The sequence below is a fragment of the Arachis hypogaea genome, chromosome 2 (assembly GCF_003086295.3).
Source record: "Arachis hypogaea cultivar Tifrunner chromosome 2, arahy.Tifrunner.gnm2.J5K5, whole genome shotgun sequence".
Classification (NCBI taxonomy): domain Eukaryota; kingdom Viridiplantae; phylum Streptophyta; class Magnoliopsida; order Fabales; family Fabaceae; genus Arachis; species Arachis hypogaea.
The window spans coordinates 19,258,771-19,330,859 of record NC_092037.1 but is presented as its reverse complement, the minus strand read 5'-3'; the positions used below and the strand labels follow the sequence as shown (position 1 = coordinate 19,330,859).

The 72,089-nt window shown below is 35.6% G+C and overlaps 1 protein-coding gene, 3 long non-coding RNA genes and 3 other non-coding genes across 8 annotated transcripts; 3 read left to right on the top strand and 4 right to left on the bottom strand.

The window, feature by feature from the left end:
* Positions 1-28,762: 28,762 nt before the first annotated feature.
* LOC140177848 (uncharacterized) lies at positions 28,763-36,324 on the top strand. The gene is made up of 3 exons (XR_011869347.1): positions 28,763-29,486; positions 29,600-29,705; positions 36,114-36,324. It is a non-coding gene; the product is annotated as an uncharacterized lncRNA (long non-coding RNA).
* A 1,770-nt stretch (positions 36,325-38,094) lies between these two features.
* Positions 38,095-39,223, bottom strand: LOC140176716 (protein ALP1-like). The gene is made up of 3 exons (XM_072208260.1): positions 38,936-39,223; positions 38,628-38,850; positions 38,095-38,396 (listed from the first exon to the last, which is right to left on the bottom strand). The coding sequence occupies exons 1-3, from the start codon at positions 39,221-39,223 to the stop codon at positions 38,095-38,097; spliced, it is 813 nt and encodes a 270-aa protein (XP_072064361.1).
* Positions 39,224-40,694: 1,471 nt separating this feature from the next.
* LOC140178810 (uncharacterized) lies at positions 40,695-44,441 on the top strand. Of its 2 annotated transcripts, XR_011871745.1 has the most exons (3): positions 40,695-41,423; positions 41,496-41,823; positions 44,237-44,441. It is a non-coding gene; the product is annotated as an uncharacterized lncRNA (long non-coding RNA). The 2 variants fall into 2 exon arrangements; XR_011871742.1 differs by lacking the exon at positions 44,237-44,441 and having other exon boundaries at positions 40,696-41,423; positions 41,496-41,968.
* Positions 44,442-48,082: 3,641 nt separating this feature from the next.
* On the top strand, positions 48,083-49,436 carry LOC112740907 (uncharacterized). The gene is made up of 3 exons (XR_003171320.3): positions 48,083-48,832; positions 48,905-49,006; positions 49,087-49,436. It is a non-coding gene; the product is annotated as an uncharacterized lncRNA (long non-coding RNA).
* Positions 49,437-54,383: 4,947 nt separating this feature from the next.
* On the bottom strand, positions 54,384-54,491 carry LOC112763229 (small nucleolar RNA R71). The gene has a single exon (XR_003182843.1). It is a non-coding gene; the product is annotated as a small nucleolar RNA R71 (small nucleolar RNA).
* Positions 54,492-62,148: 7,657 nt separating this feature from the next.
* Positions 62,149-62,252, bottom strand: LOC112762885 (small nucleolar RNA R71). Its single transcript, XR_003182780.1, has one exon. It is a non-coding gene; the product is annotated as a small nucleolar RNA R71 (small nucleolar RNA).
* Positions 62,253-70,061: 7,809 nt separating this feature from the next.
* On the bottom strand, positions 70,062-70,165 carry LOC112762879 (small nucleolar RNA R71). Its single transcript, XR_003182779.1, has one exon. It is a non-coding gene; the product is annotated as a small nucleolar RNA R71 (small nucleolar RNA).
* Between the last annotated feature and the right edge of the window lie 1,924 nt (positions 70,166-72,089).

Sequence of the window (72,089 nt, the reverse complement as noted above, 5' to 3'; positions counted from 1 at the left end):
GTCTATGATTAATAACTTTAAAATTATATATATGTTATTTATTTTTATATATTTTTTATTTTATAGAGACTTATAATTTTGTTATCGGCAATGTTAGTGGTTATAGAGAGATTTTTACCTTTAAATAAATTATAGAGAAATTAAACACAAAATTAGTTGCTATTTTTCTAATAATTCATTTAGTTTTTAGTTTAAATTAAAATTAAATTATATATTCAATTTATATTTGTTTGTTTATCCTAATGATTGTATATAATAGATAATATATTTAACCATATTTTGAAAGAAACTATTAACTTTTATATAACTGAAAGTTAAGTATGAAATTAAAACTAAAATGAAGTGAAATACAATAAATATACAAGGAGTGAAAAAAAATAAATAATTAAAAATAAGGTAATAAAATAATTAAAAAAGGTTAAAAAAGACTAAAAATAATGTATGTTGTTGATAAAAATATACTGTAAAAAAATTAATATAATAAATAAATATAAAAGATGAAACAAAAATTAAGATATATTTTTGTTAAAAAATTCAAGAAAAACATTGTGAAGAACAACCTATTAATCAAGTTTTATGAAAATATTATAAAAAATTTAAAATGTTAGTAAATAAAATAGTAACTCCTTTGAGAATTATTAATCAAAATACATAAAAGTACATTAAGCTTTCTAGATATAGAAAATAATAAGAAAATAATTCAAATTAAATTCATTTATTTTATTTTTATTTATTATTTATTAAATAATTTAATATTTATTTAATTTTAGTCAAATCAGATAATATAATTGATTAGTTATAATTAATGTTGTTCACTCTAATGGTATAATTGAAACATATTAAAACTCTAAAGGTAAAATTAAAACTAAATGTTAAGGATAAAATTAAAATAAAATTGTATTTACTATCTTGTAAATTTTTTTAATAAAATTCTCATTTATACATCTTTAGAATGCATCACTTTAATACAATGATATTTTTATTAAAAATAAAAATTATGATAAATATCTCATATTTGTTAGTAAATTATATACAAATATTTTTTGAAGCATATCACTTTTATTATATAAAAATAACTTAAATACCTTTAAATGTGATTATGATAATTCATTAAGTATTATATTCTTTTTGCTAATTTATATTTAATAATTTACCTCTAACTTTTAATTATAGTAAAAATGTAAGATATGATGCCAAAAAAAAAAGCTAAAGCGACATAAATTTTTTACTAACAAATTTTTTTTTTCATTTTTTAGACACGTATCTATTTTTTAAAGTTATATATTTTAATTTATATAAATTAATAACAATTAAATGTTCAAAAAAATACTAATTAATAAAAAAATAAAATTTAAGATAAACATGTTCTAAAAAATAGAAATAAAATAAAGACTTTTAGTTATGATCATTAATTATAATCACATATATTTACTTCAAGATTTATACTTTAAAAACTCAGTATATTAATATTTTGTATTTTTGTTTTTCAATTTTAGACTATCACAAACATTAGTTACTCTCCAATAATAACAATGCTTTTAAAAAAATAAACATAATTAAATGATCTTAAAATTATATAATAATTTTTAAAATAACATAAAAAATATACAATTACCTAAAATATAATATTTGTGTAGTAACTTAAAAAATATAATGATTTTCATAATTTTGTGTGGCTATCTATATATAAAAGACCAAAAGACCATGATTAGCTAACAAAATTAATTTTATTTATTGCGTTCAATTTGAATGAGTAAAAAATAATCTTATTTTAGTTTAGTCATTAATTCACATTATTTAAATTTATCTCAATAAATATAATTTTATTTGATTTAATTATTAGTAAAAAATATCTCGAGAACCTATTTTATTCGTAGATTTATTATTTTTAATGATTAATTAATTAATCTAATTAGTTAATTAATACAAATAATTACTATAATTAATTTGGTTTAATAAATTAAAAAATACTAATAGAATATTAAAAGAAATAAATTAAAAAATACTACCAAATCAAATTGATATAAATTATAATAAATTATGTGATATTTAAACATCTAATCAAATCAGTTAGTTGATATAGTTAATTTATTATAATAAATTATATTTAATGAGTTAAAAGAAACAAATCGCTAAACATTCTCATAAGCATGTCACGTTAACTCCATCATTAAGTGCAGAAACCTAATTTTTATATAATAGAATAGATAATAAATAAAATATATGAGAATATGATATGTGACATATTTTAATTATGAAATTGGTATTATATAATCGATTTTTTCTGAATCTTTATTGCTTGTTTGTTGCTAATTTTTATGTAATTACTTAATAATTTCCGCTTATAAAACTATCAACTACCTAATATTATGATTTAATTAATAAAAAAGATGACATTAATATTTTTTCATAAGTCTTGTTATTATTTATAATTAGGAAATAGCTATAAATAAATTTATTTCCCTAATGAATGTTAATTTTGTTGTCAAATTCTATATTACTTTTAAAATTTTAGCGTAATTGAGTCTAACTTCTACATTTAATTTTGAAATGAATTTACACACACAAATTAATATGTAAATCACATTATTATTATAAAATTACTTTTTTAACATAATTAATGGTGCTTATTTGAACTATTAAATTTAGCTTCTAATGATATTAAAGTCAACCTATTTTATTATCTTGTGCCTTCAAAGAATTTACACGACTAACATAAAAATATAACAATTGAAAAAAATTCATTACAAAGGGTATATTCATTTTAACAAATATTCTTCAATCTAATACTATAAAAAAATACATTGGCCATTTTGAATTGCTACATGTCAACTTCCATCCACAGTAGTAGAATGCCTAAATTGAGATATATTCATCAAACAAACAATCAATAAATACTCATCTGTACTTTCTCATTTTGGGTACATTTATACATAAAAAAAATTATACATAAAGAGAAAAAAAAAGAAGAAAAGAAGAGTTGAAATAGTAAGAGCGATAAAAATCACGATTTTTATAATGTTGTGTGGTCATCTATATATAGTAGACCAGACAACTATGATTATCTAACAAAATTAATTTGTATTTATTGCACTCAACTTGAATAAGTAAAAAATTATCTCATTTTAATTTAGTCCTTAATTCACATGATTTGAATTTAGCTCAATATATATGATATGAGTTGATATGATTCAATTATTAGTTGAAAATATTTTAATTGCCTATTTTATTCATAGATTTATTATTTTAATGACTAATAAATTAATCAAATTAATTAATTAGTACACACAATAAATTTGATTTAATAAATTAAAAGAAATAAATTAAAAAATATTAACAGAATATTAAAATAAATAAATTAAAATATACTACCAAATCAAATTGATATAAATTATAATAAATTAAACGATATTTAAATATCTAATCAAATCAATTAATTGATATAGTTAATTTATGGTAATAACTTGTATTTAATGAGTTAAAAGAAATAAATCGAAAAACACTCTCAGAAGCATGCCACGTCAGCTCTATCATTAAGTGCAGAAATCCAATTTTTATATAATAAAATAAATTTTTTAAATTAAATATTAATTTTTATTTTTTTTAGTAAATTAGGTATCTATATATAAATACCATAACATACACCTATTTTTTAAGGAGGAATTTAAGAGGCCTGTTTAAGACAGCAATAGAAAACATAAAGCCAGCTCACGCCCTATTTGAGTGATTTAGCCTTCACATTGATGATATATAATTCTAATAAAATATATATTAAAATATAAAATATATTAAAAATATAAAAATAAAAATTAATAATTAAATTAATTATTATATATTTATATATATTTTTAAATAAAATAATCCATCACTAAAATAATTAAACCTATCTTAATAGAATAAACAAAAGCAAGTATAATCAATTTTTTCTATGAATGTCAAATACGTATCTATAGGTTAAGAACTTTAAAGTCTTCTGTGTGATTTTGATGAAATCAATCATTATAATTTAATTATAATAGATAAGAAATATAATCTAATAATGAATACTGAGAATCACCTTTGATTCTTGGTGTCATTTCACAATTAACACTATCTTCCCGCCGTCCACACCATGAGAGAGTAGTGTTCGTGCTTTCTTTTCTTGCTTTTTTATTTTTTATTGGCTTAATTAATATGATGTTATATTATTGGCTTAATATATACATGTGTTAAGTGTTATGTTTTTTTTATTTATTCTTTTTCAGATGTGTAGGGGTGTCCGCGGATCAGATCGGATATGGCCGAAAATTCGATCCGATTCGCACAATTTTTATCGGATCGGATCGGATATCGGATATATCTGCATAATTGAACCTTCTCTTTTTAATCATATTTCTATGTAAAAAAATTCAATAAAAATATTTCTTTTATACTTTTAAACTTATTTATTCCTAAAATATTTTTAATCAAACTCTTTCTAAATAACAAAAATAAAATAATACAATATATGAGTAATAATTATTAACTAAAACATACAAACAAGTAAATATAATACTAAACATATATATTTATTTATTTTTAATTATTATTGTGCTAATCTGTGGATCCACGGATCGGATACGCAGATGTAGAGCAGATATTCGCGATCCGATCTGCAAAGAGTGCGAATCGGATTAAATTCGATCTGATTAATTTGCGGATCGGATCGTATCTACAATTTTCAGATTGGATGCGAATATTTACCGCGGATCTGCGGATACGATCCGATCCATGAACACCCCTGCAACGAGTGACGAATGTTGAGCAAGATATTTTGGATTTTTTTTTCATATCTCTTTAATCAATGTGACTCTTGGGGGTATTAAATTATCCACTAGAATATTTGCATTAAAAAGTATATTTAATTCGTATTTTGGAAAAATTCACGATTGCCTGCTCAAGTTTAAATTTTACATCAATTTTTAATATTACAAACTAATAAAATAAATAATCTGTAGTAAGTTTAACTCTTTTAATTTAAACTAGCAGATACAATATGACCAAAATAATTTATATTGTATTCGATTACTCCAAAGGACCATCCGCAGCCCATAGGATGCAGGATTAATATAATTGGCAATAATATTGAGTTTTTTTTTTAAATTTATTTCTTAAAAAAGATTACATTGGTCCTATAGAAATAAACAAACAAAGAAGCATCCAAACTCCGAAGTTATTTTTTGGTTTTTTATCGTATCCTTCGATTAAATAAGTTAATGATTAATTTGTCGTGCATTAAAAGTTCATTTAATAGTTTATTATTAGCAAATAAATTGCTAAATACACAATATGAAATTTGAATTCTTAACCTTTTTTTAAATAGACGAGTGAACTATGTAAGAACCGCAATTAATTAACCGCTTAATTAAAATAATTTAACTATTTAAAATAGGTTCAAAATTTAGAATGTTAATTAGAAAATTTAAATATGATATTTGGACTCAGTAAATTCTGAGTTAGAAAATGTAATTTTATGGAAAAAATTGTGTAAAAATACATACCGGTAAATTAGCCGGCAGTACCGACTTAAGTCTGTCCGGTATTGCGTGAAAGTAATAAAAACTATAGAAAAACTTAGGAAAACAATTAAAGTTGGAAAATCAGATGCTAATTCTAAAGGTTTGACCCAAAATTGGACTAAACGAGCCAAAAACGCTAACGGAATAGACCGGGCTCAAATTGAGCCCAAGTCCAACATATATAAGTGTGTTAATGAGACCCATTCAGCTCATTAAACACACACATATGAAGGTTGAGTTGCTGAAGTGAGAAAGAGAGCAAGGGTTTCATCAAACACTATTCACGCTCACCTTCATTTGACCATAACTCGAAGTACAGTGCTTCGGTTCGCGAATGGTTTGCGGCCATGAAAAACTCTTGTCGAACCCGTTAGTTCTACCTAAATTTTGTTGGTAAGATTTTGAAACTCCCTCCCCATTCTGTAGCTCTATGAATTTCGAAAATTAAGGTTTGAGTTTCGAGTAATTTTTGTGTTTTGGTTGTTTAGGTACTAACCATTAGTGACAAATTGTTGGGTTTCATCCCCAATTTATGTGGATAAAGTAAAGTTTCTCAAAAATCAATGTAGTTTGTCATATTTTGAATATTAGGTATTGATTTTGATGAAATATATGATGTTAGTTTGAGCATTGGTGTTTGTTGGAGTTGTCTTGGCTATTTGGAAGCATTTGGATTTGAGTTGGTGGCTTGGTTGTGATTGAAAGATTGTGGGATCCAAATTTTGAGGTGTTGTGCATATTGAGAATCGGTCAAGGTATGGTTTCGGTTTTCTTTATGTAATATATAATGTTTCGTGAACCTTAAGCTAGTGGACTATAGGATATATAGGTTTGAATTGTTGATAGTGGATTATGATTAATGATGCTTGTGATGATTTTGATGAATTATGATGATAATTGTTGATGTTGGGGTGAATAATGATAACTATGTGAATTTATAATGAGATATGATGAATTGTGTTGGTGAAGAGTCAAATTGTGTAAAATTGTGAAGGTTGGAATCTTGATTGAGAACTTGTGGATTGTTATGGAATTATGGTAGAAAGGGATAGAAATATTGAGTGAAATAGGTGTTGAATTGATTGAAGTGCAATGGAATGGTATATTGTTGTATGTAGTAGTGATTTGTAATGAAATTGAGTAGATTTTGGTTTGGTTTGATTTTAGAATTTGAAAACTATAGAACTTTGATGATTTTATGTAAAACTTGATTTTTGATGAAATTTGGCGAGACATAACTTGGCCTCTAGACTCCTATTTTTTATGAAACTTAATTTTTATAAAAATTAGGTTTGAGAGCTTTAAGGCATTCAAAGAACAAACAGAAAATATTTTAAAACGAGAAAATTATGCGCATTTGAAGTTCGGTGCAAAAATCTGAATTCTGCAGCTTTTAAATTTTTCCGAGTCTAGTGAGGCTTGCGTACGCGGCACAATGCATGCGATGCGAATATTCTCCACTGTCTGGGAATCTTGCATATGCGAGCACTGCATGCGTACGTGAAAGTCCAAATTTTACCCTTTTGCGTACGCAAATTTTTACACGCGACGTGAGCATACAATTTTGTTTTGGAACACAGGCGTATGCGAACGGGTTCCGCATAGACGAACACTCAAATTTCAAGGCATGCATACGTGGACAGGAGGCATGCATATGCGAGACTCCTGTTTGCTGAAAAATGATTTTTCTTCACTTTTCAAGGATTCTCTAGCCTTCCAAACTCCTTTAATGACTGTTTAAGATTGCTAACTAGCAATTGACACTTGAGAGCAATGAGAAAGAGTTAGAAGGCTTAAATTAGATAAAGTTAGTTAAATCTTAGAAGATGAAGACTTAGACATACTATGAATTGTGGATGAATTAGTCCGAGTGAGTTGGTGGGGAGTTTTTTGATATTGCATGGAGGACACATGATACAACGATGACCTTATTTTGAGATTAAGAACATTGAGGCATGAATGCCGAGCATGATGAGATTCAGAATGAGCTGAGAGATTTTACTATGAATCATTAAACTATTTTTGAATAATATTAATAAAATGTAGGCTTAAGGGTAGTAGTTTATCTCGCTTATGCTGAGTTGTAGGCGTAGGGCGTGAGGTTCGTCCCGCTTACGCTGAGATGTAAGGGCTGTGGTAAAAGTCACGCTTACATACTTTCGGTCATAAGAGTGGCCGAGCACTATATCTTAGGAAAAGTGAGTCGAGCACTATATCCCAGAGGGTTCCCATTTATAAACGTGACCAAAAGCTACATTCCCATGGGAATGTATCGGGTTGGCAGTTGAACCGACAATGTGATATCACAACCAATAGGACAGGCATTCATCATGTGCATTTTCTATATGTTTGCATGCTTTGCCTACTTGTATTGTTTTGCCTAATTGTATAACATGTTTATATATGCTTCTTGAATTCCTTGTTGTATATGTTTGATGAGCGGATAATTTGTATGCTTTTTGGCATTGTTTTTAGTATGTTTTTAGTATGATTTAGTTAGTTTTTAGTATATTTTTATTAGTTTTTAGCTAAAATTCACTTTTCTGGACTTTACTATGGGTTTGTGTGTTTTTCTGTGATTTCAGGTATTTTCTGGCTGAAATTGAGGGTCCTGAGCAAAAATCTGATTCCGAGACCAAAAAGGACTGCAGATGCTGTTGGATTCTGACCTCCCTGCACTCGAAGTGGATTTTCTGGAGCTACAGAAGCCCAATTGGCGCGCTCTCAACGGCGTTGGAAAGTAGACATCCTGGGCTTTCCAGCAATATATGATAGTCCATACTTTGCCCAAAATTTGATGGCCCAAACCGGCGCTCAAAGTCACCCTCAGAAATTCCAGCGTTAAACGCCGGAACTGGCATAAAACTTGGAGTTAAACGCCCAAACTGGCATGAGAACTGGCGTTTAACTCCAGAAAATGTCTCTACACGAAAATGCTTCATTGCTCAACCCAAGCACACACCAAGTGGGCCCAGAAGTGGATTTTTATGTCATTTACTCATTTCTGTACACCCTAGGTTACTAGTTTACTATTAATAGGATCTTTTGACATTGTATCGGTACCTCATGACACTTTACACGTTTTCTTTGTGTACTTTCCACGGCATGAGTCTCTAAACCCCATGGTTGGGGGTGAGGAGCTCTGCTGTGTCCTGATGGATTAATGCAATTACTACTGTTTCTTATTCAATCATGCTTGCTTCCATTCTAAGATAATACTTGTTCTTAATCTGGATGAATGTGATGATCCGTGACAATCATCATCATTCTCAACTATGAACGTGTGCCTGACAACCACCTCCGTTCTACCTTAGATTAAGTAGTTATCTCTTGGATTCTTTAATCGGAATCTTCGTGGTATAAGTTAGGACTGATGGCGGCATTCAAGAGAATCCGGAAGGTCTAAACCTTGTCTGTGGTATTCTGAGTAGGATTCAATGATTGAATGACTGTGACAAGCTTCAAACTCCTGAAGGCGGGGCGTTAGTGACAGACGCAAAAGAATCACTGGATTCTATTCCGGCCTGACCGAGAACCGACAGATGAATTCCGCTATGCTGTGACAGAGCATATGCAATCGTTTTCACTGAGAGGATGGGAGGTAGCCATTGACAACGGTGAAACCCTACATACAGCTTGCCATGGAAGGAGCCTTGTGTGTTTGAAGAAGAAGACAGTAGGAAAGCAGAGATTCAGAAGATGGAGCATCTCCAAACCTCAACCTATTCTCCATTACTGCAAAACAAGTAATCATTTCATGTTCTTTTGCTTTTCACAATCAATCCTGATAATTTCTGATATCCTGACTAAGATTTACAAGATAACCATAGCTTGCTTCAAGCCGACAATCTCCGTGGGATCGACCCTTGCTCACGCAAGGTATTACTTGGACGACCCAGTGCACTTGCTGGTTAGTTGTGCGGGATTGCAAAAGTGTGATTGCAATTTCGTGCACCAAGTTTTTGGCGCCGTTGCCGGGGATTGTTGAGTTTGGACAACTGACGGCTTATCTTGTTGCTTAGATTAGGACTTTTTATTTTTGTTGGTTTAGAGTCTTTTAGTTGAGTCTAGTTTCATATTCTAAGTTTGGTGTCAATTGCATGCTTTTGCTTTTCTTTTAATTTTCGATTTTTGCATGTTCTTAGTCCCTTTTTGATTCATAAAAATTCTAAGTTTGGTGTCCTCTTTGTGTTTTTCCCTTAAAAATTTTCGAAAAATTTGTGTTTGATTTTCTAAAATTTTAAGTTTGGTGTCTTTTCGTGTTTTTCTCTTTCCTCTTTTCAAAAATCAAATCTTTTTCATAAAAATTTTTCAATCATATCTTTTTAATTGCTATTTTCAAAATCTTTTTAATTGACTAATTGATTCAGTTTTCAATTTGCTTTGATCTTATTTTCTTTTTGATTTTCGAATTTTTATTTTAATTTTACTTTATTTTATTTTATTTTATTTTATTTTATTTTTTTTTCGCTAATTCAAAAAAAAAAAAAAAAAACAAAAATTTATCTCCTTGCAATCATCATCATTTCCCTTTTGTCCATTATGGACTTAAGTGGGATTAATCAGTCCAAAAGGACTCTGGGGTCATATGCTAACCCCATTACAGCTGCATATGGGAGTAGCATATGTACACCTCCCATCAAAGCAAGCAGCTTTGAGCTAAATCCTCAACTCATTATCATAGTGCAGCAAAATTGCCAGTATTCCGGTCTTCCACAGGAAGAACCTACTGAGTTTCTGGCACAGTTTTTACAAATTGCTGACACAGTATATGATAAAGAGGTAGATCAGGATGTCTACAGACTATTATTGTTTCCATTTGCTGTAAAAGATCAAGCTAAAAGGTGGTTGAATAACCAACCTACAGCAAGCATAAAGACATGGAAACAGTTGTCAGACAAATTCCTGAATCATTTTTACCCTCCAAAAAGGATGACACAGTTAAGACTGGACATCCAAGGCTTTAAACAAGAGGATAATGAATCCCTTTATAATGCCTGGGAGAGGTATAGAGGTATGCTAAGGAAATGTCCCTCTGAAATGTTTTCAGAGTGGGTACAGTTAGACATTTTCTACTATGGGCTTACAGAAAAAGCTCAGATGTCTTTAGACCACTCAGCTGGTGGATCTATACACATGAGGAAGACAATTGAAGAAGCTCAAGAGCTTATAGACACTGTTGCTAGAAACCAATATTTGTACTCTAGCAATGAGTTCTCTCCAAAAGAGGAAGTCATGGCAGTAGTCAATGACCCTAGTCCTCAAGAACAGATAATTGAGCTTAATCAACAATTGCTCCTGATGACAGAACAGTTAGCAGACTTTAAAGAGATGCTCTATGAAACTAAAGTTGCTAACAAGAGCATAGAACTGCAGTTGAATCAAGCAAAACAGCAAATATCTAAACAAATAACAGAGGAATGTCAAGCAGTTCAATTGAGGAGTGGGAAGACCCTGAATAACATTGCTCAAAAGAATAAAAAGCCAAACAAGGAACAATTGACAGAGGACAACCAAACTACTGTTCAAAATCCCTCTGAGGACAGTAAGAGCCCAGAGAGGAATGTCATTGGCGTTCAAACGCCAGAAAGGGAAGGAAAGCTGGCGTTAAATGCCCATTCCTTGCCCAGTTCTGGCGTTCAAACGCCAGAAAAGGGGGAAAAGTTGGCGTTAAACGCCCAATTTCCACCCAATCCTGGCGTTCAGACGCCTAGGGAGAATCAGACACCTGAGAGTGCTGACAGTGATCCCTCTAACAAGGCTTCTTCAACCACTTCTGTAAGGAATAAACCTGCAGCATCTAAGGTTGAAGAATATAAAGCCAAGATGCGTTATCCTCAGAAACTCCGCCAAACGGAGCAGGATAAGCAATTTGCCCGCTTTGCAGACTATCTAAGGACTCTTGAAATAAAGATTCCGTTTGCAGAGGCACTTGAGCAAATACCTTCTTATGCTAAGTTCATGAAAGAAATCTTAAGTCATAAGAAGGACTGGAGAGAAACTGAAAAAGTGTTTCTCACTGAAGAATGCAGTGCAGTCATATTAAAAAGCTTACCAGAAAAGCTTCAAGATCCAGGAAGCTTTATGATACCATGCACATTAGAAGGTGCCTGCACCAAGACAGCCCTATGTGATCTTGGAGCAAGCATCAATCTAATACCTGCATCCACTATCAGAAAGCTTGGGTTGACTGGAGAAGTCAAACCAACCCGGATATGCCTCCAACTTGCTGATGGCTCCATTAAATACCCATCAGGCATAATTGAGGACATGATTGTCAAGGTTGGGCCATTTGCCTTTCCCACTGACTTTGTAGTGCTGGAAATGGAGGAGCACAAGAGTGCAACTCTCATTCTAGGAAGACCTTTCCTAGCAACTGGACGAACTCTCATTGATGTACAAAAAGGGGAAGTAACCTTGAGAGTCAATGAGGATGAGTTCAAGTTGAATGCTGTAAAAGCTATGCAGCATCCAGACACACCAAATGACTGCATGGGAGCTGACATTATTGACTCCTTGGTAGAAGAGATCAATATGGCTGAAAGCCTAGAATCAGAGCTTGAGGACATCTTCAAAGATGCTCAACCTGATCAAGAAGAACTAGAGGAGGCAAAGGAATTTTCGAAAATTCCTCAGGAGGAGGATAAGCCTCCCAAGCCTGAACTCAAACCACTACCACCATCCCTGAAATATGCATTTCTGGGAGAAGGTGACACTTTTCCAGTGATTATAAGCTCTGCTTTAAATTCACAGGAAGAGGAAGCACTGATTCAAGTGCTAAGGACACACAAGACAGCTCTTGGGTGGTCCATAAGTGATCTTAAGGGCATTAGCCCAGCTAGATGCATGCACAAGATCCTATTGGAGGATAATGCCAAACCAGTGGTCCAACCACAGAGGAGGCTAAATCCTGCCATGAAGGAGGTGGTGCAGAAAGAGGTCACTAAATTACTAGAGGCTGGGATTATTTATCCTATTTCTGATAGCCCCTGGGTGAGCCCTGTCTAAGTTGTTCCCAAAAAGGGAGGCATGACAGTGATTCATAATGAAAAAAATGAACTGGTTCCTACAAGGACAGTCATAGGGTGGCGCATGTGTATTGACTACAGAAGGCTCAATACAGCCACCAGAAAGGATCATTTTCCTCTACCATTCATAGACCAAATGCTAGAAAGACTAGCTGGCCATGATTATTACTGCTTTTTGGATGGCTATTCAGGCTACAACCAAATTGCAGTAGATCCTCAAGACCAAGAGAAAACAGCATTCACTTGCCCTTCTGGCGTGTTTGCCTACAGGAGGATGCCTTTTGGTCTGTGCAATGCACCTGCAACCTTTCAGAGGTGCATGCTCTCTATCTTCTCAGATATGGTAGAGAAATTTCTGGAAGTCTTCATGGATGACTTTTCAGTATATGGAGACTCATTTAACTCCTGTCTTAATCACCTAGCACTTGTCTTGAAAAGATGCCAAGAGACTAACCTGGTTTTAAACTGGGAGAAATGTCACTTTATGGTGACTGAAGGAATCGTCCTTGGGCACAAGATTTCAAGCAAGGGAATAGAGGTGGATAAGGCAAAGGTAGAGGTAATTGAAAAATTACCACCACCTGCCAATGTTAAGGCAATCAGAAGCTTTCTGGGGCATGCAGGGTTCTACAGAAGGTTTATAAAGGATTTTTCGAAAATTGCAAAGCCTTTGAGTAACCTGTTAGCTGCTGACACACCATTTGTGTTTGACACACAGTGTCTGCAGGCATTTGAGACCCTGAAAGCTAAACTGGTCACAGCACCAGTCATCTCTGCACCAGATTGGACATTGCCATTTGAACTAATGTGTGATGCCAGTGACCATGCCATTGGTGCAGTGTTGGGACAGAGGCATAACAAGCTTCTGCACGTCATTTACTATGCCAGCCGTGTTCTAAATGACGCACAGAAGAACTACACAACAACAGAAAAAGAGTTACTTGCAGTGGTTTATGCCATTGACAAGTTTAGATCCTATTTAGTGGGATCCAAAGTAGTTGTGTACACTGACCATGCTGCTCTTAAATACTTACTCACAAAGCAGGATTCAAAACCCAGGCTTATAAGATGGGTGTTGCTTCTGCAAGAGTTTGATATAGAAATAAGAGACAGAAAAGGGACAGAGAACCAAGTAGCTGATCATCTGTCCCGAATAGAACCAGTAGCTGGGGCGTCCCTCCCTTCTACTGAGATCTCTGAGACTTTCCCAGATGAGCAACTCTTTGCCATTCAGGAAGCTCCATGGTTTGCAGATATTGCAAATTTTAAAGCTGTGAGGTTCATTCCCAAAGAGTACAGCTACGTGCAGAGAAAGAAATTAATTTCAGATGCCAAGTACTACCTCTGGGATGAACCATATCTCTTTAAGAGATGTGCTGACGGAGTGATCCGCAGATGTGTACCCAGAGAAGAAGCACAAAGGATCCTATGGCACTGCCATGGATCATAGTATGGAGGACATTTTGGAAGTGAGGGAACAGCCACTAAAGTCCTCCAATGTGGCTTCTACTGGCCTACTCTCTATAAAGATTCCCGAGAGTTTGTGCGTAACTGTGACAGTTGCCAAAGAGCTGGTAACCTGCCTCATGGATATGCCATGCCTCAACAAGGGATATTAGAGATAGAATTGTTTGATGTATGGGGAATTGACTTCATGGGGCCATTTCCACCATCATACTCAAACACTTATATTCTGGTGGCAGTGGACTATGTATCTAAGTGGGTAGAAGCAATTGCTACACCCACTAATGATACAAAGACCGTACTGAAATTCCTCCAGAAAAACATTTTCAGCAGGTTTGGCGTTCCCAGATTGCTAATCAGTGACGGAGGCACTCATTTCTGCAATAAACAGCTACACCTTGCTATGGTTAGATATGGAATTAGCCACAAAGTGGCAACTCCGTATCATCCACAGACAAATGGGCAAGCTGAGGTCTCTAACAGAGAGCTAAAAAGAATCCTGGAACGGACTGTGATAGCCCGAAGAAAGGATTGGGCAAAGAGCTTGGATGATGCTCTGTGGGCATACAGAACAGCATTCAAGACTCCTATAGGAACCTCCCCATACCAACTGGTGTATGGGAAGGCCTGTCATTTGCCTGTGGAACTGGAACATAAAGCCTACTGGGCAACCAGATTCCTAAACATGGATGCACAGTTAGCTGGTGAAAAAAGATTGCTCCAGCTAAATGAGCTAGAGGAGTTCAGACTCAATGCCTTTGAAAATGCAAAAATCTATAAGGAAAAGGCAAAGAAATGGCATGACAAGAAGTTGTCAACCAGAGTCTTTGAGCCAGGACAAAAAGTTCTGCTCTTCAACTCTAGGCTCAGACTGTTTCCAGAAAAACTCAAATCCCGGTGGAGGGGTCCGTATGTGATTACAGGAGTGTCACCATATGGATATGTTGAACTTCAGGATATTGATTCTGACAAGAAGTTCATTGTTAATGGACAGAGAATCAAGCATTATCTTGAAGGAAATTTTGAGCAGGAATGCTCAAAACTGAGACTTGAGTAATTCTCAGTGAAGGTCCAGCTAAAGACAGTAAAGAAGCGCTTGCTGGGAGGCAACCCAGTCATTAGGAGGTTATATGATTTGTTCTTACAGAGGCAAGTATCAAAAATGAAGGAATTCACAGAGTTACAGAAGGATTCAGCTCAAAAAGTAGAGAAAATGAGCTTACTGGCGAAAAAACGCCAGTAAGGGGCATTTTGGGCGTTAAACGCCAGAATGGGTATCATTCTGGGCGTTTAACGCCAGGAATGGTGCCATTTTGGGCGTTAAACGCCAGAATGGGCACCATTCTGGGCGTTTAACGCCAGGTGTGAAGCATCCTGGGCGTTCAGAAAAACGCCCAGTGCTAAAGGATTTCTGGCGTTTAACGCCAGCCAGGGCACCCAAAAGGGGTGCCATATGGGCGTTAAACGCCAGAATGAGTGCCATTCTGGGCGTTTAACGCCAGAAAGGTGGGGGGACCACAATTTTGTTTTCAAATCAGATTTTTTCAAACTTTCCTTTTCTCAACCATATTTTTCTACAAAAATACATTTCAATCTCTCATTATTCACTTTCAAATTTTCAAAAATTTAAAATCATTCTTCAAATCATTCCCAAATTTTGTTCAAAAACTCACCATTCTTTCAATTTCTTTCCATATCTCCTCAAATCTCCTTTCAAATTTTTCTTTTTTTCGAAAATCTCTCCCCCCACTCTATAAATAAACGTTTGCCACCCCTCATTCCCCACACCATTCGAATTTCCTCTTCCTTCCTCTCTCTCTTCTCTTCTTTCTTTTCTTTTTGCTTGAGGACAAGCAAACCTCTAAGTTTGGTGTGCTTTTCCGTGATCACTAAGCCAAGATTCATCAAGATCATGGCTCCTAAGGGAAAACAAACCAATTTAAGAGGAAAGAAAGAGAATAATCCAAAGAATCTTTGGAACCAAGAGAAGTTCTTAACCAAAGAGCATGAAGACCATTATCACAAAATAATGGGTCTGAGGTCAGTGATCCCGGAAGTTAAATTTGATCTGAAAGAAGATGAATATCCGGGGATCCAAGAGCAAATTTGAAACAGAGGATGGGAAGTTCTGACCAATCCTGAAATAAAGGTTGGAAGGAACATGGTTCAGGAATTTTACTCTAATCTGTGGCTAACAGATAAGCAAAGAATGACTGGAACTACTTACCATACCTACAGAACCATGGTCAGAGGGAAAGTTATGTACTTCCATCTGGACAAAATAAGAGAAATCTTCAAACTACCTCAACTACAAGATGATCCTGATTCCTTCAATAGGAGGATGGTGAGAGTAGATAAAGGGTTGGATCAAGTTCTAGAGGACATATGCCTCCCTGGGACTAAGTGGATAACCAATTCAAAGGGTGTCCCAAACCAACTCAAGAGGGGAGACCTCAAACCAATTGCAAGAGGTTGGCTAGACTTTATTGGGCGTTCCATATTGCCCACTAGCAACCGTTCTGAGGTCACCATCAAGAGAGCAGTGATGATTCATTGCATTATGCTTGGAAAAGAAGTGGAGGTCCATCATGTGATTGCTTGTGAGATCTACACAATTGCAAATAAGAATTCCACTGAAACCAAATTGGCTTATCCAAGCCTGATCTCCTTGCTCTGTAAAGAGGCTGGGGTGAAGATGGGAGTAGATGAGTTCATACCCATTGAACACCCAATCACCAAGAAGTCAATGGAAGGACAAGTGCAAGACAACTCTATCAAGAGGAGGGCGCAGGAATTCCTCCCTGAATTCCCAAGAATTGACTACTGGACCAGCCTGGAAGCATCTATCACCAGCCTGAAGGAACAAGAGAAGCAGGGGCGTGAACTCCAAGAGTTGAAACGCCAAAAGCTCTCCTCTCAAGCTGAGGGAGCATCCACTTCTCAAAATCAAGGTTGTTGAGTCCTAACTCTGTGAAAACCTCTATCATTAGAAGCCTATGTTTTTGCGTTTTCTTTTTCTTTTGTTTTGTTTTCTATTTTTATTTTTTTTAGTCTCATCTTATATTTATCTTTAAGTCTTGTTCTTAATTCATAATTAATAAAATTGAAATTTTATGCCTTAAAGATATGAATGTCCTATGAATCCATCACCTCTCTTAAATGAAAAGTGCTTTAATCACAAAAGAACAAGAAGTACAGGATTTCGAAATTTATCATTGAAACTAGTTGAATTAGTTTGATGTGGTGACAATACTTTTTGCTTTCTGAATGAATGATTGAACAGTGCATATGTCTTTTGAATTTGTTGTTTTGAAAATGTTAAAATTGTTGGCTCTTGAAAGAATGAGGAAAAAGAGAACTGTTATTGAAGATCTAAAAATCATTAGACTGATTCTTGAAGCAAGAAAAAGCAGTGGATACAAAAAAAAATATTTCGAAAAAAAAAGAGAGAAGGAGAAAAGAAAAAGAAAAAGAAAGAAATAAAGTTGTGATCCAAGGCAACAAGAGTGTGCTTAAGAACCCTGGACACCTCTAATTGGGGACTTTAGCAAAGCTGAGTCACAATCTGAAAAGGTTCACCCAATTATGTGTCTGTGGCATGTATGTATCCGGTGGTAATACTGGAAGACAGAGTGCTTTGGGCCACAGCCAAGACTCATACACTAGCTATGTTCAAGAATCATTATGCTCAACTAAGAGAATCAATAACACTATCTGAGTTCTGAGTTCTTATAGATGCCAATCATTCTGAACTTCAAGGGATAGAGTGAGATGCCAAAACTGTTCGGAGGCAAAAAGCTACTAGTCCCGCTCATCTAATTGGAGCTATGTTTCCTTGATATTTTGGAGTCTATAGTATATTCTCTTCTTTTTATCCTATTTTGGTTTTCAGTTGCTTGGGGACAAGTAACAATTTAAGTTTGGTGTTGTGATGAGCGGATAATTTGTATGCTTTTTGGCATTGTTTTTAGTATGTTTTTAGTATGATTTAGTTAGTTTTTAGTATATTTTTATTAGTTTTTAGCTAAAATTCACTTTTCTGGACTTTACTATGGGTTTGTGTGTTTTTCTGTGATTTCAGGTATTTTCTGGCTGAAATTGAGGGTCCTGAGCAAAAATCTGATTCCGAGACCAAAAAGGACTGCAGATGCTGTTGGATTCTGACCTCCCTGCACTCGAAGTGGATTTTCTGGAGCTACAGAAGCCCAATTGGCGCGCTCTCAATGGCGTTGGAAAGTAGACATTCTGGGCTTTCCAGCAATATATGATAGTCCATACTTTGCCCAAAATTTGATGGCCCAAACTGGCGCTCAAAGTCACCCTCAGAAATTCCAGCGTTAAACGCCGGAACTGGCATAAAACTTGGAGTTAAACGCCCAAACTGGCATGAGAACTGGCGTTTAACTCCAGAAAAGGTCTCTACACGAAAATGCTTCATTGCTCAACCCAAGCACACACCAAGTGGGCCCAGAAGTGGATTTTTATGTCATTTACTCATTTCTGTACACCCTAGGTTACTAGTTTACTATTAATAGGATCTTTTGACATTGTATCGGTACCTCATGACACTTTACACGTTTTCTTTGTGTACTTTCCACGGCATGAGTCTCTAAACCCCATGGTTGGGGGCGAGGAGCTCTGCTGTGTCCTAATGGATTAATGCAATTACTACTGTTTCTTATTCAATCATGCTTGCTTCCATTCTAAGATAATACTTGTTCTTAATCTGGATGAATGTGATGATCCGTGACAATCATCATCATTCTCAACTATGAACGTGTGCCTGACAACCACCTCCGTTCTACCTTAGATTAAGTAGTTATCTCTTGGATTCTTTAATCGGAATCTTCGTGGTATAAGCTAGGACTGATGGCGGCATTCAAGAGAATCCGGAAGGTCTAAACCTTGTCTGTGGTATTCTGAGTAGGATTCAATGATTGAATGACTGTGACAAGCTTCAAACTCCTGAAGGCGGGGCGTTAGTGATAGACGCAAAAGAATCACTAGATTCTATTCTGGCCTGACCGAGAACCGACAGATGAATTCCGCTATGCTGTGACAGAGCATATGCAATCGTTTTCACTGAGAGGATGGGAGGTAGCCATTGACAACGGTGAAACCCTACATACAGCTTGCCATGGAAGGAGCCTTGCGTGTTTGAAGAAGAAGACAGTAGGAAAGCAGAGATTCAGAAGATGGAGCATCTCCAAACCTCAACCTATTCTCCATTACTGCAAAACAAGTAATCATTTCATGTTCTTTTGCTTTTCACAATCAATCCTGATAATTTCTGATATCCTGACTAAGATTTACAAGATAACTATAGCTTGCTTCAAGCCGACAATCTCCGTGGGATCGACCCTTGCTCACGCAAGGTATTACTTGGACGACCCAGTGCACTTGCTGGTTAGTTGTGCGGGATTGCAAAAGTGTGATTGCAATTTCGTGCACCAATGTTATATTACCCGTGTATTAATTGTTTGTATTTATTTGTGTTTGCCACTGGGATTGAGGAGGTTCGGTAGGCGGTGACGAAAGGGTCGTGTGGAGGTTAGGTTGGTGCAGGCTGTGGGACAGCAATGTTAGTTTAGTTAGAAATTCCTTAAGTCTTAAATTTAGCATTACTTTAAGGTTGAATCTTAAGTTTGATGTGAAGTTTTAGGATTGCCTTTGGCGTCCCGGAACCTTATGTCTTACATACTGGGCACTGTTACCATACTGAGAACTTCCAGTTCTCATACCATATTCTGTTATTTTTCAGATGTAGGTCGTGACCCATCTCGGTAAGTTGCGAGATGGTGACGGAACGAAGGATTTTTGCTTTATTTTGCATTTTGGTTTACCTTGTTATAGACTCTCTCTCACTTTTGTATCTTTGTTGCCTTAGAGGCTTGACTTTGAAAGATAAGTTGTATGTTGCTGTTTAACTTTTTAAAAATTCTGTATTGTCTGTATATGACTAGTCGGCCTAAACTCCACGGGCTATGACTAGTGTTCCTTTGACTATCATACTTATATACCTATCTTGATTATTAAAGTATTATGTGTATCTTGTGCATTTACGCTTTTAGTTATCGTGTGAATACTTCACGCTTTTCTTATTCTGTTTTGAGCTATAATTCTTCATCGGACTTCTCGTATTATTATTATTATTCCTTTCTCTCTCTCTCTACATATATATATATATATATATATATATATATATATATATATATATATATATATTATCGTATAAACCTTAGAATTATTGTGGCACTTAATTATCCTTTATTTTACGGCATAAGCTGAGGTAAGGCTTAGGGTAATTAGGGCATTACAAATTGACCACTCAACTAACCTAAGTTAGTTATATCCAAACTTATTTTTACATAGCTAGGATAAAGAAATAATATTTTTATTGAGGTGAATTGTTGACCCTTTGATGCACAACTTCTGTTTAGAAAAAATCTAGGAGTAACAAAGTAGGTAGTTCATCCCGCTCCGTCCCGACAAGTTCTGTCCACCCCCGCTCTGTCAACTAAAATAGACTCAAAATACTAACTCGCTCCAATTTTTGGCGAAGTAGCAAGCCAATAGACTAATCCCGCTTAACTTTATTTTTTCAAAAAGATTACTAAAATTAATTAAAATTTAATACAAAAATTAATACAAATAAAAATAGTCAGAATACTATACAACTTTTTCATTATCTTCTACCAAATTTTTAACCTTAATAGGATTTTTTAGAATATCTATCGATAAAATTATTTTCATTTTAAAAAATAATTCACATAATTTGAGTAAATATATGAAAATGTAAAATAAAATAAATAAATTCAATAATAAAAAGAAGAATAAAAAATATATTTAAAAATTATATAATTTTTAATTTTTATAACACTAATCACTTTTTTATTTAAAAAAAAAATAAATAACATTTGGCTCAGTGAACTGACTCTTCCTACTTTACCAAAACCCACGGGTTTTATGGTTATATATATTTAATAAATAAAAAAGGTAAATCAAATTTTGTTGAGGAGGAGATGACTAAGACTAACTTATGAAGAGAAAAGGAAATTATGTTATGTTTTGTTTATTTTCTATTTTTCAAATTTTATTCTACCCGGGTGTATTTTAGTTGCTAAATAAAAAATTAGCAACCAATTGCTTCTATACGTTATTTTTTGTTGTCCGCAAAATCTGTTGTTATTTTAATCATTAGACTCAATTTAGTGACTAACAATTTTTGACCTAATTTTATGCCGGTCGCTAAACTAAAAATTAGCAGTTAACTATTTTACACCTTATTTTTTGTTGTGAAATTCGTCACTATTTTAAGTTTTAGCAACCAGTTTTCTATCTACTGATTTAGCGACTAATTATGTTTTGACCTAGTTTTACATTATTCTCTAATTTCTAATACCAAAAGTTCTCAAAGCCTAGGTTTTTATTTTGGTCATTAAAAAAGAAATTAGCGACCAACTAGAATGAATTTGATGGTGATTATTGTTAAATCAGTTTCTAAATGAAAAAATATAATCGATTACAAAATTGATTGCTATTAATTAGTCGTTAAAATTGATTTCTATATTGACACGCTAGTAATTAAAACATTAGATTGTGTTTCCCTTTCTTTTTTAACCCTTAATTCATCACATGATCATTTCGCAATTAATTTTTTAATAAATGTGACAATTGGATTTTAGTTGCCATTATATATAACTTTTATCACTACCATATATATAATAAATTCTTACAGAAAATCAATTAGCATTATGATATAATAATGAGTACTTTTGAAAATTCATTGAATTCATCAAGAGACAATTAAACTTGATCAAAACAATAAACAAATCTAAAACAACACTTTACTATAGCGAGAACTTCTTTTGTTTTGTTTCAATTTATAATTTGCAACTCTTAGTATATATCAAAAAGCGACATACACAACCTAATTAAGCAATATCCTAGTTCTAGCAGAATCATATTAAATATAATATTATTTGAATTGTTTTTAGACCTATATAAACCTAATCAGTTGTCGTAAACTTGTTGCAAGACAAGAGAAAAGATGCCTATGGCTAGAAACATAATTGTAATGTTGATTATTGCAGTGATTATTTGTTCTGCCATTATCGTAGAATCTCATGGGATTATTACTCCAGAAAGGTACTGGTGGACTCCATCTTATTATACTGCATCTAAAAAAGGCTGTTTCATTGGATGTCGTAGAAGTTATGCACGTAATAGGGTAATGAGGAGGGACTGCATTAAGAAATGCTTTGTTTGATATGGGGCAGTTTGGTAACTGTAAGTTTTATTTTTTATTTTCAATTGTATAATTAGATGTTGTAATCATTTTGGGATGGTCGTGGATAGCTCATTTGTCCGATAAGTAAGTGTTATGATTCGAATTTCATGTTGTGTATATAGCAACTTCAGTCTATAATAAATTAGTTATTGGTCTGTCAAAAAAAATATCATAAAAAATAAAAAATTGTTTTATTTCAGTTTAATTTATATAACTAATTTGAATCTGAAACACTAATTCCATGATTCAATACTATTATTACCACTGTTAATGTTGATGGTTGGGTATGTTCTAAATCCTAACATTCTTTGTTGATATCTAAATGTCCATCTATCTTTATTGTTTAATCAAATTATATATTTTATTTTTATTATTTTTAGTACACAAAAAATATAAGAGTATATACTCAAATAGATTCTTAAAAAATTTTGCTCGGACGATTTCGTTCCCAAAAAATTTGTATTACGTTGAGGTCCCTAAATTTTATAAAAATAAGACATATATGTCATTTCGTCACATTTTTGAGAACTTATTTGTCCAAGTAAAAATAATAAATCTAGCTTAGATAGTGACTTATATATCTTACTTTTGTAAAGTTCAGAAACTTCAATGTAATAAAAAATTTTTAGAGACAAAAACATTCGATACAAATTTTCTCAGGACCTATTTGAATATATACTCAAAATATAATAACAATTTTTTTGAATAAGTTTTTAATATAATAAAAATAGAAAAAACAAGACAACAATAATAGTAGTTCATCACAAGTAACTGATAAACAATAATGAGAATATCCTTATAACTGCTATATTGTTGTTTAGTTTGATTAAAAAAATAAAAAATTTTATATTCAACTTGATTGAAAAAAAATATATAAAATAAAAAATAGGAGAATTCAGTAAATAAGAGTTGATGATGATGAGAAATGAAACAGTAATAGTGACACGAGACATGTTCGAATAGCCAGTGAAAAAGTTTTAGAATAATTTACCAAATATCACCGCTAAAGACATGGTTAAAAAATTAATTTTAATGATATCATTCATCTCGTACTCTATAAATTTAAAGAGATCAGAACAACGAGAAAAAAACAAGAAAACAGGAAGAACTAAAATAGAAAAAAGAAAAAGATAAAAAAAAAGAAAAAAATTCCTACAAATATATATATTTTTTAAAGAAAAGATCACATTTAGCAGCTAAGGCAGAATAAAGGAATAGCATCATCATGATATTTTTCTTTCATAATGTTAACGCATATTTACTTCATACTTACATTCATATTGTCAAATATATTTCTTTAGATGTAAAAATGTTCTCAAGCTAGTTCTTATTGTAAAATGTAGACGATAATAATAAATACAAAAAAAATTATATTTGCTATTTTTTGTTTTATCAAACAAAAAAAAAGAGAAAATGAAATAAGTTAATGCCGTTAATAAAAACCGACTGATCTGTCTCAGCACATTGTTAAATGACGTTATTTTGATACTATAACAAAAGGTGTTAATTAAAACGGTGCCGTTTTGACTATCACAACCTCCTCTTAAATTCATCTTCACACAAGAGAAGAGGAAAAAGCTTTCTTCATCAGTTCCGTTTATCAAGGAAGAAACTGGAGGCATTGTTAGGAGACAGGGACCCTTAGATGACGGAAGAGAAGCTCGACACGAGATAGATCCAAAGGTGATGACAACCGATCTAGGGGCAGTCATGCTGGGCAGAGATGGCTAGCAAACTTGAGACGGTGCTGATTGGCCGAGCGGGGTTCAATCACCGATCCAAGGAGGACTAGAGAGGCGACGCAAGGCTGATCTCAATGAGCAAGAGAACCTATCTTTTCCATAGCATTGTAGAATGCATTCTCAGCAAAACGCTTGGTCCTCTAGTGTGGCTCCAACGTCTTCAACAAAAACAACATACTCGAATCTCTGCACATTCCTACACACATAATCATACATACAATCACCACATACAAGTCAAAGAAAAGGTAGAGCACTGGAGATTCTGGTGCTAATGTGAAGAGACTTGAGCATTAGAGTGAAGGCAAAATTCATCATCTGAAAATAGGTCGTAAGGGAGTTAGTGGCTATGGAGTTTTAGTATTAAAGAACAACCAATGGGTAGAGTTTTTGGAGGCGGGTGAAACTGGGTAGGTCAAGGTTAGATTTTTGTTGGGCTAGTTCATGAAAAAAACGGCATCATTTTATGTGTTAGAAATATAGATTCATGTCTGTTAACGTCATCAATAAAGAAATTGATGGAAAGATTAACGTGATCAATTAAAAATCTTTTAGAAAAAAAATTGATTTAAAAATTTTTTTTAAAGACTAATTTAGAGATCGCGTGATCTTTTAAGAACGTATTTAACTATTTACTCGATATTTGAATGAAATTCTTGTATGTGTGTGCATCTGCCACGTTTAGATGCATGCAAGCCACTAAATTGTTCCAATTTTCAAGAGGTGATTATTTACGATTTAAACTTTTGTTTTCATTTGTTTTTTTTAACACATTGATTAAGTTTTGTTTATTTTGCACAAAATTTGTGTATTTTAAAGTACATTTGTTCCCTCTCTTACTTTTTTTTTTATTTTTTTTGATTGTCAACTATTATTGATATTATCATATTTAAAAAAAAAGAAGTGATTCATTCTGTTTGCAAATTTATATTTGTTTTATTGTTTTTGTATGAGTCATTGTTTTCTTATTTTGAATTGTATATTCAATTTCTCTTTTTTTTCATATTATTTCTTTACTTTTTTAAAAAAATATAAAATATGAATACATGTGGAAAATAAACTTATTTGTTTTTATGCTATAGTAAAAAATTAGCCAACATACATATATATTTAATTAAGAATAACACGTGACTAAAATTAACTTTTTATTTTAAGTTTAATCATGAACGTTGGTTAATTTTAATGGTCATAACCATATGATGATAATGTAAAGCAAATACCATTTTTTTTAAATTGTCAAAATATAATATATTAGATCTCGCTAATTGCGTTGACAAGATTTAATAGTAAAAGATAAATAAATATGTTTTGAAAAAGAGTCTAAGATTTATACAATCAAATTAAAATAGCTAGAAATGATGATGGTTATTAGTGACTAAAAGAAAGGAGTTTGAATTTTAGCTTATTTTTCTGCTGAATATTACTTTTACTTTTTCAAAAAATCTTAGGAGATATTTTCATTTTTATCTCGTGACGAGTTGAGAGACATTTTTATTTTGTCTCCTGAATAACAGAAACAGAAGGAAAGTAGAGAAGAAGGAATAACACCCAATTGTATCCTGGTTCAGTTACTTAGTGCAATGTAGCCTACATCCAGTCTCCATCACAACTGTGATAGAATTTCACTATCTTTAATCAACTTACAATCACCAATTCTTTCCTAGGATCTACCCAATACTATCTGGGACAAATCCAGATTCTAACCGAATCTGTATTTGACTAGACCTCAATCTAGCTTTCAACCGCAAAGTGCTAACCCAACTTGCAAGGGAATCCCCATAGGATCATAAAACAAAATAGAAAGATGTACAAGGAACTCTGAGATATCTTCTGGCTTTTTCTCACAATTTAACTCATTGCCTTTTATCTTTCATTGATTTTTTCTTACAAACCTCACCATGTTTACCTTTTTCAATGAGACTCAGACAGATTAAACTGAGAAAAAAAATACTAAATAAACAACATGAAGGAGAAGAACTCAATTAGCTTGGGTAGCTATGAGAATTGAACTCTGTGCTTTTCAATCACTCTCCTTGCCTTCAACCCTTGGCCGTTCACCCTTGTTATAGAAGAGTGAAGCTTCCATGGTTGAATCACGTTCACTCCTAACGCTGTCTTCTTCTCTATCATCAGAGACTTGTAGCGGCTTCATCAGAGAAGAGAGAGAAAATCGAAATTGTTGCATGCAACTTATCTATTCTCTCTCATCCTTTTTTTTCAAACTTCTTCAATCTTGACCGTAGAGCCTTGCTTCGGCTCCAAGTTTTGATTTTGAGTGTTGATGAGTTTCTGAATCAAGTTGACTTCACATTCTCTATTGTTGCTTGTTCTGTGCTTGTAACCTTGTGGCTTTCTTCTTGGTTTCTCGGTGTAGCACAAATGAGGGAAGATACTTCTTGACGTGCTTTGACTAAGTGAGACTAGCTACTTGGCTGTAGCTCCTTCCTTCTTGCTTGGTTTTAGAAACAAATTTTTTGTTCTTCACTCCTGAAAGCTACTGCACTTTTCTTTTCTTTTTTTTCTTTCTTGCTGAGTGAGTGATGTGAATGAAGTGAAGAGAGAGAGGAGAGAGAACAGAGGACTTACCTTTTGGTGGAAGCTTCAGAAAAATTAATTGAATTGAATTTTAGGTTCAAGTACAGTGAGGTATGAAGTGGGTAACTGTACGAGGCTTGTGGACTATTGGATTCATTTCTTTTAGTTCCTCATACTTGGGTTATGGGTTTGATTGGTCTTAATTTTGATGGACCATAGTGTATGAATAGTTTGGGCCAATTTTCCAAACTTATTTTCCTACATGCAAACATAACATAATCATATAAATAATTAATAATTCTTTTATAATATTTGTTCATCATATTAATTAAATATTAGTTTTTCAAACTCAAGAGATGACATGGAAAAAATCACATTCATCTCACTGTGAAGTACATTTTGCTATAAGGTAATGCCTTTCGGTTTAAAGAATAGGCGCGACTTATGAAAGAGCAATGGTAATTTTGTTCCATGACATGATACATAAAGAACAAGAAGTTTATGTTGACAATATGACTGCCAAGTCAAAAACAGCAGAATCTCATGTTACGGATTTGGAGAAGCTCTTTTAGCGATTAAGGAAGCTCAAGCTCAATCTCAAACTAGTGAAGTGCATGTTTGGTGTGAAATCAGGCAAATTATTGGGGTTTATAGTGAATGAAAAAGGGAATTGAAGTTGATCTGAATAAGATTCTAGATATCTTAAAAATGTCCACTCCTTAAACAAAAAGAGAAGTTATGGGTTTTCTAAGAATATTGAGTTACATCGCTCGATTCATATCTCAATTAACTGTCACATGTGATTCAATTTTCAAACTGTTATGCAAAAAGCAAACAGTACGGTGAAATGATGAAAGTCAGAGGACTTTTGATAGAATCAAATAATATCTAAAATGTCCTTCAATACTGGTACCACCTGTAAGAGGAAGACCTCTCATTCTGTATATGATAGTACTTGATAAATCTATGGGATGCGTACTAGGACAAAATAATGAATCTGGGAGGAAAGAACATACATGCTATTTACTACTTAAGCAAAAAGCTCACCAATTATGAGATAAAATACTCATTATTAGAACCAACATATTGTGCATTGGCATGGACAGCTCATAAATTAAGACAATATATGTTGTATCACAACACTTGGTTGATATTCAAAATGGATCAAATTAAGTACATATTTAAAAAGGTGGCACTAACCGGAAGAATTGCTCGTTGGCAAGTTCTTTTGCCTGAATACGACATAATTTATATTGCCCAAAAAGCAATAAAAGGGAGTGCTTTAGATGAATCCTTGCCCATCAACCCATAATAGATCATGGGGCAAAGAAATTTGAATTTCCTTATTATGAGGACATAATGGCCTTAGATGAAAGCAAAACATCAACAAAGGCAAAAAAGTGGACCTTGTTCTTTTATGGAGCTTCTAACACATTAGGTCACGAAATTAGAGCAGTATTCCCATCCCCTGAGAGGAAGCTAGTTCCCATCACAGTCAAATTATGTTTCAGTTGTACTAACTATATCGTTGAATATGAAGCATGTGTCATGGAAATTCAAGCAACCATAGACTTTAAAGTCAAGATTCTAGAGGTGTATGAAAATTCTGCCCTTGTAATTTATCAATTGAAAGGTGAATTGTAAAATCCAAAAATTTCAAAAAATCTTATTATGAGTTACTTTCAATTTACTTATTCATTAAAGATTTTATTTTCATAAACTATTTTACTAAAAGTAATTAAATTAAGTTTTAATAATTAAAATAGAAATTTTACTTAATTTTTTAATTATTGAATAACTTTTTATATTTAAACTATAAAACTTAGCAGTTATAAAAAAATAAAAATTTTATATAATTTAATTTAAATAATTAAAATTTTAAAATTTAATATTTTAATTTTTATAAATAAAAAAATTAATTATATTATCTCTAATTTTAAATTAGAATATTTGATTAAAAGTCAATTAACAAATTAATAATTAAGTAATATTTTTAAAATAACTTTAAGAAATTAAATTATATTTTTAATTAATATCTTATACTTTAATTTAATTAAAAATAATCAAATTTCAATTTATTCAAAAATCTCTAATTTTACATTTTTTCAAAAAATAAACCCTAATTCCCAAAATGAAAACCCTAATTGACACTAATCTTAATCTAGCCACTGCCTCACCACCACTCACCTCTCTTACCTACCCCTCATCCATTACACACACAAACATACCCACACATACGTAGAGATGGATTAAGAGAGGAAAAGAAAGGGGAAATGGAATCGGGGGAAGGAGAGAAGAAAGGGAGTGTTGAGGGAGTGAGGGAGAAGAGAAGAGGGAGGAGTAGCGTCCTGCGCTACGCTACCGCCGCTGCTCAAACCGTGTCCAACTCGCCGCCACCACCACTGCCAAGTCATTGTCCCATCGCCATTGGAGTAGAGAGAGAGAACGAACGTGAGGGGAGAAGAGAGATCCAGGTGCGACAGAGAAGATGAGAGGGACCATGGCGCGTCGTGGCTACTGTCCGAGACATCACCGAGATGTCGCCGTCAAACCCGTTACCCACGTCGCCGCTGTCGTCGATGGAGCCGCTGTATCTAGTCACCGTCACCAAAACTCCTTTCACCACGTCAACGCCGATCTGAGCAGAGGAGGAGAAGAAGAACGACGAAGAGAAGCCGACACGAGAGACACAGCGCGCAAAGGAGAGGGAGAGAGGTCCGAGGCTGAGCTGGTTGCGTCACCGTCGTCTGCCTCCGTCATAGCCAAACTGCTACACCACTGTGCTTGCTATTGTGTTATCGCCAAAGTTTTTGTCATCGTTGTCGGAGTTCTGTGACCACCGGAACCACCACAGGGACTGTCACTACTTGGTTCGGTCATTACTCCTAGTACGGTAAGCATTTTCGTTTCAAAAACTCTTTTAGTTGCAGTTTTGTTAGCTTATATTGAGATTTTATGGTGTTAATTGCTATAAGATTGAGTTCGATTATTATATATTGCGATTAGAGTTACTATGGTTGCTGCGAAATTGTTTTGGAACTGAGGTTGCGACTGCTGCCATTACGGATCGAGAGAAACCAGAGTTTTGCCGCATAATCGAGTTGTAAACGAGGTAGGGGCGATTTCCTAAACTCAATTTACTATCAAGAATTGTTATAAGTAGATATTAATATGAAAAATATATTTTTATGATTTCGTAAGTCTTATGGATTGAACTGAGTTGCCTTGAATGGATGTAAATACTTGTTTGAACGGTTTATTGATTGATTGAAGATGTTTAGTCAAATTTTTACTTTGTTTAAGGTTGTTATGATGATGATTGGATTGTGGCTGTTTCTGATTATTGAGTTGGCAAGTTGGTTTGATTAAATACTATGAAAAGTAATTTTCTTGGTTTGGAATTAATGTTATTGAAAATGAAGCAATATTGGAAATGGATTTTGTGATTTATCAGATATGATTCTGAGATTTGGAAATGATTTTTTTGTATTGAAATTAGTTTGATTTATTGGAAATGGTTGAAAAGAGTTTGAGAAATGGTTTGGTTGGGACCCGAGAAGGGTGGCAAAGTCCGAATTTTAGAGGAGATGTTGCCGAAATTTTATAAAATTCTGAGAAATTGTTTGAAGCATTCTTTAAAAAGAAAATTTGATTTAAGAATCATATTATTTGATTTCGATTTATTACGGAAAGAGTTGTTTAAAGTTTGATTTATTGAGGAAAGAAGTATGTTTCAAGTTCGAATTATTTAGAAAAGAATGATGTTTGAGTTCGATTGTTAAGAAAATAACTATGTATGTTATTTTGATTTATTAAGAAAAGCTTTATATTTTGCGTATGATTTATTAAGAAAAGATTATTCTTTGAGTTTCAATTTAGTAAGAAAAGAGTTATATTTTGAGCATGATTTGTTAAGAAATGAATTATGTTTGATTTGGAATTATTGATGAACGGAATGAGAGGTGTGATGGGAGGAATGATGATGTTAGAATGCGAATGAAGAAAAATGAGGTTATGATCTTAAAGTATGACTTATGAATGATTATGATGAATGATTATGAATGAACTGGAATGAATATGGTAAATGAGTCATGATTGGGGATGTTTGATGATATGTAACACCCTAACTATCAAAATGTCACGCTTCCGGCTGCGCCACTCTGATAGCTCGAGTATTACGACGACTTTTATAATATTTAATACTAAAATATGAGTCTGTTTAAAAACTTAGTCTGAATTTTTCGAAAACATACATTCATACTTACAATATAAGTTACAATACTCACAGGATATATATATATATATATATATATATATATATATATATATATATATATATATATATATATATATATCTTACATCAAAATCCTATCCCTCTTAAAAAACTTGCGAAGTTAAAGGCGAGGGAAACATAAATACTAAAACAATACAGAAATATCATCTTTAAAAAAGAAATAAGCTCTTCCGAACTTCGTCGTCCGTAACCTGAAAAAGAAAAGACCTGTAGAGGAGTGAGAACATCATCCTCGAAAGGGTTCTCACTATAGGGTTGCAGAATTACTATAATAGGATATGCGAGATAAAATCGTTATAGTGATTAATAAGCGTCTTATGCATCTTTTTAAAAGCAAAGGTTTACTATAAAAAAAAATCTGAAATCTTTTCTGAAAGAGGAAACTGTTCATTTCTTAAAAATTCAAAAGCCTTTCAAAAGGTTTATATATACTGAACCAGCTTAGTTTTTTCGTACTTTTCTAAACCAGAAACATCAACCAAACATGGCCTTTGACCCACCTCATGATCAACCACGGCTTTAGGTCCAAACAATCCAAGCAACAACCAATCACCACAGTCCAACAGAGTTTTAGTCGCAAACACAAGTAGGAAAGTTCAAGCACAAACAAACAATTACTTCAAGTAGAGCAAATAGCAATTAAACATAATTAATCACATAGGCAAACCAAGTATAATATGCACACCCAAACAATGCCACATAGATGCATATGATGAATGCCTGCCTTAGTGGCTGATGAGTCTCATCTGTCGGTTATAAAGCCAACCCGACAAGTCCTGGTAGCTAACCATTGGATTGTCCATTTGTCGTGCATCCCCAATTCGAGTTATTCACAATCATAATCATAATTCATATCCAACACCCTCACTGGTCTATATTCACGGGGGCAAGCTCATCCGAAACTTTTACAGTATCCGGCCACGCTTACGACATAGGATCAGCAGAGTATCGAGTCTCAACCTGGAGCATGTGGTGGCTAGCCACTGCTTTCACCCAGAAAAACTCGTATCTCAGATAATTGGAAGTGCAACAATCACTTTATCAGCTCAAAATCATTCATATTCATACTCAGCCATCCGGCTCATAACATATTCCATAATCAGCCATAATTCATTATCATATACAGCCATTCCGCCTCATAACATATTCTACAATCAGCCATAATTCATTATCATATACAGCCATTCCGGCATATAACATAATAGAACTTCCACTATCCAACATCATCAAACTCATAAAATCATCATTCAAGCCATAAATCACTTTTTCTCAAATCTCTTTTCTTAGAAATCAAAATCAATTCCTTCCAGCCTTAGCTTTAAACTCCCTATTTCTCAAATCATTACAGGCTCACAAGCCACTTTTCCGCAAACATAAATTTCTCTTTTTAAAACAAAGTCACATTCCTCAACATCTTTCCACAACATTTCAAAAACCACACCAAATCAAAAGTCTTTTCTGAGAGATTCAAAATCATTCATCCTTAAATAGGATTTGGTGATAAAAGTTTCTCAGCAGAGTCTCAAGTCTTTAGGGGAGAATAACATAAGTCATTTCCTCAAATTCGTTCAAAATCTTTAAAACCTTGGCTTCCTGATTTGAGTAATAAGAATAGAATTTAAGCCAAGTTGAGCCGTGTAATCAATTACTCCAACCACATTTTCAAAGTCTTTTTTTTGCCTATACAAAAACCAATTTCAACCCCATGTTTAAAAATCTGAAGTGTTTCCAACGGCTCGGAAATCATTTTAGTTTTGCTAAACCAGAATTCAAAGAATACTTTAAACCCTCCCTAAAACGTCAAAAATTGGAATTTGTAAATTGAGCTCTGAGTTCTTTTAAAGTCATTAAAACTTCTATAACGGAAACCTTTAAGTCAAATTCAAACAACATAAACCGTATTTAAGTCAAATCCAAGGAAACCTAAACTCCTTCCACCCTTTAAACAGCCTTAAAAACATAATTCTCTTCCAAATGACTTGCACCCAAAATATAGTGCTTTTCTTAGGAAACAAAGCTAAGGCATAACCTTCTTTTTCAAGATTCTTTTCAAAACATAATTTTATCACTTTCATAAATAATTCAAGTGAAGAAAATAAAAGTCTTAAATTCACAATCCTCCAAGTGAAATATTAAGGGCCTTAAGTTCATAATTTTCCCGAATAACATTTCCAATTACAGTACCGGATTTTATAGAAATTTCGACAACACTTCCCCTAAAACTTGAACTTTGCCACCCTTTCCGGGTCCCAACTAAACCATTCCGCAACCCTCTTCAAGGGGTTCAAAACCAAGTCAATTCAAAATCAAGTTGTTTCCAAAGGTGCATCATGTTCAGATTTCAAAAACACCAAATCAAATTCAAATCAATTTCTAACAGGATAAACTCGATTTCAAAGTTTTTACAAATTAACTTTAAGAAAGCATTTCAATAACTGTCCGTTTCACGAAACCGAATAATAACCCAGCCAATCAAGTATTCATATTCATCCAAGACAACCAACATTTACATAAGACTTACACAATCACTCGAAGATACATTTTCTCATGTCAATATCCATATATAATAATTCTAATTCATAAAATGTGGTTTTCTGAAAAGGCTCCTACCTTAAAGTCAAACCCTTTAAAGTTAACGCATCAAGAGTCCTCTTTCTATTCCTAACTCGCGGCAGCAACCTCAGTGATTCTAGGCAGTATCAACAGTGACAATCAAGGTTCACAGCAACGATGACTTATTTGACATAAAATGGGATTAATGTGAAATGTATATTAAATGAAATTAGAACATAATTGTTAACAGAGCATCGCGGAACCACGAGAAACGAAGCGAGACGACATCGCAGCAGCTTTCATTTTAATCATATAATTTCCAAAACTCAACCCTGAGATATTAACATCGCAAAATTCTCAATAATTGATAACAGAATACTAACACCGAGAGTTTAAAATAAAATATACTTACAATAACAGCAGAATGGACAAGCAAAAATCCCAAACTGACACGGCAGTAGCCCCGGTAGCGGCCAGAAGCTTCGGTGGACCAACTATAATAACCACGCAGCATCAAAACCTTCTCGAAATCCAAAAGGACAGAAACCACAATTAAAACCCTTACCGACAGAGCATTCTTCGGCGGCAGAGGCAGCTTCCTCCACTCATCCATAATCAACCACGATGGAGATGGAAGCTGGCAGTGGCGACGGTGGTTCTGACGAAGGCGACGCCGGTGACGTGAACAGCAGCTGGGCGGTGGTTGGACCCCAGCGGTCACAGAACTGTTCTCAGCGGCCAGAAGTGCGGCAGCCATGGCATCAACGGCAGCGGGACTCCAATGGTGGCAGAAACAACCTTCCTCCTTACCCGTTCCGGTCTCCTTCTCTCCAGCGACAACAAAGGCAATGGCGTATCCTTCACAGCAGTGGCGGCAGCTCAGCAACGGCGGCGACAGCAGCGCCGCCCTTCCCATGCACGCGCCCGCGTGCTCTTTCGTTCTCGCATTTGGCTCCTACCTCGCATGCCTCTCGTTCGCAGTTCTGCTTCCGACGCCGCTCAATGACGGTCGACAGCGACCACCAGATCTCCAACGACGGCGACAAGGTGCGGCGGCCAAGCAGTGCCTCCTTCTCCCCTGCACGCTCCCTCGCCCTCGATCTTCCTCTCTCTGCCCGATCTCTCTCTCTCTCTCTCTCTCTCTCTCTCTCCCCCTTCGGTGTGCAATGGCGGCGGTAACGGCGTGGGACACAGTGGCACAGCGCGACGGCGGCGGCGAGGGCCCCACGGATCCTGCGTGTCTCCTTCTCTTCTCCTTCTCCTTGCCGCACTCTGTTCGCTCTCTGTTTCTCTCTTTCTGTTCTATGTGCATATGTGTGATGTTAGAAGGAAGGGGGGCTGCGGTTGCTGGGATGAAAGGGGTTAGGGTTTCATTTCATGTTTTTTTGAAAACTAGGGTTAGGGTTAGGATAGGGGTAGTTTAGGTAATTTTTAATAAAATTAGGGGGTAATAGAGTAATTGAAAACAAATTTTAATTCAACAAAATTACCTTTAAAGAAAATATTATTTTATCACAAATTACAAATTAATTTCAAAAAATGCTCTAATTTAGTAATTAGAGATGATATAATTAATTTTCTTTATTCATAAGAATTAAAGTATTAAATTCTAAAATCTCAATTATTTAAAGTAAATCATAAAATCTTTATTATTTTATCATTACTAAACTTTATAATTTAAATATGAAAATTATCCAATAATTATGAAATTAGATAAAAATCCAAATTTAATTATCAACACTTGATTTAATTAGCCTTAATAAAATAATTTCTGAAATTAAAATCCTTAATGAATAAATAATTTGAAATTGACTCGTAATGAGATTTTCCGAAAGTTCTGGGTTTTACATGATGAGTATGTATTTTCTCTCTGGTTGTAAGGGTGACAGGGCACCTATTCCCTCTAACGGTGATAGGATATATATTCCCTCTAATGGTGACAGGGCACATACTCTCTCTAATGGTGACAGGGCATGTATTCCCTCTAATAATATTTATACACAATAGAGAGACAGTGTCCGAGTTAGCTATCGTACATGTCGGGTTTGGCTATATAACCGTCAAATGAGCTCATTAACCATAGGACGGGCATTCATCATATGCATTTGTATGTTTTTCTTGAGTTTGAATTTGTTTTGGTTTGCCTAATTGCTAAACTGTTATTAACTGCTACTGAGCTATTTGCTGTAACTACTATCTATGTTTGTGCTTTCCTTGTCTGTTTTGCCTGTGTTTGTTCTGATGTGGTACTTTTGAGATTATTGGTGATGAGATGATGACTATGTTGATTGATTATGTGATGGGCTGAAGGTTGTGATTGATTTCTGATTGAGGTATTAGTAAAGTATAAAAAATCAAGCTGGTTCAGCACAGGCTTAATGAACCTATGCTTGGAACATGTTGGTCATTCATACAGTCTAAGAAACTGGTTGTGATTTCCTTATAAGAAAATAAGGGTTTTGGATTTCTGAAAAATTAAATAGTGTTTCTTTGAAATGGTTTTGGATGATTAACAGTTGTTTTTTTTTTTAAAGATTCATAAGACGAGCGATAATCACTACAATTGAAAAATAGTTTTCTTTTAAATAGCCTCTTATAACAATTCTTAAACCTTCTCCTGAAAACTCTTTCGAGGATGATGTTCTCACTCCCCTACAAATTTTTTTTTTCAGAGATAGGTTCAGAAAGTTTTGGCACGAAGCAGCGATCGAACTACGGAGCTTTACGTATATATATGTTTTCATTTTCTGTATTTGATTTAGTCTTAGACTTTATTTTACCCTTCGACGTTTGTCATTTTGAGATTTTAGAGTGGTAGGACTTGTATATTAAGAAGTTTTGGATAGTCTATGTACTTATTATTATGTGAATATGATATGTGACCGTGTGATTTTAAAGTAAAGACTTTTCGCTTTCATAATTAAAGATTAAGTTCATATTCGCGAGGCTCAATATTAAATAAATATAGTATCAAATTAAAGGATTAGATGTAAGTAATGCCTGAACTTTTAGTACGATCACAATGTGTTAAAAGTAAGGGTGTTACATGAATGGGAAACTCATGATGTCAAATTGATACCATATCATGCTTATATCAAAGAATTAATTGAGGGTTTTGATGAGATTGTCTTTCATCATGTATCACGCAAAGACAATTATTTGGCTGATGCTTTGGCCACATTATCCTCAATGTTCAAAATAAGTGATGATAGGAATGCACCACTCATAAAAGTGAGAGTCCATAATCATCCTGCACATTCCCACACAGTGAAATCAGAGGCAGATGGAAAGCCATGGTATTACAACATCAAATATTACCTTTAAGAATAAAAATACCCTCTAGGTGCATCTGAAAATGACAAAATAATTTTCAGGAGATTAGCCATGAGCTTCTTTCTGAATGAAAATGTTCTTTACAAGAGAAATTATCATACAGTTCTACTCAAACATGTAGATGCCAAAAAGGCTGAAAAAAACATTAAAGAAGTGCATGAAGGTACTTTTGGAACTCATGCAAATGGACATGCCATGGCAAGAAAAATACTCAGAGCCAGATACTATTGGATGACTATAGAAGAGGATTACTTCAACCATGTGAAGCGGTGTCACGAATGTCAAATTTATGGTGATAAGATTCATGTACCACTTGGACCTCTAAGGGTGTGTGTGGTTCAAAGATTAAATTTTATTACTAGGAATGTCATTCTTAGGAATAATGCCTAGGAATAAGATTACTTGGAATATAAGATACCTATGTTTGTTTATAAAATTTAATGTCTTGGAATGTTATGTAATAATCCTAGGAATAAATAAATTTTTGTTTGGTTGAGTTTAAATTTCTTGGTCATATTATGTAATATGTCAAAATTACCCTTGCTCATTCAAATTAAAATATTAATGACTAAAAATTAAATATAAAGCTAATTAAATATTATTTTTTTACATTATTTTTTTAATTTACAAAATATCTCTAATAATAAATTTACTAAAATACCCTTAATAATAAATATGTTTAGCTAAAATTATTATTGACTCTAATTTTTTTTAGAATTTACTAAAATACCCCTAATATCAAATATCTTTAGTTAAATTGTTTATTGATTCTAATGTTTTTAAATTTACTAAAATATCCTTAATATTAAATATGTTCAAATAAAATTATTATTGATTCTATTTTTTTAAATTTACTTAAATACCCCCAATATCAAATATGTTTAACTAAAATCATTATTGATTCTATTTTTTTTAAATTTATCAAAATACCCCAATATCAAATATCTTTACTTAAATTATTATTGATTCTAAATTTCACTTAATAATATGTTTAATTAAATTATTACTTTTTTTTACATTTTGAATTTACAAAAATACTTCTAATAAAAAATTTACTAAAATACCCTTAATAAAAATATATTTAATTAAAATTATTATCGATTATAATCTTTTCAAATTTTCTAAAATACCCCTAATAACAAATATCTTTAATTAAAATTAACATTATCACAATTAAATTTACTAAAAAAACATTACTATTATCCAAATGAAAGTTACAAAAAAGTGTCAAAAGTAAAAAATTACTTGCACTAATAAGCATACATGCACAACTCTTATACAAGAACACAAACAACCTCACACATAGAAAAATTATTACAATTATCGAGCGTGATGTTTTCTCCTCCATTGGTTCCACATTTCTTGTGCAAGTTGATCTCTCCATCTACCCCAAGCATCACTCGTCTCAATATGGTGGATCGTCTCACCATCTACTCCAAGTATATTTTGATCTTCTATCTCATCAATAGGATCCACAACCATCACTCTTCTAATATGATTATGCAAAAGGCAACAAGCAGTTATAATTCTTCCTTGAGTCTTAATAGGATAAAATGATCTTCCTCTTAAAATTCCCCATCTTGCTTTCAATACTCCAAATGCCCTTTCAATGACATTCCTAGCTTTGTGAGTGTTTCATATTAAAAAACTCTTGAGCTGTACTGGGTTAATTATGTGGAATAAACTCACTCAAATGATATTTTTGTCCTCTATAAGGTGCCAAAAATCCTTCACAATTCATGTATCCAGCATCACATATGTAATAATGACCTAGTGTGACATACACAATCGAACAAAATTAATGAAAGATCAAATAGTTACTTTGATAACATATTAAAGTCTCAATAAAATACCTTGGGGAACACTAAACCCATTGCGAAATAGTGCATCTCGCAATACCCTAGAATCCGCAGCTGAACCCTCACAGCCCGCCAGTACGTAGATAAATTGCATATCGGGAGCAACCACTCCAAGCACATTGCTTGCTATGTCACCTTTTCTGTTTCGATATCTAGGCTTATCAGCCTCAAGGACATTGACTTTGATATGAGTACCATCTAAAGCTCCTAGGCAATCCTAAAATCCAAAACAAAGATCAATTAACTCAATCCTAAAGAACACCAACCATATGAGATTTAATAACATTAGCAAAATAAATTACCTTAGACCATTTCCATCGTTCATCCATTTTATCCTGGCTAAATGGTTGAGGTTTCTTCAGTAAGAGATTATGACATCTCAAAATAGCAAGCAATACATCATTAAACCTCCTACTAATTGTTTCTTCAGATCTCACAAATTGTCTTTTTATTACTCTAATTTTGACGTCATGTGCTATAATATGTAAAAACATGGCAACCATTTCTTCCACACCCATATTCCTACTTGGTTCTAACCTTCCAACCCGTTTAAGCATGTTACACAATGCATGAAAGGCACATCTATCCATTCTTGTATTTTCTATATATGCTAGATCACTAAAATAAATAATCCTATCAACACTAACATCTCTTATTACTTGCCTACTATAACTATCATTCCATTTTCTTTTCTTTTTTTTTTCAATTGCAATATAATTAAAACATAGCAAATTATCAACAACTTAACCATAAGGTCATTCATTAATTCAAAATGTAAAATCAAGCAGGCAATAATTTTCATCTTCTGTTTGAGATCCATTCTGCAAAAAAAAATCAAGCAGGGCCAATTTAGGAATATAAATAACTTTTCTTTTCTTTTCTTTCTGGTAGCAATGTCAATGTAGTGGGAAACAACCAGAGAAGACAAGTTTAGGAATATATATATATATATATATATATATATATATATATATATATATATATATATATATAATATAAGAATATGATATATATATATATATAAATATTTTTTATTTCAAAGTTTAATTTTGTCCAAACGGATGGTGCACACAAGCTACATAAGAAAACCATGCTTAATTTATGTGAGTAATGAAGAAGTACCAGCAACTCTTGTAGTAAGACACAAAAAGATAAATATCTTACTTATTACATTGATACAAAAGAGAGAACTCGGTCTTAACTTTCTCTGGCCTTAAAAAAAAATTTGCCATCTAATGACTTGAGAGAAAGAGCAGAGAGATTATAACTACATTCATTACAGATAAATGGGTTCAATATATGTTCTTCAAGCTTCTTGTATTGTTCGTTGTATTATTCTTAGCTAACTTTTGGCACAATGATATGGATAAATGCATTCAAACCATATCATAGGATATAATGGTCCAGATTTACATCATTTTTTATTTTATTTTTCAGTAGAGCATGACAACAAAATGCTGCCGACTAAGTATATAGATACAAGATTTGCTGATAATTCAGATAAAGGCTATATGATTCTACTTTGATTAGGTAGGATCATTGTATTTTTATAGTAGTGCAATATGTAAGACCCAAAACCTTTGAAAAGTCTTTTTATGAGTAAGTCTCAAATCATATAGTTATTTATAGCCTTAATTCCAGAAATTATTTTATTAGAGATAATTAAGGCAATTTTTAATTCATTGGATTTGAGACGAGTTATGATTATTATCCAATTTTATAATTATTGGATTATTTTCTATATTTAAAGTATAAGGTTGATAGTTATGAAATAATAAGGATTTTATATGATTCAGATTAGATAAGTAATATTTTAAATATTATTACTGCTATTTTAGAAAATGAAGAAATTAAGTATATTATTTCTAATTTTTGGATTTGGGCATTTTATTGAAAATAATTTGTGAAATTGATGAGCAAATAGTATTTTCTATGTACAAATAGTGTTGGATTTAATTTGGGTTTCAATTACTATAGGATTCCCAATTTTATGTGAAATTACCATAATGCCCTTACCCCTAATTTTCAAAAATGAAACCCTTCCCTAACTTAACCCCTTCAGCCGCTGAGTTCCCTTTCTCCTTCACAAGTTCAACACACACAGTTTCCTTGGTTATCCCTGAAAGAAGCAAGCAAAGAGAACGAAAAGGGGAATGAGGGGAAAGGGAGACCCGGAGGAAGAAAGAGCACCGGGCAAGCAGCAGCTCGCCGGCCAGCCGCGCTCTGCCGCTACGTCTAGCTCGCCGTCGATCGTGCTCCCGTTTGCCACCACCACCGCGCCGATTGCACCGTCGCTAGGGAGAACAGAATCGAGAAGGGGTTGGCTCGTGAATGTGGGTGGTCGCGGGCTCGGAGCCGCCGCGTCTCCATCACCACCGCGTCCACGCCGTGCCGCCGCCTCTGTTCGCCACACCGTCACTCCTAGCCGCGTCGTCGCCAGTCGCGCGAGAGAGAGACGCGCCGTGAGGAGGGTAGCCACCGCGCTCAGCCACCATCACTTCCTGTCACCATCGAGGCTCGCGTCACTGTCACTCATGGCCGTTGCTCCTACTGTGCTCCATTCGGGTTCTGGGTTGAGCGCGCCGCTGTCACCGTTGGAAGCCGTTGCTGAGGCAGGGTTGCTATGGTGGTTGCTGTCCTTGTCAGTAGCGGGAGAGGATGAGACGCGATGATGGTGGGTGGTTCCCTCGCCCTTGCTGCCGGGCCGTCAGAATCTGCCGCCATGGCCGCCGGAGCTCCGGGCGGAGTTTCTGCCACTTGAGACCCTGCCGCCATCGTGTTCCACCGTCGGTAAGATTTTGAGTTTGGTTTCTGTTCTGTTGGAATTCCGAAAAGGTTGTTAACGCCGCGTGGTTGTTACAGTTACCGTCACTGGTGTTTTTGCTCGCGATTGTCACTTGGGGTTACTGACGGAGCCACTGCCGGGTTGATAAGGAGCTGCGGCTCCTTCATTTTGTTATTTCATTGAGTATTTCGATTTTCGAAAGCCCTGCATTAGTTCTCTGTTTCGTGTAATAAAGTATTTGCGATGTTAATGGTTTTAGGAGTTAGAATCTGGTTTGCTTATGCCGCTTGTAGCTGTTTCTGCTTTTGAGAGAGCAAGCCGAGTCAGGTTCTGATTGCCGGTGATTTCAGGCAGAGCGAAAAGAGTTCAGTTGACACATTTGGGTTATGATTTTTGCATTTTGAGGTAGGGGCGCTTTCCAAAAACTATGTTTTGTGTATTGGAATTATTACATATGGATACTGATGTGAGATATTGTGTATTTGGTGATTGTATCTGCCTTATGTATTATTTGATTGACTTGAATGATTATGGATGTTGGTTTGGCTGAGTTGGTGTGCGGCTTTGTGAAATATAATGTTTTGAAGTTGATTCTTTAAAGATTTGAAATTTGAGTTTAAACCGTTGAGGATTGGTTTGAATTGAGTCAATTATTTCAATGATGTGAAAAGTCGAATGCACTTTTGAATTCAGCCTGGTTTATTTTAATTGATTTGGTTTTGGACAAATGATTTGTTATTGGACCGTTTCTTTAAAGCTTTGGAAATGAGTTATATCGATTGATATCGAGTTAATTTTGAAATGGTATCCTTGAGATACGCCACTGAGGCGATTGTTGGATTTAGCTTGCTTTAAATTGATTTCTGGTTTTGAGCTGTTGAAAAGGAATGAGAAATGGTTTAGTTGGGACCCGAACCGGGTGGCAAAAGTCCAATTTTTAGGGGAGGTGCTGCCGAAATTTCTACAAAATCCTAACCTTGTTTGAAAAGTTATTTGAAAAGGGTTGGATTTGAGAAGTTGTATTATTTGATTTATTAAGAGAATATTGATGTTTTCAAGCTTAATTTATTTAGTGAACTTTATGCCTTGAGTTCGACTTATTTAGAAAGGAACTATTTTTACCGTTTGAATCACTGAAGGAAAGAATGATGTTCTAGTATTGATTTCAATATAAAAAGGAGCTTTTAGTGATTTCAAAGGAATCTAGACTTTTGATTGAGTAATTAAGTTTGAGGCATTTTGGAAGAGTTAAAAAAAATGGCTTCCAAAAAGAAACCTGAAAGTGGTTTGATTCAAATGAACCGGTTCCGTTTCAAATGAGTTGATTTTTGGACCGGGGTGGAACTTGCGATTTTGTATGGCCGGTTTTATAGTAAATTCAGTTTTATTTACTTGAACCGAGAGTCTATGATTTTAAGAGTTTCAATGAATTTTAAGGAATTGATATAGGTTGACCTTCCCTAAAGACTTGGGACTCTGTCGAGAAACTTTTGTTATAAAATCAAATTGTTGGATGGGTGATTTTGAATGCTTTGAAATAAATCCTTAACTTGCGATGGTTTGGAAGTTTGGAAAGAGAATGCCGAGAGTGGCTCTGTTTTAAAAGTGGAACTCACTTTGAGTAAATTTGGCTTATGAGCCTGAGATGATTTGAGAAACCAGATTTCTAAAGCCAAAGCTGAAAAGAGTTGAAACTTGATTTCAAAGTGAAATGAATAGAGAAAATGATTTATGGCTTAAATGCCGATTTCATGAATTTGATGATTTTGAATGTGGAAGTGCTGTTTTGTTGTGAGCCAGAATGGCTGTGTATGATTATGAATATTGGCTGGTTCTGGATTGAACCGTGAGCCAGAATGGCTGTGTATGCTATGAATATTGGCTGGTTCTGGACTGAACCGTGAGCCGGATGGCTGAGATGGATGTTGATCCACGGATGAGAATGAATGCATGTATATGCTGAATTATTGATAATTGTGATTTGCACTTCCACTATCTGAGATACGAGTTTCCCTGGGTAGTAGCAGTGGCTAGCCACCACGTGCTCCAGGTTGAGACTTGATACTCTGTTGACCCTATGTCGTAAGTGTGGCCGGGCACTGTGAAAGTCCCGGATGAGCTCGCCCCCGAAATATTCACCAGTGAGGGTGATGGATATGGATCATGTTTATGATCAAGTTTACGATGAGTATAACTCGAGTTGGGGATGCGCGACAGAGGGACAGTCCAATGGTTAGCTACCAGGACTTGTCGGGTTGGCTCTATAACCGACAGATGATATCATCAGCCACTAGGGACAGGCATGCATCATATGCATCTATGTGACATTGTTTGGGTATGCATATTGTACTTGGTTTGCCTATGTGATTAACTGCTAATTGTTCTACTTGCAATAACTGTTTGTTTGTGTTTGCATCTTCCTACTTGTGTTTGCATCTGGAACTCTGTTGGATTGTGGTGGATTGGTTGTGGTTGGATTGTTTGTGCCTAGGGTCGTGGTTGAATGAGATGGACCGATGGTTGATTTCGGTTTTGTGGTTCTGGTTTGGAATAAGATATGAAAGGTTATTTTGGTTCAGTATAGATAAACCTTTTTGAAATGCTTTGATGTTTTGAGAATTGAACAGTTCCTCTTTCAGAAAAGATTTCTGACTTTACTTTTATTGTAAACTGTTGTTTTTGAAAAGAGGCATAAGATGGTTATTAATCACTGGTACGGTTTATCTTCATGTATCCTATTACAGTAATTCCCCAAAACCCTCTACTGAGAACCCTTTCGAGGATGATGTTCTCACCCCCTACATTTTTCCCCTTTCAGGATTTGGGCACAGAAGTTATGAAGAGTTTAATTATTTGTTATTGAGATGCTCTGTATTGCTTTAGATTATTATTTTTGTACCCTCGCCTTTATCTTGATATATTCTGTGAGAGGGATAGGAATTGTACTGGATAATGTTTGTAATATTATTTCTATATATATGTATGTATATATATATGGATGTACTCTTTATGAGTTTCTGTAAGTTGTATGGTATGTATGGACGTACGTTGTATGGCGAAAGTATTTTTGGGAATGGTATTGCGGTTTAAAGTTTTTAAACAGGCTCATATTTTAGTATTAAATAGTATAAGTGTCGTCGTAATGTCCGAGCGATCAGAGTTGCGCAGCCGGAAGCGTGAGCTTTGGTAGTTATGGTGTTACATTATGGTATCAGAGCAGTTCTTCCTGTAGAGCCTGAGGAATGGACTGACTATGCTTCAATTGCATACTCTGAGTGTTTGTCATGTATTAGGTCTTGTCGAATGATGAGAATTTGAGCTTTATGCACATGACGATCTATTGATTTAACGCTGTTAGTCTTTCATTGCATAACTCCTAATATTAAGTTTGGCCGGCTTAATACTAGTGAATTATGTATATGAAAGCACTGATGGGTTATCATAGATGAAATCCGAGTTTTGAGTAAAGCGAATCGCGGGTTTTGGGAACATTGGAAACTTTTTCTCGAGGCTATTCAGTTGTGTGTCTTGAAATTCTATTCGAGTCGACCTGTTCTTTCATATCCTAACTTGAAGTTCTTGTTTGCTACTCTTCTTGAAAAGTAGTTTGATGTTCCACTCTATTCCTCTATTCATATGTATTCTTGTTTGATCCTAAGTGTATATGCTTGTTTGAAATCCTTGTTGTGTCTGCCTTCTCTGTTTGAGTTTTTCTTGATTCATGTATTCTTTGCTATAGCTTTGAACTTGTCCTATTGCGTTGTGCATTTTAACTCTGGATTCTGAGTCCATTCTTGAGAAATTATTGATTTAGTTTTCCTCTTATTTGACAATGATTTCAGCCAATTTTGAGGTTTTATAAAAATTGCTGTTGATTAGATATATACTTACCTATATATGAAACTTTGAAATTTCTTATACAGTTTAACAACTATTTATTTCTAATACCTCACCTGTATTTTTACTAGTTTACGGAACTACACTTACTTCAATTGTAAATTGACTTTATAGTAATTGTACTATAGCTCCAGTGCATATCTTCATTTGATTATGTATTTGGGTATTTTTCAGAAATTCCGGAAAGAAATGGGATTTCTCGCTTTTGTCCCGGTTGAGTTTTGTTTGATAAACCTTACTTCATTTTTATTTGAGTTTGATTTAGCATACCACATGATTTATGCCATTGTTGTTCTTTTGAAGATGTTGGATTCATGGCTTTCTTCTTATGAACGGACTCATTCTCTCTTAAGCTCTCCATCTCCATGAATGTCATGCTTGACCCTGTTTTTAACTAATCCTTTGCATCTTGTGAACATTACCATTGATCTTGGTTTGTCCTCTCTTGTGAATCTCATCCTTACGTGAGTCAGTTTGATTCGTTTCAAGATAGTGCCTTGTTTATTCTCTCATTATCTCTACAAGAGTTTTTAGTCAAAGATTTATCATTAAAAAATTTTAAATGATTGAGTTGCCTTTTCTATGACTTTTGTATTCTTTTGGATCAATTTAAAACTTGTTTGATGTTTCATGTCTAGTGGATCTTGTTTGAACTACTTTAAATTAAGATCCTTTCTTGCAAGGCTTGACTCCTTTAAGTATATCTTAAACTTCTTGAATGTTCTTCTGAGATGGTGATTTCAAGAACACTTTTGGAGTCTCGCTTTGAATCTTTTAAAGGAATTTTGAATTCTCTTTGAAGAAATATTAAATGGAATTTATTTTCTGTTGTTTGATTGAGATTGAAACCATTGCCCAATTTTGACGAAATTAATTTAAAGTTGGCATGCGCCATTTTAAATGAGGTTTCGGAAAAGCTTCCTTGTTTAGTGGAAATCAGTTCGTTTGTAACGCACCACTTATTTCCTCTACCAAGTTGTAAGCATGTTTTTACCATGGAGTTTCCTTTCTTAAAAGATTTTAACTTCCTCTTTCGTCCTTGCCATAAATGTTATACATGCTTGTTTGAATATAAAATTTTGATAATTATGAACAAGCATTTGATTACTTCCGAGTTTTTTTGAACTGCTTTTGGTTAAGCTGTGCACCTAATTATCTTTCTAAAATATTTGAGGAAATATTTTAGCTTTTAGCCAAACTTGTGTGCACCTTGTTTTTAAAATTCTACATGATCTGTTTCAACATGAAGTTGTATTATAGCAAAGTCACGTTTATGCTTTTGTTACTCTCTTGAAGAATGTTTATTACTTGACTTTCTTCCAGACTGCGAAATGATTTTTCCGCAAGTTTTCGATTATTTTATGAACAAAGTATTCGGAGGTATTTTAATCATGCTCTTGAGTTCTGTGAGCTTTGTCTTGGGTTTGAAATATTCTCTTCTGTAAATCTCATACTTCATCGACTCAGCTTGAAATTGTTTCAAACTAATGCGCTGATTTTCTGCTTATTGGTCCTATTGAATTTCTTTGATCCAAGGGTTATCTTTGAAGTTGTCAATTGAATTGTGTCTAGCAAACTTCATTGCTTGAGCATCCTTGTTTATTGGGAATTGGATACATTCTCTCAAATCTATGAGTACTATCCTTGACATTTGACTCTCCTTTCTAAATTTGATATCCTTCTGAGTAGACTCGAGAATTGTTTTGATACCACGTGCGACTTGTAGACGTAGTAACGCGATACGTTAGTTCTTTAAGATGTGATGTGTATACGGACGTTAAAGCGGTAGGTGTGCAACGTATGAGTTGTGGGCGTTTTGTTCCTTGCGAACGGGTTTGCGGTTGTTAGGCCTATGATTGGCAATGAGGTTGTAAAATGATTGGTGGAGTTGGGAAATTGAAGTTCTGAAGTGGGAACGAGGATTGTCAGCGAATGTTATGCCGCTGTTTAAATACCAACATGCCTTGCAGCCTTTTACCACACTAATTACCACTTTGCTTTGTGAACGCCCATCTTGACTTGCACCCCATTTTGGCACCTCAAGTTTTGTAAAGCTTTGAGATCATATAACCTTGTGCATTGAGCCTATCTTGTAACGTTTGCTTTACAATCACACTCCTACCCTTGCACCCTTATGCATATGACAATCAAAGTATTTGAAAATCGTATATAAGTCTATATGTTGAGATATTTTTGCTTATTCCTAAAATGTATTCAAGGGTGAACTGTTATGAAACTTCTTTCGTTTTATATCAATTTTCGAGGGCGAAAATTTTTATAAGGTGGGTAGAATGTAAGACCCAAAACCTTTGAAAAGTCTTTTTATGAGTAAGTCTCAAATCATATAGTTATTTATAGCCTTAATTCCAGAAATTATTTTATTAGAGATAATTAAGGCAATTTTTAATTCATTGGATTTGAGACGAGTTATGATTATTATCCAATTTTATAATTATTGGATTATTTTCTATATTTAAAGTATAAGGTTGATAGTTATGAAATAATAAGGATTTTATATGATTCAGATTAGATAAGTAATATTTTAAATATTATTACTGCTATTTTAGAAAATGAAGAAATTAAGTATATTATTTCTAATTTTTGGATTTGGGCATTTTATTGAAAATAATTTGTGAAATTGATGAGCAAATAGTATTTTCTATGTACAAATAGTGTTGGATTTAATTTGGGTTTCAATTACTATAGTATTCCCAATTTTATGTGAAATTACCATAATGCCCTTACCCCTAATTTTCAAAAATGAAACCCTTCCCTAACTTAACCCCTTCAGCCGCTGAGTTCCCTTTCTCCTTCACAAGTTCAACACACAGTTTCCTTGGTTATCCCTGAAAGAAGCAAGCAAAGAGAACGAAAAGGGGAATGAGGGGAAAGGGAGACCCGGAGGAAGAAAGAGCACCGGGCAAGCAGCAGCTCGCCGGCCAGCCGCGCTCTGCCGCTACGTCTAGCTCGCCGTCGATCGCGCTCCCGTTTGCCACCACCACCGCGCCGATTGTGCCGTCGCTAGGGAGAACAGAATCGAGAAGGGGTTGGCTCGTGAATGTGGGTGGTCGCGGGCTCGGAGCCGCCGCGTCTCCATCACCACCGCGTCCACGCCGTGCCGCCGCCTCTGTTCGCCACACCGTCACTCCTAGCCGCGTCGTCGCCAGTCGCGCGAGAGAGAGACGCGCCGTGAGGAGGGTAGCCACCGCGCTCAGCCACCATCACTTCCTGTCACCATCGAGGCTCGCGTCACTGTCACTCATGGCCGTTGCTCCTACTGTGCTCCATTCGGGTTCTGGGTTGAGCGCGCCGCTGTCACCGTTGGAAGCCGTTGCTGAGGCAGGGTTGCTATGGTGGTTGCTGTCCTTGTCAGTAGCGGGAGAGGATGAGATGCGATGATGGTGGGTGGTTCCCTCGCCCTTGCTGCCGGGCCGTCAGAATCTGCCGCCATGGCCGCCGGAGCTCCGGGCTGAGTTTCTGCCACTTGAGACCCTGCCGCCATCGTGTTCCACCGCCGGTAAGATTTTGAGTTTGGTTTCTGTTCTGTTGGAATTCCGAAAAGGTTGTTAATGCCGCGTGGTTGTTACAGTTACCGTCACTGGTGTTTTTGCTCGCGATTGTCACTTGGGGTTACTGACGGAGCCACTGCCGGGTTGATAAGGAGCTGCGGCTGCTTCATTTTGTTATTTCAGTGAGTATTTCGATTTTCAAAAGCCCTGCGTTAGTTCTCTGTTCCGTGTAATAAAGTATTTGCGATGTTAATGGTTTTAGGAGTTAGAATCTGGTTTGCTTATGCCGCTTGTAGCTGTTTCTGCTTTCGAGAGAGCAAGCCGAGTCGGGTTCTGATTGCCGGTGATTTCAGGCAGAGCGAAAAGAGTTCAGTTGACACATTTGGGTTATGATTTTGGCGTTTTGAGGTAGGGGCGCTTTCCAAAAACTATGTTTTGTGTATTGGAATTATTACATATGGATACTGATGTGAGATATTGTGTATTTGGTGATTGTATCTGCCTTATGTATTATTTGATTGACTTGAATGATTATGGATGTTGGTTTGGCTGAGTTGGTGTGCGGCTTTGTAAAATATAATGTTTTGAAGTTGATTCTTTAAAGATTTGAAATTTGAGTTTAAACCGTTGAGGATTGGTTTGAATTGAGTCAATTATTTCAATGATGTGAAAAGTCGAATGCACTTTTGAATTCAGCCTGGTTTATTTTAATTGATTTGGTTTTGGACAAATGATTTGTTATTGGACCGTTTCTTTAAAGCTTTGGAAATGAGTTATATCGATTGATATCGAGTTAATTTTGAAATGGTATCCTTGAGATACGCCACTGAGGCGATTGTTGGATTTAGCTTGCTTTAAATTGATTTCTGGTTTTGAGCTGTTGAAAAGGAATGAGAAATGGTTTAGTTGGGACCCGAACCGGGTGGCAAAAGTCCAATTTTTAGGGGAGGTGCTGCCGAAATTTCTACAAAATCCTAACCTTGTTTGAAAAGTTATTTGAAAAGGGTTGGATTTGAGAAGTTGTATTATTTGATTTATTAAGAGAATATTGATGTTTTCAAGCTTAGTTTATTTAGTGAACTTTATGCCTTGAGTTCGACTTATTTAGAAAGGAACTATTTTTACCGTTTGAATCACTGAAGGAAAGAATGATGTTCTAGTATTGATTTCAATATAAAAGGAGCTTTTAGTGATTTCAAAGGAATCTAGACTTTTGATTGAGTAATTAAGTTTGAGGCATTTTGGAAGAGTTAAAAAAAATGGCTTCCAAAAAGAAACCTGAAAGTGGTTTGATTCAAATGAACCGGTTCCGTTTCAAATGAGTTGATTTTTGGACCGGGGTGGAACTTGCGATTTTGTATGGCCGGTTTTATAGTAAATTCAGTTTTATTTACTTGAACCGAGAGTCTATGATTTTAAGAGTTTCAATGAATTTTAAGGAATTGATATAGGTTGACCTTCCCTAAAGACTTGGGACTCTGCCGAGAAACTTTTGTTATAAAATCAAATTGTTGGATGGGTGATTTTGAATGCTTTGAAATAAATCCTTAACTTGCGATGGTTTGGAAGTTTGGAAAGAGAATGCCGAGAGTGGCTCTGTTTTAAAAGGGGAACTCACTTTGAGTAAATTTGGCTTATGAGCCTGAGATGATTTGAGAAACCAGATTTCTAAAGCTGATGAGCGGATAATTTGTACGCTTTTTGGCATTGTTTTTAGTATGTTTTTAGTATGATCTTGTTAGTTTTTAGTATATTTTTATTATTTTTTAGTTAAAATTCACTTTTCTGGACTTTACTATGAGTTTGTGTGTTTTTCTGTGATTTCAGGTATTTTCTGGCTGAAATTGAGGGACCTGAGCAAAAATCTGATTCAGAGACTGAAAAGGACTGCAGATGCTGTTGGATTCTGACCTCCCTGCACTCGAAGTGGATTTTCTGGAGCTACAGAAGCCCAATTGGCGCGCTCTCAACAGCGTTGGAAAGTAGACATCCTGGGCTTTCCAGCAATATATGATAGTCCATACTTTGCTCAAGATTTGATGGCCCAAACCGGCGTTCAAAGTCACCCTCAAGATTTCCAGCGTTAAACGCCGGAACTGGCACCAAAATGGGAGTTAAACGCCCAAACTGGCACTAAAGCTGGCGTTTAACTCCAAGAAGAGTCTCTACATGAAAATGTTTCATTGCTCAGCCCAAGCACACACCAAGTGGGCCCGGAAGTGGATTTTTATGTCATTTGCTCATCTTTGTAAACCTTAGGCTACTAGTTCTCTATAAGTAGGACCTTTTACTATTGTATTAGAGAGCTTTTGATCATGTTTTTATGATTGAACCCTCTTTGGGAGGCTGGCCATTCGGCCATGCCTAGACCTTGTTCTTATGTATTTTCAACGGTGGAGTTTCTACACACCATAGATTAAGGTGTGGAGCTCTGCTGTACCTCGAGTATTAATGCAATTACTATTGTTCTTCTATTCAATTCCGCTTGTTCTTGTTCTAAGATATCACTTGTTCTTCAACTGGATGAATGTGATGATCCGTGACACTCATCATCATTCTCACCTATGAACGTGTGACTGACAACCACCTCCGTTCTACCTTCGATTGGGTGAATATCTCTTGGATTCCTGATACACGATGCATGGTTGATCGCCTGACAACCGAGTGCTCGCCTGACAACCGAGCCAGCTATTCCGTGAGATCAGAGTCTTCGTGGTATAGGCAAGAACTGATGGCGGAATTCAAGAGAATCCGGAAGGTCTAACCTTGTCTGTGGTATTCTGAGTAGGATTCAATGATTGAATGACTGTGACGTGCTTCAAACTCCTGAAGGCAGGGCGTTAGTGACAGATGCAAAAGAATCACTGGATTCTATTCCGGCCTGATCGAGAACCGACAGATGGATAGCCGTGCCGTGACAGGGTGCGTTGAACATTTCCACTGAGAGGATGGGAGGTAGCCACTGACAACGGTGAAACCCTTGCTTAAGCTTGCCTTGGAAAGGAGTAAGAAGGATTGGATGAAGACAATAGGAAAGCAGAGAGACGGAAGGGAAGGCATCTTCATGCGCTTATCTGAAATTCCCACCAATGAATTACATAAGTATCTCTATCTTTATCTTTATGTTTTATTCGTATATCACCATATCCATTTGAGTTTGCCTGACTAAGATTTACAAGATGACCATAGCTTGCTTCATACCAACAATCTCCGTGGGATCGACCCTTACTCGCGTAAGGTTTATTACTTGGACGACCTAGTGCACTTGCTGGTTAGTTATGCGAAGTTGTGTTTATGCCATGGTATTGAACACCACGTTTTTGGGGTTCATTACCGGGGATTATGAGAGTTGTGAAAAGTATTGTTCACAATTTCGCGCACCAAGTTTTTGGCGCCGTTGCCGGGGATTGTTTGAGTTTGGACAACTGACGGTTCATCTTGTTGCTTAGATTAGGTATTTTTTTTTTCAGAATTCTTGAAGATGAATTCTAGAGTTTCATGATGATTTGTTGAAGTCTGGCTGGCTGTGAAGCCATGTCTAATTTCATTGGACCGAGGTTTCAACTTATCATCACAAGAGCTTGTTGATCTCTATCAATCTTGCTATTGGAGCAGTGATCTGCTAAGGCTTGGCTGGCCATTGGCCATGTCTAGTGTTTTGGACCGAAGCTTTCTTTGAAAGCTTGGCTGGCTGTGAAGCCATGTCTAATTCCTGGACCGGAGTCTTAGACTAAATATTGCATGATTCCTGGAATTCTCATTAAGAATTTTGATATCTTTTTCCACTTAATTTTCGAAAATAAAAAAAAATTACAAAATCATTAAAACCAAAAATATTTCTTGTTTGAGTCTAGTGTCTCATCTTAAGTTTGGTGTCAATTGCATGCATTCATTCGTGTGTCTTAAGAATCTTCAAGTAATTCTTGATGATTTTCATGCTCTGATCTTTGAATTCTATTGACTTGAGTGTTTTGTGTGTCTCATATGCATTCTCATTAGTGTCAGTAGTATACAAAATGCTAAGTTTGGTGTCTTGCATGCATTGTTATTTGATTCTTGTTGCATTTTGATTTTTCCTTATTATTAAAAATCCAAAAATATTTGTAATTTGTGTCATCTCAAGTCAATAATACAGAGAATTGAAGATTCAGAACATACAGCAGAGGAATTACACAAAAAAAGCTGGGCATTCAAAACGCCCAGTGAAGAAGGACAGACTGGCGTTTAAACTCCAGCCAGGGTACCTGGTTGGGCGTTTAACGCCCAAAAGGGTATAGTTTTGGGCGTTAAACGCCAGAATGTGCACCATTCTTGGCGTTTAACGCCAGGATGGCACAAGAGGGAAGATTTTGTTTTCAAATCAATTTTTTTTAAGTTTTCAAAATCTTTTCAAAATCAAATCTTTTTCAAATCATATATTTTCAATCAAATCTTTTTCAAAATCAATTTCTTTCTATTTTCAAGGATACTTGCTATCAATTAATGATTTGATTCAACATTTCAAGTATGTTGCCTTTTCTGTTGAGAAAGGTTTAATGTTTGAATCATATCTTTTCTTGTTAGCCAAGTTATTAATTTTTAAAATCAAATATTTTTAAAATGTTTTTCAAATCATATCTTCTCAATCACATCTTTTTAAAACCAATCATATCTTTTTAACCACATCTTTTTCAAAATAGTCTTCAATCAAATCTTCTTGATTTCTAATCTCAAAATCTTTTTCAAAAATCACTTTATTTCTTTTCCACTCTTGATTTTCGAAAATCAATTAAAGTTTTTCAAAATGTTTTTAATTTTCTTTTATTTTTATTATTTTCGAAAATTTCTTCCCTTCTTCTCACATCCTTCTATTTATGGACTAGCACTACTCCTTAATACACAATTCGGACTCCATCTTTCTTGATAAGTTCGAATTATCTACCTCTGTCTTCCATTTTTCTTTTTCTCTGACTCCTCAAGGAATCTCTATACTGTGACATAGAGGATTCCATATTTTCTTGTTTTCTTCTCTTTCATATGAGCAGAAGCAAAGACAAAAGCATTCTTGTTGAGGCTGATCCTGAACCTGAAAGGACCTTGAAGAGAAAGCTAAGAGAAGTCAAAGCACAACTCTCTGTAGAGGACCTAACAGAAATCTTCAAAGAAGAAGCACACATGGCAGCCGAACACAACAACAATGCCAACAATGCAAGGAAGGTGCTGGGTGACTTTACTGCACCTACTCCCGACTTCTATGGGAGAAGCATCTCTATCCCTGCCATTGGAGCAAACAACTTTGAGCTTAAGCCTCAATTAGTTTCTCTGATGCAACAGAATTGCAAGTTCCATGGACTTCCATTGGAAGATCCTCATCAGTTCTTAGCTGAATTCTTGCAAATCTGTGACACTATCAAGACTAATGGGGTTGACCCTGAGGTCTACAGACTCATGCTATTCCCTTTTGCTGTAAGAGACAGAGTTAGAACATGGTTGGACTCACAACCTAAAGAAAGCCTGGACTCTTGGGAAAAGCTAGTCAATGCCTTCTTGGCAAAGTTCTTTCCACCTCAAAAATTGAGTAAGCTTAGAGTGGAAGTCCAAACCTTCAGACAGAAGGAAGGAGAATCCCTCTATGAAGCTTGGGAAAGATACAAACAATTAATCAGAAAGTGTCCCTCTGATATGCTTTCTGAATGGAGCATCATAGGTATTTTCTATGATGGTCTCTCTGAACTATCCAAGATGTCTTTGGATAGCTCTGCTGGAGGATCTCTTCATCTGAAGAAGACGCCTACAGAAGCTCAAGAGCTGATTGAAATGGTTGCAAATAACCAATTCATGTATACTTCTGAAAGGAATCCTGTGAACAATGGGACTAATCAGAAGAAAGGAGTTCTTAAGATTGACACTCTGAATGCCATATTGGCTCAGAACAAAATATTGACTCAGCAAGTCAATTTGATTTCTCAAAGTCTGTCTGGAATGCAAAATGCACCAAGCAGTACTAAGGAAGCTTCATCTGAAGAAGAAGCTTATGATCCTGGGAACCCTTCAATGGAAGAGGTGAATTACATGGGAGAACCCTATGGAAACACCTATAATCCTTCATGGAGAAATCATCCAAATCTCTCATGGAAGGATCAACAGAGACCTCAACAAGGTTTCAATAACAATAATGGTGGAAGAAATAGGTTTAGCAATGGCAAGCCTTTTCCATCATCTTCTCAGCAACAGACAGAGAATTCTAAGCAGAATACCTCTGACTTAGCAACCATGGTCTCTGATCTAATCAAAACCACTCAAAGTTTCATGACTGAAACAAGGTCCTCCATTAGAAACTTGGAGGCACAAGTGGGTCAGCTGAGCAAGAAAATTACTGAACTCCCTCTTAGTACTCTTCCAAGCAATACAGAAGAAAATCCAAAAGGAGAGTGCAAAGCCATCAACATGGCCGAATTTGGAGAGGAAGGGGAGGCAGTGAACGCCACTGAGGAAGACCTCAATGGACGTCCACTGGCCTCCAATGAGTTCCCCAATGAGGAACCATGGGAATATGAGGCTCAAAATGAGACCATAGAGATTCCATTGGATTTACTTCTGCCATTCATGAGCTCTGATGAGTATTCTTCCTCTGAAGAGGATGAGTATGTCACTGAAGAGCAAGTTGCTAAATACCTTGGAGCAATCATGAAGCTAAATGACAAGTTATTTGGAAATGAGACTTGGGAGGATGAACCCCCTTTGCTCACCAAAGAACTGGATGACTTGTCTAGGCAAAAATTACCTTAAAAGAGACAGGATCCTGGGAAGTTTTCAATACCTTGTACCATAGGCACCATGACCTTCAAGAAGGCCTTGTGTGACCTAGGGTCAAGTGTAAACCTCATGCCTCTCTCTGTAATGGAGAAGCTAGGGATCTTTGAGGTGCAAGCTGCAAAAATCTCACTAGAGATGGCAGACAATTCAAGAAAACAAGCTTATGGACTTGTAGAAGATGTTCTGGTAAAAGTTGAAGACCATTACATCCCTACTGATTTCATAGTCCTAGAGACTGGGAAGTACATGGATGAATCCATCATCCTTGGCAGACCCTTCTTAGCCACAGCAAAGGCTGTGATTGATGTTGATAGAGGAGAGTTGATCATTCAAGTGAATGAAGAATCCTTGGTGTTTAAGGCCCAAGGATATCCCTCTGTCACCATGGAGAGGAAGCATGAAGAGCTCCTCTCAAAACAGAGCCAAACAGAGCCCCCACAGTCAAACTCTAAGTTTGGTGTTGGAGGCCACAACCAACTTCTAAGTTTGGTGTTGAACCCCCACATTCAAACTCTAAGTTTGGTGTTGGGAGGTTCCAACATTGCTCTGAGTATCTGTGAGGCTCCATGAGAGTCCTCTGTCAAGCTACTGACATTAAAGAAGCGCTTGTTGGGAGGCAACCCAATGTTATATTTTATATATTTTTCTTTGTTATTTTATGTTTTTTTGTAGGTTGATGATCATGAGAAGTCACAAAATCAATTGAAAAAGCAAAAACAGAAAGAAAAACAGGAAGAAAAACAGCACACCCTGGAGGAAAGCATGCTGGCGTTTAAACGCCAGTGAGGCTAGCTGTTGGGCATTTAACGCCCAGTCTGGCACCATTCTGGGCGTTTAACGCCAGAAAGGGGCACCAGACTGGCGTTAAACGCCAGAAAAGGGCAAGAAGCTGGCGTTAAACGCCAAAAATGGGCACCAGCCCGGCGTTTAACGCCAGAATTGGCTAAAAACGCATTTTTGCTTGCCATTTGGTGCAGGGATGACTTTTCCTTGACACCTCAGGATCTGTGGACCCCACAGGATCCCCACCTACCCTACCACTCTCTCTCTCCTTTTCACCCATTCACCAATCACCTCATCACCTCTTCCCCAAAAACCTTTCACCTATCAAATCCAATCTTTCTCTTCACCACTCACATCCATCCTTCATAAAACCCCACCTACCTCACCATTCAAATTCAAACCACTTTCCCACCCAAACCCACCCTCAATTGACCGAACCCTACCCTTCCCCCTCTCCTACATAAACCCATCTTCACTCCTTCATTTTCACACAACCTAACCACTACTTCTCCCCCTTTGGCCGAACACAAAGCCATTCCCTTCTTCCTCATTTCTACTTCTTCTACTCTCTTCTTTCTTCTTTTGCTCGAGGACGAGCAAACATTTTAAGTTTGGTGTGGTAAAAGCATTGCTTTTTGTTTTTCCATAACCATTTATGGCATCCAAGGCCGGAGAAACCTCTAGAAAGAGGAAAGGGAAGGCAAAAGCTTCCACCTCCGAGTCATGGGAGATGGAGAGATTCATCTCAAGGGTGCATCAAGACCACTTCTATGAAGTTGTGGCCTTGAAGAAGGTAATCCCTGAGGTCCCTTTTTCACTCAAAAAGGGTGAATATCCTGAGATCCGACATGAGATCCGAAGAAGAGGTTGGGAAGTTCTTACCAACCCCATTCAACAAGTCGGAATCTTAATGGTTCAAGAGTTCTATGCCAATGCATGGATCACCAAGAACCATGATCAAAGTGTGAACCCGGACCCAAAGAATTGGCTCACTATGGTTCGGGGGAAATACTTGGATTTTAGTCCGGAAAGTGTAAGGTTGGCATTCAATTTGCCCATGATGCAAGGAGATGAACATCCTTACACTAGAAGGGTCAACTTTGATCAAAGGTTCGACCAAGTCCTCACAGTCATATGTGAAGAGGGCGCCCAATGGAAGAGAGATTCAAGAGGGAAGCCGGTTCAATTGAGAAGGCATGACCTCAAACCCGTGGCTAGGGGATGGTTGGAGTTCATTCAACGCTCAATCATTCCCACTAGCAACCGGTCTGAAGTTACTATAGACCGGGCTATCATGATTCATAGCATCATGATTAGAGAAGAAATAGAAGTTCATGAGGTTATAGCTCAAGAGCTTTATAAGGTGGCGGACAAGTCCTCTACCTTGGCAAGGTTAGCCTTTCCTCATCTCATTTGTCACCTCTGTTATTCAGTTGGAGTTGACATAGAGGGAGACATCCCTATTGATGAGGACAAGCCCATCACTAAGAAGAGGATGGAGCACACAAGAGATCCCACTCATCATGAGATTCCTGAGATACCTCAAGGGATGCACTTTCCTCCACAAAACTATTGGGAGCAACTAAACACCTCCCTAGGAGAATTGAGTTCCAACATGGGACAACTAAGGGTGGAGCACCAAGAACACTCTATCATCCTCCATGAAATTAGAGAAGACCAAAGAATCATGAGAGAGGAGCAACAAAGACAAGGAAGAGATATTGAGGAGCTCAAACACTCCATAGGATCTTCAAGAGGAAGAAAGAGCCGCCATCACTAAGGTGGACCCGTTCTTTAATCTCCTTGTTCTTTATTTTCTGTTTTTCGAATTGATGAGCGGATAATTTATACGCTTTTTGGCATTGTTTTTAGGTAGTTTTTAGTAAGTTCAAGCTACTTTTAGGGATGTTTTCATTAGTTTTTATGTTAAATTCACATTTCTGGACTTTACTATGAGTTTGTATATTTTTCTGTGATTTCAGGTAAATTCTGGCTGAAATTGAGGGACTTGAGCAAAACTCTGAAAAAAAGGCTGACAAAAGGACTGCTGATGCTGTTGGAATCTGACCTCCCTGCACTCGAAATGGATTTTCTGGAGCTACAGAACTCCAATTGGCGCGCTCTTAACGGTGTTGGAAAGTAGACATCCAGAGCTTTCCAGCAATATATAATAGTCCATACTTTATTCAGAAATTGACGACGTAACTTGGCGTTGAACGCCAAGTACATGCTGCTGTCTGGAGTTAAACGCCAGAAAAACGTCATGATCCGGAGTTGAACGCCCAAAACACGTCATAACTCGGAGTTCAACTCCAAGAGAAGCCTCAACTCGTGAATTGATCAAGCTCAGCCTAAACATACACCAAGTGGGCCCCGGAAGTGGATTTATGCATCAATTACTTACTCATGTAAACCCTAGGAGCTAGTTTATTATAAATAGAACATTTAACTATTGTATTAGATGTCTTTTGACCACGTTTCATCTTTGGTCTCAGTTTGCATTATTCTTCATCTTAGGAGGCCATTGATCACGTTTTAGGGGGCTGGCCATTCGGCCATGCCTGAACCCTTTACTTATGTATTTTCAACAGTGGAGTTTCTGCACACCATAGATTAGGGTGTGGAGCTCTGCTGTACCTCAAGTTTCAATACAATTACTATTACTTTTCATTCAATTCTCTCTTATTCTTATTCCAAGATATACGTTACACTTAACTTGATGAATGTGATGATTCGTGACACTCATCATCATTCTCACTTATGAACGCGCCTGACTGACAACCACTTCCGTTCTACCTTAGGCCGGACGCATATCTCTTAGATTCCCCAACAGAATCTTCGTGGTATAAGCTAGATAGATGGCGGCATTCATGAGGATCCGGAAAGTCTAACCTTGTCTGTGGTATTCCGAGTAGGATCCTGGGAATTCGGAAAGTCTAACCTTGTCTGTGGTATTCCGAGTAGGATTCCGGTATTGAATGACTGTGACGAGCTTCAAACTCCTGAAGGCTGGGCGTTAGTGACAAACGCAAAAGAATCAATGGATTCTATTCCAACCTGATTGAGAACCGACAGATGATTAGCCGTGCTGTGACAGAGCATAGGAACGTTTTCACTGAGAGGACGGGATGTAGCCATCAACCAAGGGTGATGCCTCCAGACGATTAGTCGTGCAGTGACAGCGCATAGGATCATTTTCCCGAGAGGATTGAAAGTAGCCACCGCTGATGGTGAAGCCCTACATACAGCTTGCCATGGAAAGGAGTAGGAAGGATTGGATGACTATAATAGGAAAGTAGAGATTCAAGAGGAGCTCAGCATCTCCACACACTTATCTGAAATTCCCACTATTGATTTACATAATTATTTCTATCCCTTTTATTTTCTTTTTATTATTAATTATTCGAAACCCATAAACCTATTTTAATCTGCCTAACTGAGATTTACAAGGTGACCATAGCTTGCTTCATACCAACAATCTCTGTGGGATCGACCCTTACTCGCGTAAGGTTTATTACTTGGACGACCCAGTACACTTGCTGGTTAGTTGAACGGAGTTGTGTCCACTCGTGCCAATTTCAAATTCCATAAAAGTACAACTTAAAAAATAGTGATCACAATTTCGTCCACCAAGTTTTTGGCGCCGTTGCCGGGGATTGTTCGAGTATGGACAACTGACGGTTCATCTTGTTGCTCAGATTAGGTAATTTTCTTTTCAAAAATCTTTTTCAAAATTTTTCTTTTCTTTTTCGTTTTTTTTCCAACTTTGTTTTCGAAAAAAAATCAATAAAAATCCAAAAAAATTAGAAAATCATAAAAATCAAAAAAATATTTTGTGTTTCTTGTTTGAGTCTTGTGTTAATTTTTAAGTTTGGTGTCAATTGCACGCTTTTAAAATTTTTCTTGCATTTTTTCGAAAATCTCATGCATTCATAGTGTTCTTCGTGATCTTCAAGTTGTTCTTGACAAGTCTTCTTGTTTGATCTTGATGATTTCTTGTTTTGTGTTGTTTGTTGTTTTTCATGTGCACTTTTGCATTCATATTTTCCATGCATTAAAGATTTCTAAGTTTGGTGTCTTGCATGTTTTCTTTGCATCAAAAATTTTTCAAAATTATGTTCTTGATGTTCATCATGATCTTCAAAGTGTTCTTGGTGTTCATCTTGACATTCATAGCATTCTTGCATGCATTCATTATTTTGATCTAAAAATTTCATGCATTGAGTATTTTTGTTGTTTTTCTCTCTCATAATTAAAAATTCAAAAATCAAAAAAATATCTTTTCCTTATTTTCCTCCAAATTTTCGAAATTTTGGGTTGACTTGGTCAAAAAATTTTAAAAATTAGTTGTTTCTTACAAGTCAAGTCAAAATTTCAATTTTGAAAAATCTTATCTTTTCAAAATCTTTTTCAAAAAATTTATATCTTTTCATTTTTTTCTATTTTTCGAAAATTCCAAAAATCTTTTTCAAAATATTTTCAAAAATCTTTTTCTTATCTTTACATCTAATTTTCGAAAATTAGCTAACAATTAATGTGATTGGTTCAAAAATTTGAAGTTTGCTACTTTCTTGTTAAGAAAAGTTCAATCTTTAAGTTCTAGAATCTTATCTTGTAATTTCTTGTTAGTTAAGTATTTTTAAAAATTAAATCTTTTTCAAAATATCCTTTTCTTAAAAATCTTATTTTTTTATTTATTTTATTTTATTTTTTTATCTTATCTTTTTCAAAAATTTTATCTTTTTCAAAATTTGATTTCAAAATATCTTATCTAACCACCTATCTTCTTATCTTTTCAAAATTTGATTTCAAATCTTTTTCAATCAACTAACTAACTTTTTGTTTGTTTCTTATCTTTTTCAAAACCACCTAACCACTTCTCCCTCTCTAATTTTCGAAAATACTTCTCCCTTTTTCAAAAATTCTTTTTAATTGTTTTAAATTTTAATTTTACTCTTATTTTGTCTTTGATTGTCGAAAATCACTAACCTTTTTCAAAACTATTTTCGAAATTTCCCCTCTTTTCTTCTTCTATTTAATTATTTAATTACTAACACTTCTCTTCACCTCTCTTCATCTAAAAATCCGAACTTATTATATCCCTTGTGTTTGGATTCTTCTCCCATTTCTTCTTCTACTAACATAAGGGAATCTCTATACTGTGACATAGAGGATTCCTCTTTCTTTTCTTGTTTTCTTCTCTTTCATATGAGCAGGAACAGGGAAAAAAGGCACTCTTGTTGAAATTGATCCAGAACCTGAAAGGACTCTGAAGAGAAAACTAAGAGAAGCTAAATTACAACAATCCAGAAATAACCTTTCAGAAATTTTCGAACAAGAGAAGGAGATGGCAGCCGAAAATAATAATAATAATGCAAGGAGAATGCTTGGTGACTTCACAAAGCCAACGTCCAAGTTTGATGGAAGAAGCATCTCCATTCCTGCCATTGGAGCCAATAACTTTGAGCTTAAGCCTCAACTAGTTGCTTTAATGCAACAAAACTACAAGTTTTATGGACTTCCATCTGAAGATCCTTATCAGTTTTTAACTGAGTTCTTGCAGATCTGTGAGACTGTAAAGACGAATGGAGTTTATCCTGAAGTCTACAGACTCATGCTTTTCCCTTTTGCTGTAAGAGACAGAGCTAGAATATGGTTGGATTCACAACCTAAGGATAGCCTGGACTCCTGGGATAAGCTGGTCACTGCCTTCTTAGATAAATTCTTTCCTCCTCAAAAGCTGAGCAAGCTGAGAGTGGATGTTCAAACCTTCAAACAAAAAGATGGTGAATCCCTCTATGAAGCTTGGGAAAGATACAAGCAGTTGACTAAAAGATGTCCATCTGACATGTTTTCAGAATGGACCCTATTAGATATATTCTATTATGATCTCTTTGAATTTTCAAAAATGTCATTGGACCATTCTGCAGGTGGATCTATTCACCTGAAGAAAACGCCTGAAGAGGCTCAAGAACTCATTGACATGGTTGCAAACAACCAATTTATGTACACCTCTGAGAGGAATTCTGTGAATAATGGGATACCTCAGAAGAAGGGAGTTCTTGAAATAGATGCTCTGAATGCCATATTGGCTCAGAACAAAGTGTTGACTCAACAGGTCAACATGATCTCTCAAAATCTGAATGGATTGCAACATGCATCCAACAGTACTAGAGAGGCAGCTTCTGAAGAAGCTTATGATCCTGAGAACCCTGCCATGGCAGAGGTTAATTACATGGGTGAACCATATGGAAACACCTATAACCCATCATGGAGAAATCACCCAAATTTCTCCTGGAAGGATCAACAAAAGCCTCAACAAGGTTTCAACAATGGTGGACGCAATAGGCTGAGCAATAGCAAGCCATATCCATCATCTTCTCAGCAACAGACAGAGAATTCTGAACAAAATACTTCTAATTTAGCCAATATAGTCTCTGATCTGTCAAAGGCCACTTTCAGTTTCATGAATGAAACAAGATCCTCCATTAGAAATTTGGAGGCACAAGTGGGCCAGCTGAGTAAGAAAGTCATTGAAACTCCTCCTAGTATTCTCCCAAGTAATACAGAAGAGAATCCAAAAGGAGAGTGCAAGGCCATTGATTTAGTCAATATGGCCGAATGCACAAGGGAGGAAGAGGACGAAAATCCTAGTGAGGAAGACCTCCTGGGACGTCCCTCAAGCAAGAAGGAGTTTCCTATAAAGGATCCAAAGGAATCTGAGGCTCATATAGAGACCATAGAGATTCCATTAAATCTCCTTCTGCCATTCATGAGCTCTGAAGACTATTCATCCTCTGAAGAGGATGAAGATGTGACTGGAGAGCAAATTGCTCAATATTTAGGAGCTATCATGAAGCTGAATGCCAAGTTGTTTGGTAATGAGACTTGGAAAAGTGAACCTCCCTTGCTCATTAGTGAACTAGATACTTGGATTCAGAAAACTCTACCTCAAAAGAAACAAGATCCTGGCAAGTTCCTAATACCTTGTACCATAGGCACCATGATCTTTGAAAAAGCTCTGTGTGATCTGGGGTCAGGGATAAATCTTATGCCACTCTCTGTAATAGAGAAGCTGGGGATCATTGAGGTACAACCTGCCTTATTCTCATTACAATTGGCAGACAAGTCCTTGAGACAAGCTTATGGAATAGTAGAGGACGTGTTAGTAAAGGTTGAAGGCCTTTACATCCCTGCTGATTTCATAATCTTAGACACTAGGAAGGAAGAGGATGATTGCATCATCCTTGGAAGACCTTTCCTAGCCACAACAGAAGCTGTGATAGATGTCAACAGAGGTGAGTTAGTCCTTCAATTGAATGGGGACTACCTTGTGTTTAAGGCACATGGCCATCCCTCTGTGACAAAAGAGAGTAAGCATGAAGAGCTTCTCTCAATTCAGAGTCAAGAAGAGCCCCCACAGTCAAACTCTAAGTTTGGTGTTGGGTGGCCACAACCAAACTCTAAGTTTGGTGTTAAGACCCCATATCCAAACTCTAAGTTTGGTGTTGGCAACTATACAACATTGACCTGATCACCTTGTGGCTCCATGAGAGCCACTGTCAAGCTATTGACATTAAAAGAAGCGCTTGTTGGGAGGCAACCCAATTTTATTTATCTCATTTTTATTTTATTCTATTTTATTGTTATTTTGTGTTTTATTAGGTACATGATCATGAGGAGTCACGAAAAAATCATAAAAATTAAAAACAGAGTCAAAAACAGAAGAAAAAAAATTTTTCACCCTGGAGGACGCACAGGCTGGCGTTCAACGCCAGTAAGGTGCATCTGGCCGGCGTTCAACGCCAGAACAGAGCACCATTCTGGCGCTGAACACCAGAAACAAGCAACATTCTGGTGCTGAACGCCAGGAATGTGCCCAGAGAAGAAAAGCTGGCGCTGAACGCCAGAAACATGCTTTACATGGGCGTTGAACGCCCAGAATATGCACCAATGGGCGTTTAAACGCCAGAATGGTGTGCCAAGGCATTTTACATGCCTATTTGGTGCAGGGATGGAATTCCTTGACACCTCAGGATCTGTGGACCTCACAGGATCACCACCTACCTCGCCCTCTCTCACTCCATTCATGGTCATCCCTTCTGTTTTTCATTCACCACCTACATCTCTCCACTCTTCCCCATACACCCCACCTACCTTTACAATTCAACTTCTCTTTCCCACCCACTCCCACCCATATAGCCGAATCCATCTCCCCTCACTCACCTCCATTTTATTCTTCTTCTTCTTCTCTCTCTTCTTTCTTCTCTTGCTCGAGGGCGAGCAATATTTTAAGTTTGGTGTGGTAAAAACATAGCTTTTTTGCTTTTCCATTACCATTAATGGCACCTAAGGCCAGAGAAACCTCAAAGGGAAGACAAAAGCTTCCACCTCTGAGTCTTGGGAGATGGAAAGACTCATATAAAGCCGTCATAGCTCAGTGGTAGAACATGTGGCTGCAAATCAAGAGATCCCTGAGATACCTCAGGGGATAAGTTGTCCTCCACACAAATATTGGAAGCAACTAAGGGTAGAAATACCAAAATTACTAGGAATCATTCAACAGAAGCAAGGAAGGACATAGAGGAGCTCAAAGAGCACCATTGGACCTTCAAGAAGGCGCCACCCTCACTCAGGTGGACTCATTCCTTGTTCTTATTTCTTTCTGCTTTTCGGTTTTTAATATTGTGTTTATCTATGTTTTGTGTCTCTACTTCATGATCATTAGTATGTAACCATGCCTTAAAGCTATGAATAAAATCCATTAATCCTTCACCTCTCTTAAATGAAAAATATTTTTAATTCAAAAGAACAAGAAGTACATAAATTTCGAATTTAGCCTTGAATTTAATTTAATTATATTGATGTGGTGACAATACTTTTTGTTTTCTGAATGAATGATTGAACAGTGCATATGTCTTTTGATATTGTTGTTTATGAGTGTTAAAATTGTTGGCTCTTGAAAGAATGATGAACAAAGAGAAATGTTATTGATGATCTGAAAAATCATGAAATTGATTCTTGAAGCAAGAAAAAGCAGTGAAAAAGAAAGCTTGCGAAAAAAAAAGAAAATGGCGAAAAAAAAATAGAAAGAAAAAAAAAAGAAAAAGCAAGCAGAAAAAGTCAATAGCCCTTAAAACCAAAAGGCAAGGGTAAAAAGGATCCAAGGCTTTGAGCATTAATGGATAGGAGGGCCCAAGGAAATAAAATCCAGGCCTAAGCGGCTAAATCAAGCTGTCCCTAACCATGTGCTTGTGTCATGAAGGTCCAAGTGAAAAGCTTGAGACTGAGTGGTTAAAGTCGTGATCCAAAGCAAAAGAGTGTGCTTAAGAGCTCTGGACACCTCTAACTGGGGACTCTAGCAAAGCTGAGTCACAATCTGAAAAGGTTCACCCAGTTATGTGTCTGTGGCATTTATGTATCCGGTGGTAATACTGGAAAACAAAATGCTTAGGGCCACGGCCAAGACTCATAAGTAGCTGTGTTCAAGAATCAAACATGCTTAACTAGGAAAGTCAATAACACTATCCCAAACTCTAAGTTCCTAAGAGACGCCAATCACTCTAAACTACAAAGGAAAAAGTGAGATGCCAAAACTGTTCAGAAGCAAAAAGCTACAAGTCCCGCTCATCTAATTAAATTAATATTCATTGATATTTTAGAATTTATAGTATATTCTCTTCTTTTTATCCTAATTGATTTTCAGTTGCTTGGGGACAAGCAACAATTTAAGTTTGGTGTTGTGATGAGCGGATAATTTATACGCTTTTTGGCATTGTTTTTAGGTAGTTTTTAGTAAGTTCAAGCTACTTTTAGGGATGTTTTCATTAGTTTTTATGTTAAATTCACATTTTTGGACTTTACTATGAGTTTGTATGTTTTTCTGTGATTTCAGGTAAATTCTGGCTGAAATTGAGGGACTTGAGCAAAACTCTGAAAAAAAGGCTGACAAAAGGACTGCTGATGTTGTTGGAATCTGACCTCCCTGCACTCGAAATGGATTTTGTGGAGCTACAGAACTCCAATTGGCGCGCTTATAACAACGTTGGAAAGTAGACATCCAGAGCTTTCCAGCAATATATAATAGTCCATACTTTATTCGGAAATTGACGACGTAACTTGGCGTTGAACGCCAAGTACATGCTGCTGTCTGGAGTTAAACGCCAGAAAAACGTCATGATCCGGAGTTGAACGCCCAAAACACGTCATAACTCGGAGTTCAACTCCAAGAGAAGCCTCAGCTCGTGAATTGATCAAGCTCAGCCTAAACATACACCAAGTGGGCCCCGGAAGTGGATTTATGCATCAATTACTTACTCATGTAAACCCTAGGAGCTAGTTTATTATAAATAGAACATTTAACTATTGTATTAGATGTCTTTTGACCACGTTTCATCTTTGGTCTCAGTTTGCATTATTCTTCATCTTAGGAGGCCATTGATCACGTTTTAGGGGGCTGGCCATTCGGCCATGCCTGAACCCTTTACTTATGTATTTTCAACAGTGGAGTTTCTGCACACCATAGATTAGGGTGTGGAGCTCTGCTGTACCTCAAGTTTCAATACAATTACTATTACTTTTCATTCAATTCTCTCTTATTCTTATTCCAAGATATACGTTACACTTAACTTGATGAATGTGATGATTCGTGACACTCATCATCATTCTCACTTATGAACGCGCCTGACTGACAACCACTTCCGTTCTACCTTAGGCCGGACGCATATCTCTTAGATTCCCCAACAGAATCTTCGTGGTATAAGCTAGATAGATGGTGGCATTCATGAGGATCCAGAAAGTCTAACCTTGTCTGTGGTATTCCGAGTAGGATCCTGGGAATCCGAAAAGTCTAACCTTGTCTGTGGTATTCCGAGTAGGATTCCGGTATTGAATGACTGTGACGAGCTTCAAACTCCTGAAGGCTGGGCGTTAGTGACAAACGCAAAAGAATCAATGGATTCTATTCCAACCTGATTGAGAACCGACAAATGATTAGCCGTGCTGTGACAGAGCATAGGAACGTTTTCACTGAGAGGACGGGATGTAGCCATCAACCAAGGGTGATGCCTCCAGACGATTAGCCGTGCAGTGACAGCGCATAGGATCATTTTCCCGAGAGGATTGAAAGTAGCCACCGCTGATGGTGAAGCCCTACATACAGCTTGCCATGGAAAGGAGTAGGAAGGATTGGATGACTATAATAGGAAAGTAGAGATTCAAGAGGAGCTCAGCATATCCACACACTTATCTGAAATTCCCACTATTGATTTACATAAGTATTTCTATCCCTTTTATTTTCTTTTTATTATTAATTATTCGAAACCCATAAACCTATTTTAATCTGCCTAACTGAGATTTACAAGGTGACCATAGCTTGCTTCATACCAACAATCTCTGTGGGATCGACCCTTACTCGCGTAAGGTTTATTACTTGGACGACCCAGTACACTTGCTGGTTAGTTGAACGGAGTTGTGTCCACTCGTGCCAATTTCAAATTCCATAAAAGTACAACTTAAAAAATAGTGATCACAATTTCGTCCACCAAGTTTTTGGCGCCGTTGCCGGGGATTGTTCGAGTATGGACAACTGACGGTTCATCTTGTTGCTCAGATTAGGTAATTTTCTTTTCAAAAATCTTTTTCAAAATTTTTCTTTTCTTTTTCGTTTTTTTTCCAACTTTGTTTTCGAAAAAAAATCAATAAAAATCCAAAAAAATTAGAAAATCATAAAAATCAAAAAAATATTTTGTGTTTCTTGTTTGAGTCTTGTGTTAATTTTTAAGTTTGGTGTCAATTGCACGCTTTTAAAATTTTTCTTGCATTTTTTCGAAAATCTCATGCATTCATAGTGTTCTTCGTGATCTTCAAGTTGTTCTTGACAAGTCTTCTTGTTTGATCTTGATGATTTCTTGTTTTGTGTTGTTTGTTGTTTTTCATGTGCACTTTTGCATTCATATTTTCCATGCATTAAAGATTTCTAAGTTTGGTGTCTTGCATGTTTTCTTTGCATCAAAAATTTTTCAAAATTATGTTCTTGATGTTCATCATGATCTTCAAAGTGTTCTTGGTGTTCATCTTGACATTCATAGCATTCTTGCATGCATTCATTATTTTGATCTAAAAATTTCATGCATTGAGTATTTTTGTTGTTTTTCTCTCTCATAATTAAAAATTCAAAAATCAAAAAAATATCTTTTCCTTATTTTCCTCCAAATTTTCGAAATTTTGGGTTGACTTGGTCAAAAAATTTTAAAAATTAGTTGTTTCTTACAAGTCAAGTCAAAATTTCAATTTTGAAAAATCTTATCTTTTCAAAATCTTTTTCAAAAAATTTATATCTTTTCATTTTTTTTCTATTTTTCGAAAATTCCAAAAATCTTTTTCAAAATATTTTCAAAAATCTTTTTCTTATCTTTACATCTAATTTTCGAAAATTAGCTAACAATTAATGTGATTGGTTCAAAAATTTGAAGTTTGCTACTTTCTTGTTAAGAAAAGTTCAATCTTTAAGTTCTAGAATCTTATCTTGTAATTTCTTGTTAGTTAAGTATTTTTAAAAATTAAATCTTTTTCAAAATATCTTTTTCTTAAAAATCTTATTTTTTATTTATTTTATTTTATTTTTTTATCTTATCTTTTTCAAAAATTTTATCTTTTTCAAAATTTGATTTCAAAATATCTTATCTAACCACCTATCTTCTTATCTTTTCAAAATTTGATTTCAAATCTTTTTCAATCAACTAACTAACTTTTTGTTTGTTTCTTATCTTTTTCAAAACCACCTAACCACTTCTCCCTCTCTAATTTTCGAAAATACTTCTCCCTTTTTCAAAAATTCTTTTTAATTGTTTTAAATTTTAATTTTACTCTTATTTTGTCTTTGATTGTCGAAAATCACTAACCTTTTTCAAAACTATTTTCGAAATTTCCCCCTCTTTTCTTCTTCTATTTAATTATTTAATTACTAACACTTCTCTTCACCTCTCTTCATCTAAAAATCCAAACTCATTATATCCCTTGTGTTTGGATTCTTCTCCCCTTTCTTCTTCTACTAACATAAGGGAATCTCTATACTGTGACATAGAGGATTCCTCTTTCTTTTCTTGTTTTCTTCTCTTTCATATGAGCAGGAACAGGAAAAAAGGCACTCTTGTTGAAATTGATCCAGAACCTGAAAGGACTCTGAAGAGAAAACAAAGAGAAGCTAAATTACAACAATCCAGAAATAACCTTTCAGAAATTTTTGAACAAGAGAAGGAGATGGCAGCCGAAAATAATAATAATAATGCAAGGAGAATGTTTGGTGACTTCACAAAGCCAACGTCCAAGTTTGATGGAAGAAGCATCTCCATTCCTGCCATTGGAGCCAATAACTTTGAGCTTAAGCCTCAACTAGTTACTTTAATGCAACAAAACTGCAAGTTTTATGGACTTCCATCTGAAGATCCTTATCAGTTTTTAACTGAGTTCTTGCAGATCTGTGAGACTGTAAAGACGAATGGAGTTGATCCTGAAGTCTACAGACTCATACTTTTCCCTTTTGCTGTAAGAGACAGAGCTAGAATATGGTTGGATTCACAACCTAAGGATAGCCTGGACTCCTGGGATAAGCTGGTCACTGCCTTCTTAGATAAATTCTTTCCTCCTCAAAAGCTGAGCAAGCTGAGAGTGGATGTTCAAACCTTCAAACAAAAAGATGGTGAATCCCTCTATGAAGCTTGGGAAAGATACAAGCAGTTGACTAAAAGATGTCCATCTGACATGTTTTCAGAATGGACCCTATTAGATATATTCTATTATGGTCTCTCTGAATTTTCGAAAATGTCATTGGACCATTCTGCAGGTGGATCTATTCACCTGAAGAAAACGTCTGAAGAGGCTCAAGAACTCATTGACATGGTTGCAAACAGCTAATTTATGTACACCTCTGAGAGGAATTCTGTGAATAATGGGATACCTTAGAAGAAGGGAATTCTTGAAATAGATGCTCTGAATGCCATATTGGCTCAGAACAAAGTGTTGACTCAACAGGTCAACATGATCTCTCAAAATCTGAATGGATTGCAACATGCATCCAACAGCACTAGAGAGGCAGCTTCTGAAGAAGCTTATGATCCTGAGAACCCTGCCATGGCAGAGGTTAATTACATGGGTGAATCATATGGAAACACCTATAACCCATCATGGAGAAATCACCCAAATTTCTCCTGGAAGGATCAACAAAAGCCTCAACAAGGTTTCAACAATGGTGGACGCAATAGGCTGAGCAATAGCAAGCCATATCCATCATCTTCTCAGCAACAAACAGAGAATTCTGAACATGTGGTAGAACATGTGGCTGCAAATCAAGAGATCCCTGAGATACCTCAGGGGATAAGTTGTCCTCCACACAAATATTGGAAGCAACTAAGGGTAGAAACACCAAAAATACTAGGAATCATTCAACAGAAGCAAGGAAGAGACATAGAGGAGCTCAAAGAGCACCATTCGACCTTCAAGAAGGCGCCACCCTCACTCAGGTGGACTCATTCCTTGTTCTTATTTCTTTCTGCTTTTCGGTTTTTAATATTGTGTTTATCTATGTTTTGTGTCTCTACTTCATGATCATTAGTATGTAACCATGCCTTAAAGCTATGAATAAAATCCATTAATCCTTCACCTCTCTTAAATGAAAAATATTTTTAATTCAAAAGAACAAGAAGTACATAAATTTCGAATTTAGCCTTGAATTTAATTTAATTATATTGATGTGGTGACAATACTTTTTGTTTTCTGAATGAATGATTGAACAGTGCATATGTCTTTTGATATTGTTGTTTATGAGTGTTAAAATTGTTGGCTCTTGAAAGAATGATGAACAAAGAGAAATGTTATTGATGATCTGAAAAATCATGAAATTGATTCTTGAAGCAAGAAAAAGCAGTGAAAAAGAAAGCTTGCGAAAAAAAAAAGAAAATGGCGAAAAAAAATAGAAAGAAAAAAAAAGAAAAAGCAAGCAGAAAAAGTCAATAGCCCTTAAAACCAAAAGGCAAGGGTAAAAAGGATCCAAGGCTTTGAGCATTAATGGATAGGAGGGCCCAAGGAAATAAAATCCAGGCCTAAGCGGCTAAATCAAGCTGTCCCTAACCATGTGCTTGTGTCATGAAGGTCCAAGTGAAAAGCTTGAGACTGAGTGGTTAAAGTCGTGATCCAAAGCAAAAGAGTGTGCTTAAGAGCTCTGGACACCTCTAACTGGGGACTCTAGCAAAGCTGAGTCACAATCTGAAAAGGTTCACCCAGTTATGTGTCTGTGGCATTTATGTATCCGGTGGTAATACTGGAAAACAAAATGCTTAGGGCCACGGCCAAGACTCATAAGTAGCTGTGTTCAAGAATCAAACATGCTTAACTAGGAAAGTCAATAACACTATCCCAAACTCTAAGTTCGTAAGAGACGCTAATCACTCTAAACTACAAAGGAAAAAGTGAGATGCCAAAACTGTTCAGAAGCAAAAAGCTACAAGTCCCGCTCATCTAATTAAATTAATATTCATTGATATTTTAGAATTTATAGTATATTCTCTTCTTTTTATCCTAATTGATTTTCAGTTGCTTGGGGACAAGCAACAATTTAAGTTTGGTGTTGTGATGAGCGGATAATTTATACGCTTTTTGGCATTGTTTTTAGGTAGTTTTTAGTAAGTTCAA

Coding starts and splice junctions, on each gene's coding strand:
- LOC140176716 (XM_072208260.1), bottom strand. CDS start 39,223: ATGGATAGATGTGCCTTTCATGCATTGTGTAACATGCTTAAACGGGTT. Junction 38,851..38,935: donor AACGATGGAAATGGTCTAAG/GTAATTTATTTT, acceptor TTTGGATTTTAG/GATTGCCTAGGAGCTTTAGA. Junction 38,397..38,627: donor TGGGTTTAGTGTTCCCCAAG/GTATTTTATTGA, acceptor ACACTCACAAAG/CTAGGAATGTCATTGAAAGG.